The 67,074-nt window shown below is 45.5% G+C and overlaps 4 protein-coding genes across 13 annotated transcripts; 2 read left to right on the top strand and 2 right to left on the bottom strand.

Annotated features, from left to right (window-relative positions):
* The first annotated feature begins 11,060 nt into the window (after nt 1-11,060).
* On the top strand, nt 11,061-13,261 carry Klhdc9 (kelch domain containing 9). Its single transcript, XM_052200994.1, has 4 exons — nt 11,061-11,789; nt 12,017-12,176; nt 12,266-12,464; nt 13,015-13,261. The coding sequence occupies exons 1-4, from the start codon at nt 11,263-11,265 to the stop codon at nt 13,176-13,178; spliced, it is 1,050 nt and encodes a 349-aa protein (XP_052056954.1). The 5' UTR covers nt 11,061-11,262; the 3' UTR covers nt 13,179-13,261.
* Nucleotides 13,262-13,757: 496 nt separating this feature from the next.
* On the bottom strand, nt 13,758-26,590 carry Pfdn2 (prefoldin subunit 2). The gene is made up of 4 exons (XM_052201305.1): nt 26,485-26,590; nt 15,248-15,336; nt 15,022-15,145; nt 13,758-14,079 (listed from the first exon to the last, which is right to left on the bottom strand). Exons 1-4 carry the CDS (start codon nt 26,557-26,559, stop codon nt 13,903-13,905), a joined length of 465 nt encoding a protein of 154 aa, XP_052057265.1. The 5' UTR covers nt 26,560-26,590; the 3' UTR covers nt 13,758-13,902.
* Nucleotides 26,591-26,607: 17 nt separating this feature from the next.
* Nit1 (nitrilase 1) lies at nt 26,608-29,974 on the top strand. Of its 7 annotated transcripts, none has more exons than XM_052201295.1 (8): nt 26,615-26,704; nt 26,934-27,056; nt 27,250-27,345; nt 27,734-27,988; nt 28,095-28,198; nt 28,392-28,525; nt 28,657-28,782; nt 29,421-29,974. In XM_052201295.1, the coding sequence occupies exons 4-8, from the start codon at nt 27,744-27,746 to the stop codon at nt 29,685-29,687; spliced, it is 876 nt and encodes a 291-aa protein (XP_052057255.1). In that variant the 5' UTR covers nt 26,615-26,704; nt 26,934-27,056; nt 27,250-27,345; nt 27,734-27,743; the 3' UTR covers nt 29,688-29,974. The 7 variants fall into 7 exon arrangements, with proteins under 7 accessions (XP_052057254.1, XP_052057253.1, XP_052057255.1 ...); XM_052201296.1 differs by having other exon boundaries at nt 26,619-26,736; XM_052201294.1 differs by lacking the exon at nt 26,934-27,056 and having other exon boundaries at nt 26,608-26,704.
* Nucleotides 29,975-30,934: 960 nt separating this feature from the next.
* Dedd (death effector domain containing) lies at nt 30,935-46,312 on the bottom strand. Of its 4 annotated transcripts, none has more exons than XM_052201301.1 (6): nt 46,216-46,303; nt 44,279-44,311; nt 34,089-34,477; nt 33,801-33,908; nt 32,053-32,199; nt 30,935-31,432 (listed from the first exon to the last, which is right to left on the bottom strand). In XM_052201301.1, the coding sequence occupies exons 3-6, from the start codon at nt 34,411-34,413 to the stop codon at nt 31,056-31,058; spliced, it is 957 nt and encodes a 318-aa protein (XP_052057261.1). In that variant the 5' UTR covers nt 34,414-34,477; nt 44,279-44,311; nt 46,216-46,303; the 3' UTR covers nt 30,935-31,055. The 4 variants fall into 4 exon arrangements, with proteins under 4 accessions (XP_052057261.1, XP_052057262.1, XP_052057263.1 ...); XM_052201302.1 differs by lacking the exon at nt 46,216-46,303 and adding an exon at nt 46,056-46,140; XM_052201303.1 differs by lacking the exon at nt 44,279-44,311 and having other exon boundaries at nt 46,216-46,312.
* Nucleotides 46,313-67,074: the final 20,762 nt, after the last annotated feature.

Here is a 67,074-nt window from a genome sequence, read left to right as displayed (position 1 = left end):
CTTCAGAAGAGCAGTCGGTGCTCTTAACTGCTGAGTCATCTCTCTAGCCCCCCAAAATAATTTTTAAAATACACATGAATATGGAGAGATAACCAGAGAAAGAAAATCTATGTTAGATAGGTTTCATATCTGGAAACAGAAAGGAAGAATGAAATATCAATAAACTGCTTCCCCCCTCTTCCTGTTAAGGCTTTTGTTTGATTGTTTTTGAGGTGGAGGCTTTGAGCCGGGACTTTGTGAATACAAGCCTCCTATCACCGAGCCACATCCTCAGCCCCCTTACTCCCAAATCTCTCTCATCCCTCAAAAAACTGGTCCCAAGTGCCTCATCTCCCAGGAAGCCTTCCTGCCCCCCCCCCCCCGTCCCCAGATTACACTCTCTCTTCTCTTCTCCCTCAGCCTTGCCAGTCCCTTCATTACAGCGTATGTACCCATCATTTGTGTTCATCTTATCTCCTTAACTAAACTGTAAGCTTGAATGCAAGGGCCATTGATTGAGGCCTGTTATACTACAGAGATTCGGGAACCGTGTCAAGCCGTGGGGAAGGATGACGGCCGCCCATCCTCTGTGAAGTTCTTCAAGGCGGGAATTGTTTTATAATTGTGTCCAGTCAACTGTGCCAGGGCACTTCACAACCCCCAGTGGGAACGAGATGCATTTTTTGACGAAGGCCTTCGTTTCTGAATAAGCCAGTGTCGGTTTGGAGAAGGTGGTGGGTGGAGTCGGCAGAGATCGCAGATGATCATAAATCACCATACGTAACTTGGGTTGTAATCTGGACTCTTAACTCTGTCCTTAGAGTAGACCTGTCCCTGGGTCCCACTCCTCAACACTGGCCATGACAGTGAGCTCTTTCCCAGGCCTGCTCCCTGCAGGTCAGAGGCAGATTCAAGGGTCAGGCTAGGTGCCAGAACTCCTTAGTTTCTGTCCACCTCCACCTTGGCAAACCCCTTCCCCTCTGCAGGACTCAGGTCCCCACCTATGCCAGGGGACAGCCCCACCCCGATGCTGCTTTGAGATCCAGTGTGGCAGGGGTGGGGTAGGGCCAGGGGGGATGGGAGGGGGAGCATCCTGTGTTATAATTATAATTATCACACCTTGGATCCTATCACAGGCTCTCAGAGGAGCGCTTTCCTTCCCACGGACTCATCCCTCTAGGTGCAGGAAATCGCCAGAGAAACTGAGGCACAGGGGGTGGGAAGGCAGCTAGATTGCAAATTGAGTATCCAGTCTGCTTTGACTTTTCCATTCACAATATACTCCTCCTCCCAAAATGCTTCCAGTCCGAAGCAATGAGCCTGTAGGTAGTGGGACCCTACATCACACACCCCAACTGTAGGCCGAGGGAACAATGAAAGGAAACAGAACTTCTCTGAGGTGGTTATTCAGGGAGCAAATACATCCACATCTCCATGGATGTGGTCAGGTCCTAGTAAACAACCTTAAAATGGGGGCTGCATGTGCCACTGGCCAGAGACAATAAGGCCTCTGAGGTAGAAGTCTTTCTTTCCTCATCTAACAAATATTCATCTTCAAGTCCTCTTTCTTCCCTTAGTCCCGTGATGTTTCACACGGACCACAGTCCTGAGGACCATGCCCTATCTGCACTCAGACCTTTTCTATCCTCTTCTGGGGTGAATTTCCAGAGAAGCCATACTTCAGGTCAGGGGCTATCTGAGAATAATGGTTATGGAAGCCATTCAAGACTAATGTCTATACTCAGAGCTCAGGTCTCTCTTCTACAGTGACTCCCCATTCCCCTCATGCCTCACTACCTACCTTCCCCCCCAGCCCCTCCCCCCAGCCCCTCCCACCCCCGCCTACATTCTGGGTCCTAAGAATGGGAACAATTCAAGCCATGATGGGTGGCATTCTTAGCACATGCATTTGTCTGTGTAGCATCATTGTGCATGCCTGCGAGTGCACATTCATCCAACAGACATTTAATAAAAATCACTGTGTCAGACTCAAGGGAGGTGACAGAGATGTAGGGCACATGATCCCTGCCCTCAAGGGCCCCCTCAATCAGAAGACGGGCACATAGATATCTGCATCAAATTACATCCCAGGTTCCCTTTGTGTGTCTACAAGTAAGTGTCGCTAACACACACGGAGCTGCCTCTGTCCAGGTCCACGTGGATGCTATCTGCATGTGTCCAAGCATCCACTTAAGCTGGTCTCAGTCCCCACGGAAGGCTGCACACCTAAGCCAAACCGGTTGGAGAGGGTTGGGCTGAAATTTTTGTTTGTGACAATGGACCTGAGCTGAGTCAGGGAGGGGCAAGGCTGGGTGGGGAGTGTGGGGGAAGAAGAGTGAGAGTGAGGGTCAGATTGAGTGATCAGGGGTGGGAGGGGGTGGGCCCAAGTGGGAAGGGACAGGGTGGAGTACTAGGAGAATGGGCCTGGGGTAGGAGCAAATAGGAGAGAACCTTAGCGAGTGACATCCTGTTTGTCTGCAGTGAGATTCCAGGTCAGGGAACAGACAGAAGCTTAAAGGAGACTCTGGTATTGAGAGAGGGGGAGGGTGAAAGACAAATCCGTGTGCAACCAGGCAGAAGCCTGGGTGTGGGGGAAATGCAGGCGCTCTCTTCTGCGCAGCCTCGATAAGCTCTTCCTCATCTGTTCATCCTCTTGCTCCTTTCAGAGTTCGGTGCACAGAAAGCTGTGGCCTGCTGGCTGACAAGGTAGAAGGTTGTTGATGGTGGGGCTTGGTTCCATCCCCAGGACCGAGGCAAGCGAAGGTAGCTCTGTGTCTACTTCTATTGTTCTTCCATAGGATGCCTCACCATTTATGGAGATGTGGAGAGAGGCTCCTCCCATATCCAACACAGGGTCTCCAGAAGTCCCTCCCACACTGAACCCATGCCTCTGCACCATGAGCACATGCGTGCCACCCCGGCTTAAAGCTCACTGTGTCCGATCCTGGGACGGTGGCATCTTGTATTCCAAGAGATTCCCATCTAAATGTTGCTATGTGCTGAGCAGTTCTTATCTGCCGATCATGCAGTCTCAATACCCAGCCCATCTCTTAATGACAATCACGTTTCCTGGTTGCCTAACAACATCCCTTAGAGCTGGGGGGGGGGGGGGAGGCTGGGCCTGCTTGTTCCTCAAGGGTTCTGAAGCTGGAATAAGCCACCCAGGAAAAGAGAGGGCTGAACACCGCAGCATTTTTAGGTCCTGTTTCTCAACAGGCCCAGTTGAAAGCAGAGTTTCTCCTCCCCCTCTATAAACACACTTCCGCAACATCGGGACGAGAACACGGGTCAAGAGACAAAAGCCTTCGTTATTTTGCCCCTTATTTATGGATGGGCTGACCACTTTTTGAAGGCTGTTGGGATAGGCCCTCGCTGGCACTGGATGAGCATAGGAACTCTCTGGAAATCACCAGTCTTCTAAATGGAGACCATAGCAGCAGAAGATGTGGAGTGGTTCAGGGAGCAAGAGCTAGGGTAAGCGGGGACCTAAGAATTTGGTGGGAAAATGGATTCTAGTGAGGACGTTGGCTGTGTTCTTCACTCCCAGTCCTAGAAAGAGCTGGGTTCCTCCTGGGGAGCCCGCCTGTATATAAAGAGGTGACTATCCTTCCGGCTTTATCGAAGTCTTCCTGAAGCGGTTTCTCCTTCAGTTATAGGATCAGCATAAATGTAAAAGGGTTAGACATCAAAAATGTCCACTGCCGCCAGGCGGTGGTGGTGCATGCCTTTAATCTCAGCACTTGGGAGGCAGAGGCAGGCGGATTTCTGAGTTTGAGGCCAGTCTGGTCCACAGAGTGAGTTCCAGGACAGCCAGGGCTACACAGAGAAATCCTGTCTGGAAAACAAAAAACAAAAAGAACAAAAAACAAAACAACAACAAAAAGGAATGTCCACTGATAAGTAGCAAGTTCAGGAGCCTCAGTCTAAGGCTGTGAGGGAAGGGGAGAGGGCCAAGGACTGGCAGCTAGCCCACCTGGCCAATGCTTCCCTCCCTGCATCTCGGTGTGCACACTCACTGAGGTCTTCTCTGGGGAAATGCCTGGAGAAGTCCTCCAGGGTGCTCCCTCAGGTTCTGGTGCTCCCTCAGGTCCTCGTGCTCCCTCAGGTCCTCATCAGTTACCAAGGTCTTACATCTGGTAAGGGGTTCCACACTGTGGTGTGCTTCTAAGATACAGCTAAAAGGAAGATGTCTAGCCGTTCCTGGATAAGTCGGACGCTGACTCCATTCAGCAGAGAGGAACCGGCATAATCCTGGGAGGAAAACAAGTGAAAACAGGGACAGATACAAACTATCAGGAAAAAAGTTACACGGGGAAGGAAAAGGAAGTAAGCAGGTGCTCCAATCCAAAGCAGGCGGGAGGCTGAGGCAAGTTTTTCCAGTGGAAGGGAAGTCTTCTGGAGTGCCTGTATTCTGTACAGGAAGCCCAAACTCAAGGCCAGATCCTGGGCAGTTCTGGTTGCAAGCCTTGAGTCCCAGCATTCAGGAGGCAGAGGCAGAGATAGTCAGTTCTCTGTGTGTTTGAGACCAGCCTTGTCTACACAGCTAGTTTCAGGACAGCCAGGGCCACATATAAACAACAACAATGACAACAATGGTAATAATTTTTCAAAGGCTGGCACAAGCCAGGAATGATGGCACATGCCTGTAATCTTAGCACAGGCAGGAAAATACTGTAAGTTCAAGGCCATCCTGGTCTACACAATGAGTTTCTAGCCGGCTAGTTACAAGGCTAGAACCTCTGGAGGTGGGAAGCAGTTTCTAGCTATGGAGCTCAAGAAGTAGAGTGCTTGTCTAGGAGCTAAGTCTATTCGTTGTATTTTAAAAATATTTTCTAAGCTATTGAAGAGAGAGGGGTGTATATGCATGCAAATGTGTGTAGAGGAGAGACTGGAGGACAACTCTCAAGAGTCAGCTCTCTGTCCCTTTCCCTCTGTGGATGGATGTCCAGGGGACTGAACTCAGCTGTCAGGTTTAGTGGCAGGCCTCTTTATCTGATAAGCCACCTTGACAGCCCCTCCCCACAAAAGAATTTTTAAAACCAGAAGGTAGCCTGGCATGGTGGCACACATCTCTAATCCCTGCCCTTGGGAGGCAGAGACAGGTGGATCTCTGTGAGTCTGAGGCCAGGCTGGTCTACAAAGTGAGTTCCGGAATGGCCAGGGATACACAGAGAAACCCTGCCTCAAAAAAGCAAAACAAAAACAAACAGAAAAAGCAAAAGATAAACAATCCCTAAAGAACATAAATTACATTTATTCATTGTGAGGACAGTGGTGGGGATGGGGGGGGGGCATGGTATGCACAATGGCCCTCATGTGGAGGTCAAAGGACAATCTGCAGAAGTAAGTTCTCTCCTTTTATCATTTGGATGAAGCCCAGAAGACGGATGATCTCAGGCCTTTTAACTCTCCAACTGTACTGGAATATGCTGGAAGCTTGTGGATTAAACTGCAGAACTGTGCTTTACTTAATGCTGGAGACTTAAGTTTCTTACTGTTATGTGCTTCAGTAAGTGCTAAAATTTGTTTTATTTTCAGTTCTGCAGCTTTATTTGACCCTCAGCAGGTTAGTTCTCATCCGCATTGACCGTCTGTAGATTTTTGAATGTGGTAACAGGCACGTAAGTTACCTTGTGTGGAGCTTGTTTTCTGGACAAACATTCTTAGATGCGATATGGAGCATTCCTTATTCCCTTGACCCAGACAGCATTATTGAGTCCCCACCTCCTTCGTGGCAAATTTCTGCACTTCTTTGAGTGCCCAAGGGGCACGGTTCTTGAAGCCCATTCCAAGGAATTCTCGGGTTACCACCTTGTCAATGCTGAAAGGAGCCCCTCCCATACTTCTTCTTTTCTTCTTCTTCCTCTTCTTCCTCCTCCCCCTCCTCCTGACACCCTTCTTTGTAGGAGCCATCCCACCAGCCCAAGTTGAAAAAGCTAAACTTTAATTCTTTATTGACTCTTTTTTTTTTTAAAGACAGGGTTTCTCTGTGTAGCCCTGGCTGTCCTGGAACTCACTCTGTAGACCAGGCTGGCCTTGAACTCAGAAATCCACCTGCCTCTGCCTCCCAGAGTGCTGGGATTACAGGCGTGCGCCACCACTGCCTGGCCTTTATTGACTCTTTAAATAAACACTGAAAAACTTAAGTCTAAGTTGCTAAGCACTAAGGAAACTTAACTCTTTATCTCTCTTATTTGTGCTTACATAAGCACTAATGTCTGGTGGTTAGCCCATGCTGTTTAGCTAGCTGTGGGGAATTAAGTAAAAGGATTTATTGCATAGAGCTCCTTTCTCTGGCAAGTCAACAAGGAGCCCCTCGCTGGCCAGACCACAGCACACACACTGGGTGAGGTGGAATATAGCTACACCACCTTCCTTTACTGCTTTCAGCCCTTCTTCTTTTTTAAGATTTATTTATTTACTATATGTAAGTACACTGTAGCTGTCTTCAGACACACCAGAGGAGGGCGTCAGATCCCATTACAGATGGTTGTGAGCCACCATGTGGTTGCTGGGAATTGAATTCAGGACCTCTGGAAGAGCAGTCAGTGCTCTCAACTGCTGAGACATCTCTCCAGCCCCACTTTCAGCCTTTTTATAGGTTAAAATGTTCTCTGTGTAGGAAAAAACTACCTCATAGGTAAAAACATTAAAACAGAAGTTACAGACGAGTATCAATAACAAGTTCGAAGCTGTGTTTCCCACTGTAAGCTCAGTATAAGTTCAATGTAGCTGCCCGCAGCCACATGTAAACCGGGTTACCTGTTGAGAGAATTTTGGGGTCATAGGGAAGAGGGGCGAAAAGAACGTGCGGCCAAGTCAATGTTCACTGATCAAAGCCGTAAACTTTAATGGCGCCAGACCTTTTAACAGTTCGGGCAAACCCTTCCCCCCAGACTCCAGGCTGAGTTCCGGTGGAAGTTGTCTAGCTTCTCTTGGAGGTCTTCGTCTTGACTGCTCCGGCAGCTGGGTGGGTCACCTGTTTAATTCAGGAATCCCTATACCTGGAGGAACAATGAACTTAACCTTTACTACGAGCGCTCCACCCTAGGTGGAGCAGGATCCTGGCTAACTGGGAGAAGTTAACCTTGACCAAAGTCAAACTCTGACCAAGTGCAAGACTGCCCCAATATGGCTCTGTACAGTTCAAAGCCACAGTTTTCCCACTGTAAGCTCAGTATAAGTTCAAAGCCGCAGTTTTCACGTGGCCTTACCTTATCATGGTGCACACCTGTGGCTTCATCCTTGGACCTGAATGTTTTTCCTTGGACACAAATTTGTCCTAAGCCTCTTTCTCTTTTTTAGTGTAATTATGAAAGCTCATTGTATTTCTAATTATGCAGCCTTTACTTACTATTATGAGGAGTGAGCACATTCTAATCTTGATTTCAACTTTATAATAAAGCTATCTCTTAAAGCTTTCTTCCTAAAATTATTTGAATCAAATCTATAAAATCTATAGGAATTCTATAAAATCCTTAATTCATCTAAACAGCATTAATTCATGAAAGTTCATTTTCATGTTGTTCTGCAGGAAATTTGCCCAGTAGGGTAGGCTGATGCCCAGAGATCATTAGATTATATAATAGTGATAGGAGAGGCATATCAATAGCAAGAAGTAATCCTGGGATGAAGTCTCTTGGGGCCTTGCCGGTCACAGGTCATTCATCACAGACCATGCAAAGACAAAAACAAAAATAAAGGAAAAAAAACCCCGATGGGGCATCTCCAGGAAAGTAATCCAGAAAAGTCTTCAGTCTATCCTAGATAGCTCCTGACAGGGCTGCCTGGGGTACTTAGCAATGCCTTGAGTCAGAAAAGAATGTGAGGGTAAGGCAGGGTGAAGATAAGAAAGAACCCTGTGAAGATTTAAGTCAAGACATAGCTTTGGGGCTAGGACAAAGACATCTCAGACTGGGATGCACAGACCACTTCAGGAGCCATTCTCAGGCACAAAGTTCATATCCTACACATGCAGATTAGCTGGCTTAGGCCCACTCCCTCCTACCAGCCATTCCCTTTTTATGTCTTCTTTCCTGCTTCCTCCAAGATATAGACTTGTTTCAGAATAATTGGGAGAAGCAGGAGTCCTATGCATTCCCTCTCTTGGTCTTTGGTTGTTATTGGGTAGAAAGGAGGAGGTATAGAACTGGACCGGAGCTCAGAGTATCTGAGGCTCACGCTACGAATCCAGGTAAGATGCAAAGGATGCAGCATTAGAGTCCAACTAGAAGAAAAAGAAACAGAGCTGAGAGAAACTGGAAAGGGCCCTGGCATGGGGAGTTATTATTCATCACAAGGAGTCAGAAAACAAGACCTGCAGCCCAGTCCAAGACAGGCAAAAGCAAGAACCTAAAATAGCAGACTAATGAGGTTTAAGCAAAATGACCCCCAACGCCTCTAGTCAGTACCTCATCTAATCCAAAGAGTGTATCAGATCCTTGTCCAGTTGTTGGGAAGTGAGCCAGTGAGAAGCCTTGAGGAGATTAGCTTTTAGCTGCAAATACAAGAATTGGGGGTGGAGGTGGGGTATCTTTGTTTTTGTTGGGGTTATTGTTTTTTTTAAATATTTATTTATTTATTATATGTGAGTACACTGTAGCTATCTTTAGATGTCAGAAGAGGGAGTCAGATCTCCTTACGGATGGTTGTGAGCCACCATGTGGATGATGGGATTTGAACTCATGACCTTTGGAAGAGCAGTCAGTGCTCCTACCCGCTGAACCATCTCTCCAGCCCAAGGGGTTATTGTTTAACTTTCAAAGTTAAGATGATTGACTTTGATCTGGGCAGCCTAGAGTAGCCATTCTCCTGCATCAGGGTCTCAAGTAGTGAAATCAAAGGTGCTGTGTCTTCATGTTTATGTGAGTGGGCACGCGTGTGCATGTGGAAGCCAGAAGACACTCTCAGCTACTATTTCTCTGAAGTTGTCCACTTAGTATTTTGAATCAGGGTCTCTCACTGACTGGGAGCTCACTTAATAGGCTAGGGTGCTTGGCCACCAACCCCTAGGAATTCACCATCTCTCCCTTGCCAGCACTGGGATGCCTTGTTCAGCTTTTTTTATGTGGGTCCTTGTTGCAAGATTTTCCATGTCCAATCATATTAGGGCAATAGAAGGCCTGTGATTGGACAGGAAAGGAGAGGCGGAGCTAGAAGTGAGGGGATCTGAGAGGTCACAGGAGAGGGAAAGAACCAGAATGGAGTCCGATGTCATGGTGTTATCTAAGGGTTAGAATATTTGGGTTAAAGCTTTTATCATAACCAATTGGCTCTCAAATTACTGTATTGGCATCTTGTAATTGTGATTATAATATACATAAATCCAATTGTCTAACTAATTAATTGTTAAGAGTCTGTTCTACCAGGTAATTTGGAGATTGAGAGCTGGTGGCCCGCGGGGAGTGTGGGCACTGGGGGGAAGCAAGAGGGTCTCAGGGTCCCCGGCCAGAGAGATGGCCAAGAGAGGGTTGGGCAAGTGAAATGGCCCAGCGGAGGCTCTGGGCCGGAGAGCTTGCGGGCCTAGAGACCAACAGCCCCAGAGAGTCCGCGGAGGTCCGGAGCCGACTGAGAGTTGGCAGGTTTTTCTTTTTTTATTATTTCCTGCTACATGTCCTGGAGATGGAACTCGGGACCCAGGACTTGCATCACTGAGATGCTGCCTGAGCCTTAGTGCATGCTTGTTTTTTATTTAGTTTTTTTTTATGTGCATTGATATGAGGTGTCAGAAAAGATCGTTGGATGATCTTTTCAAAAGCACAAAGCTATTTATTGTTGGATCTCTGCCTAACATACAGGTGGAGACAGGCCTGTAATCTTAGCGACTCAGGAGGCTGAGGCAAAGACTGTCTGAGCTGTAAGTTCAAGGCCATTCTGGGTAACTAACTTATCAAGACCAAAAAAAGGGGGGAGGGGTCGGAGACACAGTGGCATAGTAGAGATGCGCACACGTAGTTCTCTCTCAAGATCTAATTGGCAACAGGAGGGAAAAGGCCCAGAGTGCTCCTGGTCCTCAGAATCACATGACCATTCCCACTGAAACCTTGGACAGTATCCGTGGTGTGGTTGCGAGCAAGTTCGTGTTTAGAAACCAAAGGCCAAAGTCACAGCCATCCTTCCCACTCAGCCCAGCCTGGGGGACAAGGATCCTGTTTCTGCTCCACCCCAGCTGGAGGGACGAGTAGAAATCTGTCTGTATTTCCTCCTACAGCGGAAACCAGTCAGCCTGCCTTGATCTGGGCCTCTTCATTCTGCACGGAGTCCTGTGAGAGCAGGGTTAGGCCTTCGGTAACCCAGCTTGACTAAAAGGAAGAGGGCAGGGAGGGGCAGGAGTCTGTGTCTCTCTCCTCCCCATCTCACCCCCACCCACTTTCTAAGGCTGGGCAGCTTCTGCCCAGGATCTTATCAGGGGAAACTCCCTGCCCTTAATCCTGAGTTCCACGGGCCGCCATTTAATGTGTTATATTATTCTAATGAGTCAAGATGAAACAATTATTCACTCTAGCACTAAGTAGAGAAAAATTGTCCAAGATGCGCCTAACCTATCTTTCCCCTCCTACTTTATACACCCTCTTCTCTTACCACCTTTCTCTCCCGTCGCTTCTCACTGAGACTGGACTCTACTGCCACCCAGTGGCCAGAGCAGAGAGCACTCTCCCATCCATTCAGCGCCTTCAAGGATTTTACCACTCACGGCCCGTTTCATACATGGGAACGCTGAGTAAGTCTACTCAGATCTCTGAATCCCAAGCAACGTAGTTCACGTCCATTCCCTCAACCCTGACTTGTGACTTGTTTCCTTCCTACTTATCCCTAAAGAAGATTCCACGTTAGAAACCTTGAAGCGAAAAAGAAAAAGACACGGTCTCCACGCATCCTACCCCCAACACCTGCCTCAAATGTCATAAGCGCATGCTAGTTAGCAGCTATTGGGTTCTTCTAATGAACTGTCGGCTTCTAGCCTTTTGGAGCCCAAATCTTCTAGGATATTTACTGGCTTTCCCCACTTCTCGTTCCCCTGACGACATCACGGTAAGATCGCGGTAGCTAACCAGGTCTCTTGTTTCCAAGGTAACAGGCGCTTTGCGACCTTCAGTTTGCCGCGGTCGCAATGCAGTCCCGGCAGTGGTTGCTGGGCGACGACGATGGGGAGAAGGGATGGTTTGAGTGAGGACTTGGGCTGGTATTGGAGGGGAAGCTAGCCTATGCTTGGAGGAAGTGCTGGGCCCCTCGTGAAGGTGTGCGACCCGAAGCCACCGAGCTGCTCTCCGCTTCCCCTGGCCCATGGCTGGGGTGCAGACCCTCGGTCGAGCAAGAGGCTCGGCTTGGACCTGGAGGCCAGTGGCGCGAGACGTGCTTCTGGCTCGTGCCTTCCATACATGCACGGAACTGGAAGGACGGTTCTATCTGGTAGGGGGTCTCCTAGAAGGTGGTGCAAGAGTGCCCAGTAACGACACAGTCATCTTTGACCCAGCTCAGGGCCAAGCGGTGCGACTGCTAGCGCGAGGTAGTCCCCTTCGCAGCCACCACGACGCGGCACTGGTGGGAGGACGTTGGCTCTGCGTGGTGGGTGGCTGGGATGGGTCACGTCGCTTATCCACGGTGGCCGCGCTGGACACGGAGAGAGGAGTGTGGGAAGCATGGACCGCGAACCCCGACAGCTGCCCCCCTGCTGGCCTCAGCAGCCACACCTGCACTCGCCTCTCAGACCGCGAGCTGCGGGTGTCTGGCCGAGAGGGTGGTACCCACACCCAGCGACGCTACGGAAGCATCTACACTTTAAAGTTGGACCACAGGACCCGAACTTATTGGTACTGAAATCTTTGCCCCAAACGTTCGTTGGTTTTCTCTATACTCTAGAAAAAACCGAAACCTAAACAAACTCCACCTTCTTCCATCTTGGAATCTACCATTTCCAAGATGGCTTAACTCTATCTGCCCCAAGCCTGATTTTCTCTTACACTAGGGCTCTCTGGCAAAGAACACTCGACTCTTTTCAGAAAAGCAAACTCAGGTCCGAATTTCTCTGTACCAACAGCTACAAAGAAGAAGGCTGCCACACAGCCTCACGGTCAGGTCACTGCGCTGCCCTGCTGCCAACTGCTGGACCGCACCCAGGCCATCAGCTTTTGCTCTTTGGGGGTTGCAACTCAGTTGGACCCGAAGTAGCAGGGCACTGGAGCCCTGGAAAAATTAAGGTATTAGCTACGGAAAGTAGAAAAGGACTAGAACTACTCTAAGATAAGCAAACCCTTCAGACGATCCCTTCTGGTTTTTCTCCCCCAAGGAGGAACCGCCTGCTGCCCCTCGTTTGAAGGAACAGCTTGCAAAGCTTGTGAGCAGCGGGCAGGGGTTGCAGCAAGGACCGCAGAGTTTGCGGCATCATTCCTGTTCAGTGGTGGGACCCTTCGCTGTACTATTTGGTGGAGAAACTCTGACCAGAGCTAGAGATACGATCTGCAATGATCTCTACATCTATGATACCCGTGAGCGCCAAACTATCCTTTGAAAGGGAGGAGGGAAAGACACAAGAAGCTAAAAATTACAAAAAGGGGTGGCGGGAGAGAAAGGAGGAGAAATCAGTTGAGGAGAGTTAAAGGAATGCAGTCTCTTGTGGTGGTGCATGCACTCAGGAGGCAGAAGGGGGTGGACCGCTGAGGAGCCAGCCTGGTGAGTTCCAGGACAGAGAAACCTTGTTTTGAAGAACTAAACGAAACAAAACAAAAAATAAAGCCAGGCAAGTGGTTTTACCAGTGGTTTACACTGGTTTGAATTCCAGCACTTGGGAGGCAGAGGCAGGCAGATCTCTGGGAGTTTTTGAGGCCAGCCAGCCTGATCTAGAGTGTGAAACTAGCCAGGGTGACAGAGTGAGACCCTGTTTCAAAAACAAAATACCATAGGCAATATACATAGAATATTAAACATTTGAAAAGGCTGACAAATGGGGAAAAGGACAGGCATGCATCCTGGATAAGGTTGGCGCATAGTAACTAAGTATCCGTGCCTGAGTAACCACCCTCTGCTCCCCACCCACAGGCAAGTCTCCGCCTCTGTGGTTCCACTTCCCCTGTACAGACCGAGGACTGAAGCGCGTGGGCCATCGCACTTGCCTGTGGAATGACCAGCTTTATTTGATTGGGGGCTTTGGTGAGGATGGCAGGACAGCTAGCCCACAGGTTTGCATCCTGGAATTCATCTGAAGAAAGGCACAACATGGCCAACCTACAAAGCACTCTCGGTCAGAGCTATTGCCCTACTTATTAAATGTCAATCCGAGAGTCAACATTTTGTCTCCGAATCCTTTAAAAGATTTATGTTTTACTTATATAACGGCTCTATCTGCATGTACACCTTCTTGCCAGAGGAGGGCATCAGACCCCATTAGAGGTGGTTTGTGAGCCACCATGTGGTTGTTGGGGATAATAAAACAGATGCCCTCTGGAAGAGCTCTTCATTGCCAAGCCATCTGAGCCCTCCGAATCCCGTAAAGAGCAACAAAGAAGCAGATGTGGTTATTTGCCAGGGAAAGGCCAACCCAAGGTTACTTTCTGATAGTGTGAGCTATTAACCCAGTAGAAACAACACAAATCATATACTATTTGTTTTGTTTTGTTTGAGACAGGGTCTCACTATATAGCCTTGGATGACTTGTAGACCAGGCTGGCCTGGATTTCAAGAGATCTGCCTCCTGTTGTCTCCCATGCACTAAGATTATTCATGGCATGTGTACCATCATGCCCAGCTGTATGCTGTCAGTAAGAAAGATTTCAGGCTATGGCTAAGTATTTGACCAAAACATTTAATCATCATCAACAACAACAAAATATAATAATAGCAGAGAAAATAATAATAACAACAATAAAAAGAAATTACAAGTGGGAGTCAAGGTTAAAAAAAACAACAAAAGCTGCCGAGGCCTTAGTCCTAGGAGACCAGCACCCCTGCGGAGCTGGCCTTGGCCCCTGCCCCTTCTGAGCTCTCCTTGGCTACTGGCTTCTCGTCCTCCCCCATGAGACGGATGTTGTGCTTTTCCCGGAAGTCATTGAGTTCTTTGCCCTTTGCCTGAAGCTGCTGTGACAGCGTCTCAATAATCTTCTGGATCTAAAAGGCAAAAAAAAAAAAAAAAAGAAGTTCTAGAAGGACTGCAGGTGTGACTGTGGGTAGAGGCAGTGAAACAATAACACATTTAAACGCACCTTTTAAGCCAGAGTCAGCAAAGCCCAGACTTTTGAGGGAGTTCTTCTCAAACACAGTGGCTTATAAAAGGGAAACATCTGGGCTACTTACTTTTGTTATTCTTTGATAATGTTATAAAAGCATATAATCTATGCTGATCAAACTCAGCCCCACTCTTACCTAATGGCCACCCCATCTCACAGTCTAGCTCCCCAGGGAGGGAGGGCTGCTTGTTTTTAAAAGAGCATTTGTCATGCTATGATTTCTTCTTCTCTTAGGTCACACTCATTTTTTTTTTAATTGATTGATTTATAGTTAGCCCAGGCAATCTTCAAACCCACAATCCCTCTGCCTTATCACTGCAGCAAGGTAATCACCAGTGCGTGCCACCCCAGTCAGGACTCTTGCTCCCTTTACAAGGGCACTTAGGGTTTTTTCAAGGGTCTGGGTTCAGTGGATCCAGAGAGGCCCTAAGAAGTTGCATTTTAAACTGGTTCTTGGCTGGAGGTGTGGCTCAATGATCGAGTATTTAGCCTCTATGCATAAGGGCCGGGGTTTGATGCCCAACACTGCTAAACAAGTTCTTCAGGAGATTCTGAGTCAGGGATCCAGACTATATTGTACTGCTCTGCCCATTCCCCTCCCAACTCAACCACATCAAAGAGCCTATGGAAAGGGCACGTAGCCAACAGCTCCTCACTTAAGGAGTTGGACTTCGACTTCGTAACAGCATAAAGGGCACAGTATATAGCTAACAGGGTACATGTTATCGTCAACATGAATTTCTGCCTGGGACTTCTTCCCTTGCATTCCCTAAATCCCTGGTCACGCATATTTAACCCCTCGGTGGCCCACACGTCTGCTCACCTGTTCCTTGTTCCCCTCCAAGGCAGGCAGCACTTCTTTGACGGTCCGCTCCACCAGCACACCTCCAACCATGCGGTAGCATTTGCGGGTCTCGTCCACCTCCTTGAGTGTGTCGATCACCAGGCTAGGGCAGGAGAGCAAGACCAGACCTCAGAATTCGTCTTGCCCCCCGCCCCCCTGCAAGCCTCCATCCAATCGTTCTACTGCTTCTCTGCGGCCTTCCTACCTGTGCTCATTCAATTCCATCTCCAGCTCAGCTGCTTTGGATGCCAAGCCCCTCTGCTCCTGCCGAAGGCGGTTGAAGCCGGCAATTACCTAAGAGATGAGGGTGAAAAGACCCGAGTAAAGGCAGCCTGGGGGACGGCAGGTTACAAAGGTGCAGTCGCCCAGACCTGTCTTAGGAATGGCGTATAATACATTCTTTTTTTTTTTTTTTTTTGGTTTTTTTTGAGACAGGGTTTCTCTGTGTAGCCCTGGCTGTCCTGGAACTTACTCTGTAGACCAGGCTGGCCTCGAACTCAGAACTCCACCTGCCTATTCTTACTGAGTGCCTATATGTCTGAGATATTTACTAGGCACAAGGGGGATTTAACAATAGACTTGAATGAATGTGAGAGATGGGCACTGGATACCTACAAGAGCCTTGCGGGTGAAGAGGGCTCTTTTATGTCTCCCTCCCTAACATTCATTTTCGTTATATATTCACAAGTGCTGTTATACCTAGAAGTATGTATATATGTGCACCATGTGTGTGCCTAGTGCCCAGAGGCCAGAAGAGAGCGTCAGAGTCCCTGAAACTGGAGAAACAAATGGTTGTGAGCCATCATATGTGTACTGGAAACTGAACCTGGGTCCTACGCAAATTCTTTTAACCATTCTTTCTTCTTCTTCTTCTTCTCCTTCTTCCTCCTCGTCCCCACTCCCCCTCTTCCCCCCCCCCCCCAGACAGGGTTTCTCTGTAGTCCTGGAACTCACTCTAGAGTCCAGGCTGGCCTTGAACTCAGAAATCCGCCTGCCTCTGCCTCCCAAGTGCAGGGATTAAAGGTGTGCACCACCACTGCCTGGCTAAACATTTTTCCTTTAAGTTCCTTTAACCACTGAGCGAGCTAGCCAGTTTGTCACCCCAACCCAGATTTTTTTTTAAAGATTTACTTATTATTATATCTAAGTACACTGTAGCTGTCTTCAGACATCACCAGAAGAGGGAGTCAGATCTCTTTTCAGATGGTTGTGAGCCACCATGTGGGTGCTGGGATTTGAACTCAGGATCTTCAGAAGAGCAGTCAATGCTCTTAACCACTGATCCATTTCTCCAGTCCCCCAATTTTTTTATTTTTAATTATTATGGATAATTGTGTGTTTGTGCACATGAGGGCAGTTAATCAGAGACAAGAAGAGGGTGATGGAGTCACAGGCCTGATACAGGTGCTGGAGAAATCAAACCTGGGTCTTCTAGAAGAGCAGTGTGTACGTTTTTTAAAAAGAATTAATTATTTTATGTATATGAGTACAGAAGAGGGCATCAGATCTCATTACAGATGGCTGTGAGCCACCATGTGGTTGCTGGGAATTGAACTCAGGAACTATGAAGAGCAGCCAGTGCTCTTAACTGCTGAGCCATCTCTCCAGCCACACAGTGTGAATCTTATACTCTTAAATCATTAAATCATCAGCTCTTCAGTCTGTATTTTTTTAAGATTTAAAGATTTTTTTTCTACATGTAGTGTGTGTGCCTGTGTGTATATAAACCAGTGTGGAGGTCAGGAGGGCATCAGATTCACCTAGGGCTTCGGTCAGTTGCTGTGAGCTTCCGAGCATGGGTGTTGAGCTCCAGAAAGGACAACTCTATGAGTTCCCAGGACCGTGCTCAGGTGACCACGCTTGTGCAGCAAGTGCTTTCCCCACTAAGCCACACAAGTTTTATAGTGTCAGCTCAGGGCCGGAGGCACAACTCCGTGAGAACAGCCTCAGCATGCAAGAGGCACTGGGGTTCAGCTCCCAGCACTACCACCAATAACAAACCTAGAGAACATCCTCTGTCTGTATGGATGGCACCTGTCAATAAAAATCTGATGGCCTATAGGTTAGGCAAGAAATAGGAGATGGGAAGCGCAGGAGGAGAAAGGAATCTGGGATAGTGCCAGGCATGGAAGATTCCCCAAGAAGATGGACAAGATGGCTTCATGGTACCTGAGCACACGTAACTGCTGATGGCAGATGGCAGAATACATGCTAAAATCTAAGTTATGATCTAGTCAGAGAAGAGCCTAGCTATGTGACCAAGGTATCTGTAAATATATTTGGAGCCTGAGTCTTATTTCTGGGAGCATGGGGCTGAGAGGAAGTACCAGGAAAATATTTACTATAGGTGCCCCACACTGGGTGCCAAAATGTTGTAAAAATTAATTGGAGGTTTCTATCCCACCTTTGATCGTTCAGTTCCCAAATAAAAGACATAAAACAATTACCCTTAACAGCACTAGAGCCGAGCAGTTATCAACCCTCTATACTATTTGTCTACTTCCCTGTCACTAACCCTGAGATATGACCTGCCAAGTTCAACCTGGGCTGCTCCTTCTCCAGCTCCTCTGGGCTGGCCCTCACGGACATCTTCTCATGATTCACCTTTCCCATGGTGTCTTCTTCCTTCCTCAACTCTCCTCTCATGTGTTCCGTGCCCCAAGACCCCAAGCCTGGAACTGAAGCCCGGCCTACCTCTCTCCTGCCTAGCTACAGGCTGTAGTCATCTTTATTCAACAAGTAGTTTTTTTACATTAACGAAGAAGGTTACACAGCATCACTTGGTGTAGGTGAGGATCTCCTTGTATTTAGCATTGCAATACATAGCAACAGACCAAACCATAACAGTCTCATGTAAACAAGGATAAACTAGTCAATGTTGAGAGTCTCTTTACCCTATTAAATCATATTGTCTGCAAATATCCCCAATGAAATAGTCCCATTAAATTAAAATACTATGTATTCTTTTCTAAATCAACATCACCTCTAAGACTACGTAAAGCTCTTTACATTCTTATTTACATGTACTTTCGAAAACTTATTTTTATATACAAAGATTTTTTTCCACCTAAGATTTATTTTTATGTGCCTTACCTGCATGTGTATGCCCACTATGTGCATGCCTGGGACCCAAAGAGGCCAGAAGAAGGCCTCAGATCCCCCAAAGTATAAGCTACCATATGGGTTCTGAGCTGGAAATTAAACCCAGATCCTCTAGAAGATCTTAACCACCGAGCCATTTCTCTAGCCCAGATTTCTTTTTAAGTGTGACATGGAATTTGTTCCCTATTGATATATATGTTGGGAGAGGTGTTTGTGTGCTTTTTTTTTTTTTTTTAATTTGTTTTGAGGCAGGGTCTCTGAATACAGATTACCAGTCTGGCATTCAACCTGAGGTTGTGGAGAGCTTTTGGGACCACTCCTAGAAATTTGGCAAGCACTTATCACCAGGCTCAAGGAAGAAAGAAGGAAGTAGGCTCACATAAGAGCATCACATTTGGGCTAAGACAAAGCTCAATGTGTGGCACTCCTTTCATCTTGGTCATCCTGATAAGCCCTAGAAATGGGGCTTTGTTTATTGCTTTGTTTGATCCCTTTATTACCTTAGCTGATTACTTTCTTTGATCTAAGAACTGACCGAATTCTCCGAGAATGGTATAAAAGCTGACTGGGGAAAAAAAAATAAACTTTTCAGCCTCAGCACTGACTGGAGTCATGTTATTGTATTATTGTCTTTTTTTTTAAGATTTCTTTATTTATATATATGAGCACACTGTAGCTGTCTTTAGACACACCAGAAGAGGGCATCAGATCTCATTAAAGATGGTTGTGCTCTTAACCGCTCCAGCCCATATAGTATTGTCTTGTCTTTTTCTTTTCAATCCTCACTCCCCCAAGACCCTGTTGACTGACCTAACTAACCAAGCTAGCTCAGCCATGAGATCTTCCTGCCTCTGTTCCCAGAATACAACCAAAATTCCTCACCACAATGAAGATCTGTAAGAGCTGGCCCTGCTTACTACCACCTTACACAGGCCTTCTCTGCATCTGAACTGGACACCTCTTGCTGTCCTATGCCACTAGTACTGCCCCAGACTTTATGAGACTCTCCACCCTTACTGCTAAGCTTTTGCAAACCTCTCTCACTCCTTACTTCTCTGCTGAAACCGAAATTCTCTTTTCTGGTTTCAAATCAAATTCTCTTGCAAAGCTATACTTGCTGGGATGACCAACAAATTTTTTTCTATAATCCAATACTAAACCAAAGAAATTATAAAAAACCGCCCTGATTGTTCTTTGTATAATCAAGCTCCATTGACTCAATCACCTGCCAGAAGAAACCTTAAAGGTGCCCAAAGAAACAAAAATTGGCAGATTGAGTCATTTTTCAGAGTTTGAAAAATTAAACTATATACATAATACAACTGATACCTATTCAGGATTCCAATGAACTTCTGCCTTGTGTTCTGAGAAGGCTGACTCTGTGATGGCTATCTCAGTGCTATCTTTACAGATTAAAGCTTAGAATGCTTTGGCTTATGTGTTCACTGAAATTAAACAAATAAAATACATTAAAGGTATACCTTACAGTCCTATAGGTCAGGCACTTGTGGAAAGATCTAACAGCACTTTAAAGGAAATGTTAATAAAACAGAAGGGGCATATGAGACCTCCCAGAGACAGGTTATATAATGCTTTAACTTCAAATTTTTTAAATGTCAGAGAGACAGATAGCACAATGCTGAAAAACATTAGATTTTAGAATGGACTGCTGAATTAAACCAGCCTGTATACTTTAAGAATATATAAGCCTCAGAATCGAAGTCAGGAAATATGCTGTGTTGAGGAAGAGGCTACACCTTTATTTCCACAGGAAAAGAAATGCTGTGGATTTCTTCAAAGTTAATAAAGATTAAATTTGACCAGGAGAGACTTCCTGAAAATCTTGGCTGCAGACATGGAGGAGACCAAAAGGACAGCAAAGCAGGTGACAACAATGCTGACACCCTACCTGGGAATGGCTAGGAGACTGAGGGACATGAATGTCTCTGCAGTAGACAATGAGTCTTTTTGGCTACCTGGTCCTCACGACTTATCCCATGCCATCATGGCATAGATGGGGATTAACACCTAGTACACTTTGGTTACTCAATCCAAACTGACTTACAAATGCCTTTCACCTACCTACTCAAACACATTAGAGAATCATTATTAAATTTTTTTTTTTTTTTTTTTTTTTGCTTTTTCAAGACAGGGTTTTTCTGTGTAGCCCTGGCTGTCCTAGAACTCACTTTGTAGACCAGGCTGGCCTCGAACTCAGAAATCCGCCTGCCTCTGCCTCCCAAGTGCTGGGATTAAAGGCGAGTGCCACCACCGCCAGGTGAGAATCATTAGTTGATTTGTGCACACCACATATTTTATACATTAATATAAAATTGCCCCTACAATGTTACAATTGGTGCAGCCTCTCAGACTGCCTCGGCTAGGCCTGCACCTTCTGGGACAGTGAATAAAACAGCCAGGTTTCCCAGGGATGGGCTAGCATTCCAATTTTCTTAGGGTCCCCAAAGATGCCACTACCTGCAGACAGCAGGAAGCAACGCAAAGAACAAAATGCCGTCGTTCTTGAGAGGCAGAGTGGGTGGCTCCTGGTGTTCAGTGGGCTGTGGATATGTGTTGTGTTTAGAGGTTGATGGTTGGTTGGTAGGTAATGGTTGTGGCCAGGAAAGAAACAAAGACAAGGAGGCACGGCTCGAGCCCCCCAAGCCTCTCTCCTCTCTCCTCCTTTCTCTTCTATCTAATGTTAGGGGGTGAAACAGGAGGTGATGAAAGAGAAAAGAAGGGTGGATTACTGTATGTCCCTTTGGCCTAAGAAAGCAAGAAGTATCACGTATTTTAGGTTGGTATGGATCTGTCATCTCCTGGTCTCTGTAGGTATCAGGCACTAATGCTTGGTCCAGTTTCCAGCACCCAGCCTGTAATTCCAGTTCCAGAGGATCTGATACACTCTTCTGGCCTGTGACACCAGGAATGCATGCGGTACAATACATACAAGTAAGCACTCATACACGTAACACAAAATACTGCCTTTATTTGTACATTAGGTCATAAAACAAGATCCAAATCTGTTGTTTCTAAGAAACTACCACCCAGCTTAAAGACAGAATTCATAATTAAAAGAAAATAAGAAAATAAGAGAATAAAAGAAAATAAGACAGCCAGGGCTACACAGAGAAACCCTGCCTCAAAAACAACAACAACAACAACAAAAAAAAAAAAACAAAAACAAAAAGAAAGAAAGAAAGAAAGAAAGAAAGAAAGAAAGAAAGAAAGAAAGAAAGAAAGAAAGAAAGAAAGAAAGAAAGAAAGAAAAGGAAAAAATAAAGGGGCCAAAGAGATGACTAAACAGTTAAGAGCCAGAGAACCCAGGTTCGATTCCCAGCACCTGCACGTGAGCTTACAACTGCCTGTACCACCTGTTCCAGGGGATCTGACACCCTTGTACCCGCATAACATGCAAGCAAAACACTAATGTATATAAAATAATAATTAAAAAAAAAACATTTAAAGAAAAGAAAATAGAACCTAGCCCCCCTCCCCCTTTTTTTGGTTTTTCAAGACAGGGTTTCTCTGTATATCCCTGGCTGTCCTGGAACTCACTCTGTAGACCAGGCTGTCCTCAAACTTAGAAATCTGCCTGCCTCTGCCTCCCAAGTGCTGGGATTACAGGTGTGCCACCATGCCCAGCAGAACCTAAAACCTTAAGACAATTCACAGACTGGCTATGTACAAAGTGGAACTAGGTCAAGACTGTGGCCAGGCCAGTGAGATGACTCAGCTGGGAAAGGGGCATGGCGGTCAATCCTGGCTACACGAGTCTGATCCCAGGATGGACGGTGGAGAGAACAGTTGCTGCAAATTATCCTCTGGCCACCACACAAGCGGTGTGGTCCAGCTTGTACTGCAGCTGGGGACAGCAAGTTAGCAGTAACCTGCCGGAGTGTCTATGCCTCATGGTGCTAATTCTGGCGGCATGCGGAATGCAAGAGCTGTGGAGAAATGGCACCCTCTACCAAAACTCCAAAAGATGCACTGAACTGTGGGAGGTAAAATGGGAGTGTGAGAAGTCTGCTGTAGGAATGGGAGCTGTCACAGTGAATCCTCACTGGGACAGCCCTAGGGAAGGCCAGGCAGCTACCATGATCTCTACTAGCACAGCAACTGTCTGGGCACTGCGTGACTGTGCAAGCTGCAGGGACTGGCATGCCCCCTAGCCCAAGAGCATCAAGCATGGACTGAGCCCTGCAAACACACAGATGTGGAGCTGCCCAATATCTTAGAGGCCCAATTCCTGCCCCAGGGTTTCCGAATGATATACACAGAGATTTGTAAGATAATTTAACAAGGAAGGCCTCCTCCTGGGTTTACTTCTCTCCCTTAGAACAGGAATGTCTACCCTTTGCCTGCCTCTGCATTACACGCTGGAAGTAAAGATGCTACTTTTCATTGCACAGGCTCACAACTGATCCTGGAATTTTGAGTTAGTACTGGAACAAAGTAAGACTCTGGGGACTATTGGGACAGAATGATTTCATTTTACATTATAAGGTCAAGAGTTTTGGGGGTTAAAGCTGTGTTTGAGTAGGCTCTGTCCTCTCCAAAACGCATGTTGAGCTTTGACGAGTGACAGGAATTTTCTTGTCTTTTTGAGACTCCCACTGGCCGGCCTCAAATATGCTATGTAGCTGAGGATGAACTTGAACCCCAAATCCTGCCTATCCACCTCCCCTAACACAGGGGCTCTATCACAGCTGGCACATCACAACCTACTTTGCAGCAGGACTTTTGTTTAGTTCATTATTATATGTGTGTACATAATATTTATGTGTCTCAATTTTGGGGAGCTAGAGAGATGGCTCAGCAGCACTTACCACTCTCGCGGAAAAACCACGGTTCAGTTCCCAGCACCTACATGGAGGCTCATAATTGTCTCTACCTCCAGTCCCAGGGACTCCAGGGCTCTGACCTCCACAGTCCCAGGTCACCATACATTCAAGCACTCGCACACGCACTCACTCTCTTCCAAGTGCTGTGGTACACCTGGGAGGCCAAAGCAGGAAGAATAGACTGGCGTACACAGCAAGTTCCAGGCTAGCCAGGGCTACAGAGGGAAAGCCTAGCTCAGACAAAACAACAATAGTAAACCAATAAATGATAAGTAACAGAATATAAAACAAGCGCCTAGTACAAAGTATTACCTGCTCCTATTTTCTTTGTGAGAGACACATTAGGTTTGATTGGCATCAGTGATAAAACACTTAAATTGATCTGGGAAGAAAATTCCACAGGTAAAGAAGAACCAACGAACCTGAGTTTGAGCCCCAGAATACACTTAATAAAAGGAGGAGGAGGAGGAGGAAGAGCAGGAAGAGGAAGAAAGAAAACAAAGCGGGTGTGGAATTGAGACATGAACTGCCTGGCAATGGAATGTTAGTGAACGTAAATTCTGAGCCTTATTTGTTACCCCAGTGCTGGGCAAAGGGACTCAAGGGAGTCTCTGGCCAGCCACCCTACGCTACCCAGTGAGTTCTAGGCCACATGGAAAACCCGTGTCAAAGAACAAAGTTGACTATGCTCTCTTCAAGTCTTGCAATATATCTCTTTAATTCATATCTGTGGGTTTGTTTTGTTTTGTTATTTTGGTTTTTCAAGACAGGGTTTCTCTATAGCCCTGGCTGTCCTGGAACTCACTCCATAAACCAGGCTAGCCTCGAACTCAGAAATCCGCCTTCCTCTGCCTCCCAAGTGCTGCGATTAAAGGTGTGCACCACCACCGCCTGGCTAATATATCTCTTTAAATCCTCTAGAATTTCCAATGCCAGGAAGTTCATGACTCAATGCTTTTGAACACATTACTTCTAATGAAAAAAATCTTCACATGACTAACTTTTCTCAGCCTTTAGAATTAAGCCAAAGCATCCTCTGGAAAATGAAAGCAAATTAGCATTTAGAAAGATTGTTCAGACTGTGTGCATGAATGTGTGTCTGTGTGTCAGGTGCTCAAATGCAGAAGTCACCTTTGCAGCCCTAACTAGCATTTGTTAAACACACTCTGCACTCTCTGTATTTAGTCATGGTGGAAAAGAAAAACCAAATGGATTTTCTTGCCTAATACTCTAGTTATGAAATGAGAACTACTATGTTTTTACAGATAGAGGAGGGTAAAAGTAACAAGAGAAATCATCTATAAATAAGAAATACAATTTGAGCACAGGTCTATCTGACTCTAGGCCAGAAGAACTTCATCACCATTCCACACCCACTGCTCCCTTTTCTACCTGCCATCTCCTAATCTACACTGCTTTGCACTCTCTCTTCAAACTGTGCAAAAATTCATTATGTGCAGATGTTTTTAGTGTAGGACTGGAGAAATGGCTCTGTGGACGAATGCTCACTTCTATAGCAGCGGACCTGGGTTTGGTTCTCAGGACCCACATGGTAGCTAACAGGCAGTATCAGGGGCTTTGACTACTTTTCTGGCCTCTGAGGGTTCCTACACACATGTGGTACATACACATACTCAAACATGCAAACACACATAAAATATATTTTTAAAGTCTCATTGTTTTGTTTTTATTTGTCTTTATGTCTGGCTTGTTTGTTTTTGAGACTGTGTTTTTGAGACTCTGTAACCCAGGCTAGCCTGGAAGTGACAGGGTAATCCAGTGGGATTATGGGTAGGGGCCACCACACTTGACTGTGACAAGGTCTATTTCATTTACCCGTTTCTCTGTGTTAAGCAAAGCTGAACACAAGACTTTTTTTTTTTTTTGGATTTGGTTTTTTCAAGACAGGGTTTCTCTGTATAGTCCTGGCTGTCCTGGAACTCACTCTGTAGACTGGGATTACCGTCCGGCCACAAGACTGATTCTTAAAATAATTACTTTTGTTGCTGGGTGTGGTGGCGCATGCCTGTAATCCCAGTGCTTGGGCGGCAGAAGCAGGTAGATTTCTGATTTCGAGACCAGCCTGGTCTACAGAGTGAGTTCCAGGACAGCTAGGACTATACAGAGAAACCCTGTCTCGAAAAACCAAAAAAAAAAAAAAATTACTTTTGTTTTTTTCTCTTCCCACTATGTCAGAGGCTACCTCTTCCATCCCCAGAATTTCACTATACTTTACTTAATTATCTTTGAACACTTATTTTCTAACTCATAGAACTGTAGCCCCCACCCCCAAACAGACTATGGCACCACCCCCAAACAGACTCTTTGACAGTGTGGGTTTTAACCGCTTTATGCTGATACCTTTACCTGTAGTAACTATTCAACAACCAACTGACAAATATACCTATGATTAAAATAACTTTTCAGTACACAAATATCCCAAGCCCAGGCCTCCTTCCCAGGTGGGGGCAGACACTCTCCCAGATCCCACAGCTCAAGGCTTTCCCATTTAACCACCGAAACACAACTATTTTCATTTCAATTGTGTGATTCTTCTAATAACACTAGTTATTAAACCCTAATCCCACGATTAATGAACATGGTCCCCATACCACAGGGTTTTCTGATTCATTTGTCAGATGTATCCCGATGTTAGGAAGGGCAGAAACAAACTTTGATTAGAAAACGGTTTCTGGCCTTTTCTGAAAAGTCAGTCTCTGCAGAAGAGGGCATTGCGTTGCTCGAGGCCAAATTAGGCCACTTAGTGAGACCGTGTCTCAGAAGACGCAACAACCCGAACCAGAAACTGTGGTGCATGTCTTTAATCCCAATATATAGGAGCCAGAGGAAAGCGAATCTCTTATGAGTTCCAGGCCAGCTTGGTCTATATAGTGAATTCCAGAAAAGCCAAGGCTACATAGAGCGATCAGACTCGACCCTATAGCAACCCTCATCCCCACCTCAAGACAAAACAAACAAACAAACAAAATCAAACCAAACCACAGACTCCTTAGTCAAAATAGTTACCGAACACTAAACTGTTCAGAGTCTGAGTCACGTGCCTCGGCAGCGTGTTGGTGATGGTGTTGGTGATGGTTTTAGAGTCATGGACTAAGTAAATAGCCCACTCACTCACTAAGAACAGCCTGGGATTGGTTACTAGATGCCTCGCCAAACACCATACCCTCTTTAAGGTACCTCGGAGAGGGGGGAAACGAAGATCTCTCTCCTCAGGGACCTGGACAACCCTCCCAGACCCTGCACCTCTGGGCTGTCTCCCTCGACTACCCACGCACACCGCGGGCGTGCCTCTCACCTACCTACCCACCTACTCACGCCCTATAAAGGATCGTGTTCGCCTCCAAAGACCCCCGTCTCCCCTGTGCGTGACCATGGCCACCGTGGAAAGGTCTAAAGGCCCCTCCGAGCCACAAATCCTATTTCTTGCACGAACTCGACACCGACCCGGGTGCCTTCTGCGCTCGTGGCTCCTCACCTGTTCCGCCGACACCGCCCCCTTCCCCGCGCCACTCCCGCCGCTCTTGCCCACACGACCGCTGCTGTCCGCCATCTTCCCCACCTTCCAGCGTTCCGGCCTGCGCACTCCTTACTGCGTCACATCCGGCTTGGTGGTTACCGCCCACTTGCTCCTGCGCTCCTGGCTCCTGGCTGCTCTTCAGATCCGACCCTGCGAATGGTTTTGGCTGTGTCTTCATGTAGGACCTACTCCCCAACCCTGCCCGCTGCGGTGAATTCCACCTGCGATGCTTTAACTTGTGCAACAGAGATTCTTGCCTGGGGGAGAGGCGGGGAAGGACACGCTAATCAGAGGGCGGGGGCTCGGGGTGGGATCTGGTCTTGTACCCATCTACCCACCGCGAGATGGTGGAGATCTAGGGAGGGTGAACTTTCTGGTATAAGTGTTGAGTCTATAAAGCTGTGCAGGTGGCACAGCCGAGAAGAGAGAATTGGGGAAACGAGGAAGGTTCCATGAGATGACTTGAACTGCGGAAACGTTTGGCAGAGGAAAAGGGCTTCAGTTTTAAAGTGAGCTCACTGGAAGTTGAGGTATTAAGGCACCGACCACAGTCTCCTTTACCATTTCCCCATTTTATGATCCCTTTTCATAGCTACTAGTAGTAAAAAGTGTTTTCGAAGCCTTGGGGGAGGAGATTAATGGCCAGGCCTGGGAAGGGCAAAGAATTCTAAAAACTTAAGGCTTGAAGGAGGGTGAGGTGTCCTGATTTCTCACCTTCTTCAGGCTGGGCTTCATCACCAGACCTCCTCGCCAAATCCTGTCTCTTCTGTGTACCGGATACCGATTACCTCAAATCCCTGTACTTTGTACTCAGCCCAGGTAACATATTTTGTTATGTTCTCTGTGTGGCACATAGCTGCTCAGTCCATGTTTATGAACTGCATAGTGAGAGACAAACATTTAGTGAGTGAACTCCAGTAGCTCTAGGGTTATATGTTCTGTAAGAATGAAAACAAGTCGAGAGGGATGGTGGGACAAGCTTGTAATGCCAGCCCTGGAGAAACAGGCAGGAGGATCAACCAGGAGTTTAAGGTCATCCCCAGCTACACAGAAAGGTCTGCCTGGGCTACAAACGACCCGGTCTCAAAAAAGAAAAGGAAAAAAAAATCAAAAGTAAAAAAAGTTAAGTTTCTGGCTCCACCAGCTCTTGAGCCTCTGAGTTTTTCTGCGATAGGAAACCTGAGGATACTGCCTGTGTCATTCACAGGCCGAGAGCCATGGCGTCCTCATCAACTTCCTGGGAGCTGCCCCTGGTGGCTGTGTGCCAGGTAACATCAACACCAAACAAGCAAGAGAACTTTAAAACATGTGCTGAGCTGGTTCGAGAGGCTGCCAGACTGGGTGCTTGCCTGGCCTTTCTGCCCGAGGCCTTTGACTTTATTGCACGAAATCCTGCCGAGACATTACTCCTGTCCGAACCACTGAATGGGGACCTTTTGGGACAATATAGCCAGCTTGCCAGGTACAAGGGTAGGGCTTCGGGAAAGGGGGGTAGAATTCCCTGTTGGCCAGTGTTCCTGGATTGCCACATAGAGGGGGTAGAGTTGTCAAGTGTCCCTCCTTCCCAGGGAATGTGGAATCTGGCTGTCCTTGGGTGGTTTCCACGAGCGTGGCCCAGACTGGGAGCAGAATCAGAAAATCTACAATTGTCATGTGCTCCTCAACAGCAAGGGTGAGACTGCAGAGCCCTTGAGCTTGCCTCTTTCCCGCCTTTCCTACCTTTCTTCAACTCCCACCTTCAGCATTTTTTTTCTCAACTGCTTTGCCTTAAGGGTTTTATGCTTCTGTTCTTAGCTTACAAATCCCTCTTTGGGAGAAGAACTAGGCTGGACTTCCAGCGTGTCTGCACTATTCTCTACCTCTAGGATCAGTAGTGGCCAGCTACAGGAAGACACATCTGTGTGATGTAGAGATCCCAGGTCAAGGGCCTATGAGAGAGAGCAACTATACCATGCCTGGACAAGCTCTTGAGTCACCTGTCAAGACACCAGCAGGCAAGGTGGGAGTTTGAGAGGGAAGTAGGATTATGTTGGAAAGGTGGTGGTGTCCCCCTTTGGTGTAGGGTAATGAAGGTACTCAATGTTGTGTTGAACGGAACAAGGAACATGAGTGGGTTGTTTCTCATTTCAGGTTGGTCTAGCAATCTGCTATGACATGCGGTTCCCTGAACTTTCTCTGAAACTGGCCCAAGCTGGGGCAGAAATACTGACCTATCCTTCAGCCTTTGGATCTGTTACGGGCCCAGCCCACTGGGAGGTAGGAGAATGCCTCTTGGAATATCTAGGCCTCCTTTAACCTTATTTTTAGTAGTGTGGCACAAACCTAAATCCAAGCATTGCACCAAATAGCCACAAATTCAAAACCAGCATGTATCTACATAGTGATGCCTTGACTAAAAAACAAAATAGAAGCTGGGCAGTGGTGGCGCACGCCTTTAATCCCAGCACTCGGGAGGCAGAAGCAAGTGGATCTCTGAGTCTGTAGGCCAGCCTGGTCTACAGAAGTGGGTTCCAGGACAGCCAGGGCTACAGAGAAACCCTGTCTCAAAAACATAAGCAACTCACCCCATCCAAGAAGAGTGGGGCACAGTGGTGCATGCTTTTTTTTCTCAGCACCTTGAGGCAGAGGCAGGCAGATCTCTGTGGATCCAGGCCAGCCAGGGAGACCTTCTCTCAAAAAGTACAAAACACAAAACATACTCCCCTTTTCTACTTGAAGGATTTTCTTCTCTTCCCATCTGGGGAGGGAGTTCATTTCTTAGGTAAGTGTGAGTCATGCTGCTAACTCTAGTTGGTCAATGGTCAGTGAGTAGATTGGGCCCACAGTGCCCGCTTCTTGTCACTTGCCTATTAAATGCTACATGTTCTTGAGTCAACACAATGTCTCACCCTCAGGTGCTGCTGCGTGCCCGTGCCATTGAATCTCAGTGCTATGTAATAGCAGCGGCGCAGTGTGGACGCCACCATGAGACGAGAGCAAGCTATGGCCACAGCATGGTGGTTGACCCCTGGGGCACAGTGGTGGCCCGCTGCTCCGAGGGCCCAGGCCTCTGCCTGGCTCGAATTGATCTCCACTTTCTACAACAGATGCGCCAACACCTGCCTGTGTTCCAGCATCGCAGACCTGACCTCTATGGCAACCTGGGTCACCCACTGTCTTAGTGCTGTTAACTTGTGTTGGTTGAGACACACAAACACATGCCAACTGTGAGGAGAGTTACTGTGACTTTAGGCAGGACCCAAGCACGGCTTCCTTCACTTAGAATTTTAAACTCTCTTAATAGAACACAGGCTCAATCAAGTCCATGGAAAGAAGAGACTTTGACCTGACCTCAGATTTCAGTTTCGGAAAAGTGGAATTTTATATAGTCACCGTTTATTTCATGAAAACTGAAGTTACGCTGAGGGCTGAGCAGCACTGGCATTGAAAAAAAATATAATAATCATAATGTCTGGACATGTCTTTTGGGGTGAAGGGGGGGTGGGATTGTACCTGCTCCACTAGGCTTTCCTTCTAAGCCTCCTGGCTCAAACACGCCACGCCTCCCTACCTAAGAAAGTGCAATGCCCAGTGCTTGGACTAGCTCCGTTCTCCAAAGCCCGGGAGAAGGGAGGGTGGAGGAACAGAGGAGGAGTGGATACTAAATACCCTGCTTGCTCTCAAGCCAGAAGGAAGCAAAGGGAGGGGGCTTGGAGTGGGTTTTCACTTGAAAAGGAAAGGAAAACATCACACCTCTGGCCCCTCCGGCTCCTCCTCAGAGAAAGTGTGCTCTAGCTAGCAGCCTCGACTCCATCCGTGTTCTGGTGTTCTCTCTCTCTCTCTCTCTCTCTCTCTCTCTCTCACACACACACACACACACACACACACACACACACATACACGTGTGGCAGTTGGGAGGGTAATTAGGCTGGCCCAATCCTCTGTGAGTGCACTGCAGATCTGATGGGACAGGAGGGAATTCATCCCAGGCAGAGTTTCAAGCTGTGGAATGAAGGACAGGCAGAGGGGAGCAGCACCCGAGGCCAGGAGACAGTGCAAAGGGCCACAGTTTCTTTGTTTTTAAAAAATTCTATAATTTGGAAGAAGGTGGTAATTAATTTCCAAAATACACTTCAGAGTCCCACCTTCCACACAGCTCCTTTACTCACAGCCCTTTGGTTTTTCAGACAAAATTTAAGAGCCCTCATAAGCCATAAGTATTGATTACCCCTCAGTGCGCCTGAAAGCAGTGTTCAATCCCTTACAAGGGCTATTCCAGAGACTCTGTCCCTATACACTTGTCTTACGGCTCAGTGGTAAGGTGGCTGTAGACACACACTAGGGTAAGTGACAACAGGAAACAGGGAAGCCCAGGCACATGGCTGCAGGGAGGGCAGGGACACCACTTCCACCTTCCTTTGTCTTTTCCTTTAAAAAAAAAAAAAAAGGCGGTGTGATTGGTTGGAAAGGGTAGAGAACAAACCCCAGAACGTAGGTCAGCTCCAGAGGTGACGGAGCGAACAGTCCCCAGAAAGGTGAGAAGGGAAAGGTCAGGGTAATGCTTGCAGCATCAAGTTCCTCAGGAGTTTCTGTCGGCCCAGCTCATAGTCCTCCTCATCCACGTTCACGAGCAGCTTGATGGCCTCGTGGCCCACAGCCTGCTTGAGAGAGTCCGTGATGAAGACGCCTTTCAGTGCCTCTAATAATGAGCCATTAATGTAGTCTCGCCAGAATGCGTCGAGGTAGGTGAGCTCAGAGAACTTGATGTCACAGATGATGGAGCCCAGGTCCCGGGACTTGAGGATAGTGTTGGCCTGGTTAAAGCGCTCAAACTGGCGCTCAAGTGGGTCCTGCTTATTGGAGAAGACATTGCCTTGCAGAGCAGTCTCGTGCTGGCAGTACTCCGCCCGAACTCGCAGCCTGATGTCTGGGAGAGAGTTAAGGAGGAGCATGGTTGAGAATAAGGATTGTTTACAACCAAAGCTAGAAAAGCAAGCGAGAACAGCAGAGACCCTCTTCTCGCAGCTTCTTTACCTCTCCCCAGAACTAGTTCTTCATCGTGTCCTTGAAGCCCTGGCCTTAATGAATATGGCCTTAATGAATGAGCTGCCCTACAATGAATATGCTTGGGTCACTCACAAAGGGCATCTTGCTTAGAATAGACCCGTTTTATTAAAAAGTTGTTCAAGTTTACTTTAATTCTCTGTCTTGACTTGGTTCATCCTATATAAGAATGATGTTGGCATTCCTTTGATTTAATAGTAACTAAAAAGGATTGTAATATACCATTGTCAAAAAGATACTAGTTCTCATGAAAACTAAACCCAAACTGAAAACTGCAAAAACTGCCTTGCACTGAATTACAGACTGCCCTGAAAGATTTAATAGTAACTAAAAAGGATTGTAATATACCATTGTCAAAAAGATACTAGTTCTCATGAAAACTAAACCCAAACTGAAAACTGCAAAAACTGCCTTGCACTGAATCACAGAGTTCTTTATATTTTCCCTCAAGTCTACATCTCTAAAATCCTTGAATCTCCTTACCACAAGTCTGCTTTTCCTTCGGGTCCGGTGTCACTGACTTCCGGCGTTTTCGCTGGCTCCCAAGTGTGGCTCTCCCTCGGGCTGGCCGCTTACTACACATTTGAGAACCCGATGTGGGGCAGCACACCACAGGGTAGTGGGGAGGCACTGACCAGAAAGTAAACAGATAACACAAGGCTTTAAAAGCAGAACTTCAAATACTTCATTTGGAATACACGATGGAATCATTTAGATGAGAATAAAAGCAGTACTGCTGATGTCACCCGAAGGCTCGGGTAGAGCTCAGTGATCAGGGTCTGCCAAGCTTTCATGAAGATCTGGATTCAGCCCTAACAATGGGTGGCAGGAGGCACACACTAAGTACGGTGGAGACATCAATCATTCGAGCACTTAAGGGTGAAGGAAGGAGGCCAGGCAGTGGTGGCACACACCTTTAATCCTAGCACTAGGGAGGCAGAGGCAATTGAATCTCTGAGTTCAAGGTCTACAAAGTAAGTTCCAGGACAGTCAAGGATCCACAAAGAAATCCTGTCTCAAAAAAACAAAAACAAAAGACGGGCGGTGGTGGCACACACCTGTGATCCCAGCACTTGGGAGGGAGAGGAAGGGGGATTTCTGAGTTCGAGGCCAGCCTGGTCTACAGAGTGAGTTCCAGGACAGCCAGGACTACACAGAGAAACCCTGTCTCAAAAACAAAACAAAAACAAAAAACAAAAAAGGTGAAGGAGGGCTGGAGAGATGGCTCAGCGGTCAAGACCACTGACTGCTCTTCCACAGGTCCTGAGTTCAAATCCCAGCAACCACATGGTGGCTCACAACCATCTGTTATGAAATCTGACGCCCTCTTCTGGTGTGTCTGAAGACAACTACAGCGTACTTACATGTAATAAATAAATAAATCTTTAAAAAAAATAAAAGGTGAAGGAAGGCCAACTCAGCCTATATAGAGTCCTACACCTACCCAAGCTAAACAGGAAGCCTCATAAAAAAAAAAAAAAAAAGGTTAGGGCTGCAGCGACAGCTCAGTAGTCAAGAGCACTTGTAGTTCTTATAGAGAACCCAGGTTCACCCACATGGATGCTGACAGTTTGAGGGGATCTGACACCCTCTTCTGACCTCAACAGGTACCAGGTACACACATGGCACACATGCAAATATGCAGGCAAACATACAGAAATAATTTTTTAAAAACTGACCTAGGGTCTGGAGAGATGGCTCAGTATACATGCAGACAGTATACTCATACACATAAATTGATTTTTAAAAAGTGACCTAAAAGGAGGGCAAACACTAGACCTAGACAAAGTATATTTCACCTGATTTGCATATGTACATGTTCACATAGATGTGTTCATATGTAAGTGTGCCTACATGTGAAGGCCAAAGGTCAGCATTAAGTGTCTTCCCCAACCCTCTCCCCATCTTTTTTTAGACAAGGGCTTCCACTGAGTCTTGAGCTCCCCAATGTGCTGAGATTGACTGCATATGTGAGCTCCAGGGATGCCCCTGCCTCTGCCCTCCAACATGAAATTACAACTTTTATTCCCCAGTTTTCTCTGGTGTTGGGGACCTGAATTCAGGTCCTCAGGCTCATGTGGCAGACATTACGGACTGAGCATCATCTCCCTGGCCTCTGATTGTTTTAATGGGGTGGATGTAGAGAGACTGCATCTTTTCATTGATGTTGGCGCAGCCACACATGTGATGGGATTAATGTTCTTAGGAAAATACAAGTAATATCTTCTCACCTGTTTTAGAGGGCTGGGGAGGCCTCGGTTCTGGATCACTGAGGGTTCTGGGGGTCACATAGCGAATTGATGTTTCCTCCAGATACTTGTCTACAAGATCAGGGCACACTGCAGAAGGAGAAGAAGTCACTCAAGAAAAAATACCCTCTTTCTTCTCCCAAAGGATCTCCATTCTCCTAGGCACTCCCCAGGTCAGGACCGCCCCCTGTAGACCCCTGCACTTCTCACTCCTGGCCTCCCACAGTTTCTCTTTCTTATTCAAGTGTTCCCAGGCCCCATAAGCCTCACCAGCTCGCCTCTTCTTGAGAGTAACATAGGGCAGCAAGTCATGGCGAGTAATGATGCGCAGTAGCTGCAGCACCTGGCGAAAGTTAGTCTCGTCACAGCGGCCCTGGCGCTCCAGGGCCAGTAGGAAGTCACGGCCATTTCGGATGAGTCCACGTTCATGGTCATCAATGACATCAACAAAAAGGAAGGACAGCACGCGGACATCTCTGTGTGTCAGGTGGGTGCCCACGATGTCAAACATGCGGTGCAGGCTGTAGAGCCCATGCTCCTGCTCACCACGCTCTTCGGGCCACACCTGGCTTGCCCGCCTCTTTAGGCCCGCCATGCTAGAGGCTCAGAAATGGAGTGCTCTCCAGACTCTCTGCTCAGCGGCTGCAGTCGACAGTGATCTGTAAGACAGGACAAGATCCCATGAGCCAGTGCACTGGTAGCAACCATTTTCTGTATTGTCTTAACATGCTACTAACGCAGCACAATGTTTAATATGCTTGTTAAATATCACAAAGTGTTTGTGCTAGATGTGTGGTATATGCCTTCCATCTCAGTGCTCAAGAGGCAGAGGCAGGTAGACCACAGAGTTTCAGGACAGTCAGGGCTACAGAGACCCTGTCTCAAAAAAGCAAAAAACAACAACAAAAAAAGCAAAACAAACAACAAAACAATGCTAAAGCTCTTCCTACTCAACAGATGATACCCTGAGTCTAGATTCTACAAGGGATCTTGGAAAACTGACTGGATCTCCAGTCAGTTCCTGGAGTGAGAAAGCTTCGTGTGATTCTAGTACTGCATAGGTCAGAAGTTTCTGTTGCAGCTAGGCATGAGAGTATACACCTATAATTACAGCACTCAGGAGCCAGAAGCAGGAGGATTATCCTAAGTTTGAAGCCATTCTGGACGGTACAGCAAATTGCATCCAGCCAGAGATATATAGGTAAACCCTCTCTCAAAACCAAAGTAAGCCAGTCTGGTAAAGCATGCCTAACACCCCAGCGCTTGAGAGGTGGAGGCAAGGAGGATCAGGAGTTTAAGGCTATCCTCAGCTACAGGGCAAGATCAAAGCCAACCTGGGCTACATGAAACTGTCTCAAAGTTGATTTGTTTGTTGGCAGGTTGGTTGGTTGGGTTTTTTTTTTTTTTTTTTTTTTTTTTTTTTGTCTTTTTGAGACAGGGTTTCTCTGTGTAGCCCTGGCTGTCCTGGAACTTACTCTGTAGACCAAGCTGCCCTTGAACTCAGAAATCCGCCTGCCTCTGCCTCCCAGGGTGCTGGGATTACAGGCGTGTGCCACCACCACCCTGTCTCCAAAACACTGCTTTTAGTCCCTTGAAACCCTGATTTGCTGGGCATAGAGGTACATGCCTGTAACTAGCATTGAGGAGACTGAGGCAGGAGAATCTGATTCCAGGCCAACATGGTCTACATATTCAAACTATCTTCCAGAAACAACAAATATATATAGTAGCAGAATACTATCTAGGTGTAGCAGCGTGCCCCTTTGATCTGAGAACTCAGGAGGCTCTCTGTGAGTGTGAAAGCAACCTAGTGTTCCACAGTTAGTTTTAGGCCAGCCAGGGTTAAATAACATAGCCCTGTCTCAAAGGAGTTAGGGCTGTTAATGGTTAAGAGCACCAGCTGTTCCTCCAGAAGACCTAAGTTCAGTTCCCAGCACCCACAGGACTAGCTTCATCCACCTGTAACTCCACCTCTGAGGGGATCCGATGCCACTGGCCTGAGACCTCAATAGTCACATACATAACTAAATAAAAATAAAAATTCTCTTTTTTAGAATGGTGGTATATAGCCTTAATCCCAGCACTTGGGAGGCAGAGGCAGGCGGAATTCTGACTTCGAGGCCAGCCTGGTCTACAGAGTGAGTTCCAGGACAGCCAGGGCTATACAGAGAAACCCTGTCTTGAAAAACCAAAAAATAAATAAATAAATAAATAAATAAATAAATAAATAAATTAAAATTCTCTTTTTTGAATTGTGGTATATAGCCTTAATCCCAGTAAACAGAGGAAGGCAGATCTCTATGAGTACCAGGCCAGCCAAAGCTACACAGTGAGACCTTGTCTCAAACCATTTTAAATCTTTTTTTAAAAGCTAACCAAAGAGGGGCTGGAGAGATGGCTCAGTGGTTAAGAGCACTGACTGCTATTCCAGAGGACCAAAGTTCAATTGCCAGCAACCACATGGTGGCTGAAAACCATCTGTAATGGGATCCAATGCCCTCTTCTGGTGTGTCTGAAGACACCAACAGTGTACTCACATGCATTAAGTAAATAAGTAAATATTAAAACAAAACAAAAACAAAACAAAGAAACTAACAAAAGAAAACTACTTTTTCCCATTCCTAAGTAGTTCCATTTGTTTTTTCTCTTTATTTTTATTTTATTTTTTAAGACAGGCTCTCACTATGTAAATCTGACTGTCCTAGAACTATGTCCAGGATGGCCTCAAACTCAAGAGATCTGCTTGCTTCTGCCCTCTGAGTGCTGGGAGTAAAGGCACACACCCCCACACTTGGCTGGTTGGCTTTTCTTCTCTCTTCCTTCCTTTCACTCCCTCCCTCCCTCTTTCCTTCCTTCCTATGGTTTGTTTTGCTTTTTTTTCTTTTTTCTTTTTTCTTTTTGGTTTTTCAAGACAGGATTTCTCTGTGTAGCTCTGGCTGTCCTGGAACTCACTCTGTCACCAGGTTGGCCTCGAACTCAGAAATCCGCCTGCCTCTGCCTCCCAAGTGCTGGGATTATAGGTGTGCGCCACCAGCACCCTGCTACTCAGGTGAACGGTTTTAAGTCACTAGTTAGAACTAGCTTAAATTCTGATTGTGTCATTAGACTTTAGCTATGTGACCTTAACTTCCAAGGTTCAGTGGCGAGTGACTATAGCGGCACATGCCATAATCTCAGCTCACAGAACAGGAAGGTCGCGAGTCTGAGTCCAGTTTGACCTTAGGGTCCCAAAAACACAATATAAACACAAAGCAAAACCTAACTAACACTCCCTACAGATGGCATATAACAAACCCTTGTCAAAGACCAATCACAGCCCAGTGCTTGATTCACAAATACCCCATGCAATGTCATCAGCCTATCATCTAGAGCTAACAGCTTTCACCTTCACTTTACAGTCATTCACACCTGCAGTACTGCATGGAGGTCCATTCCACCCTGACCACAACCCCAGCCTTCAGTCCGTTCTATCTATCTATCTATTTATTTATTTGTTTGTTTATGAGACAGGGTTTCTCTGTGTAGTCCTGGCTGGCCTGGAACTCACTTTGTAGACCAGGCTAGCCTTGAACTCAGAAATCCGCCTGCCTCTGCCTCCCAAGTGCTGGGATTAAAGGCAAGCACCACCACAGCCCAGCCGCTCAGTCCTTTCTTTCTTTTTTTTTTTTTGATTTGGTTTTTTTCGAGACAGGGTTTTTCTCTGTATAGCCCTGGCTGTCCAGGAGCTCACTCTGTAGACCAGGCTGGCCTTGAACTCAGAAATCCGCCTGCCTCTGCCTCCCAGAGTGCTGGGATTACAGGCGTGCAGTCCGTTCTTAATTCCTCCTGCAGCACACAGTGTTTCGGAAATGTGCCCCTCCTTTTACCTCACAGTCACTGCCAAGGTTTGGATTTAATAGCTGTCTCAACTGCACTACTGCAGCTGACTCTATTTTTTAAATTTTTATTTCATTTACTTACTTTGTGTGTGTACATATATCCGTGTGTTGGATGTACACAGTGCATGTGTGGTGTCAGAGGACACCTTTCAGGGGTCAGTTCTCTCTTCCCACTGAATGGGTCCCAGGGATGAAAATCAGGCTGGGTAACAAGTGCCTAAACCTGCTGAGCCATCTCACCAGCTCCTGAAAACTTTTCATTTTTTCATTTTTGACACAAGATCTCAAGATGTAGCCCAGACTGGCCTTAACTTGCTATATAACCTAAGCAGGCACTGAACTTTGGGTCATCCAGCCTGAGCCTCCTGAATGATAGGGTCACAGGCATGCACAACCACCATCAATAGTTTTGGGGGAACAGTGAGGTTTTTTTGACAGAGTTTCTTCATGTAGCCCTGGCTGTCCTGGAACTCTCTATGTAAACCAGGCTGGTTCCAACTCATAAAGCTCTGCCTGCCTCTGTATCCTTAGCACTAGGATTAAAGGTGGGCGCCATCACACCCAGCCTGTCATCCTCAGTCTTAACCTAAAACCTATCCCCACAGTTAACTGCTAAAATGAAAAACCGTGTGTGTGTGTGTGTGTGTGTGTGTGTGTGTGTGTGTGTGTGTGTGTGTTTGTGTGTGTAGGGGGGTGGGGTGGGGAGGAGGGAGGGAGAGAGAGGAAAAAAAGGGCTGGCAGTGGTGGTGCACGCCTTTAATCCCAGCACTTAGGAGGCAGAGGCAGGCAGAATTTTTAAGTTCGAGGCCAGCCTGGTCTACAGAGTGAGTTCCAGGACAGCCAGGGATATACAGAGAAACCCTAGCTCAAGAAACAAACAAACAAACAAACCAAAAAAAAAAAAAAAAAAAAAAAAAAAAAACTAAAAGAAAAACTGAGCTGAAGATACAAGGGAGGAGGAACCTGCTCTTCACCTGTAAGAAGACTTCAAGTTCCAATCGTCTACCCAGCCTTCCAGAGCAGCCTGCCTTCCTCATCTACCACACATTTTAGCTGTTATTAACCACTAGTTTCCCAACTATTCAATTGGTTAGAGTTTACACTTACTATGTACTTCATTCATTCCTCTATACTTTTCTCCAGGCTATTCCCTTTGCCTCAATTCCCTTTCTCCTCTGTCTATTTCATATCCCTATAAGCCTCTCTCTTTCAGATGGCTAACTCAGAAGACCCAACTCACTCTGGGTGGTGGTAGCAAATGCCTTTAATCCCAGCTCTATGAGTTCGAGGCCAGCCTAGTCTATAGACAGCCAGGACTATACAAAGAAACCCTGTATGCAAAAAAAAAAAAAAAAAAAAAAAAGCAAGCAAAGAAAGGAAGAAATGAAGAAAGAAAGAAAGCCCTTTATCCCACTAATCAAAAGCAGAGGCAGCATATCTCAATGAGTTTGAGGACAGCTACTAAGACTATCTTAGAAAGGGGCAGGGGGTCAACTTTCTATCTCCAAGGATGACTTAAGTGGTCCTCTTCTATGCTCTTATGGAAAACTATGTTTCTTTTATATCAGTATACTAAAATTATTTAGATCCTGTACAATTCATATAGTAGTGCTAAATCAAAGTCATCTTTATAGTCATAATACTTAGCAGCAGGCAGCCACAGCAGCAGCCTGTTGTTGAGAACTAAACTTAATTTCCAGGAGGGCAATACAAGCAACACCAGTTGAAAACCAAAGTTATCAGAGTCCAAGAGTAAGAGGGGATCTACCCAAAAGAAGCATGCGAACCATGCACGGTGGTCCATGCGTATGCTTATATGTAAGCCATGCACGGTGGCGCATGTGTATGCTTATATGTAAGCCATGCATGGTGGTGCATGTGCATGCCTATAACCCCGAATTAGGAAGGCTGAGACAGATAACAAACACAAGGCCAGTCTGAGTTCTATAGTGAAACCTGTCTCAGAATGGAGCAGGTGTAGAGTGTGCACAGAAACACACTCAATATTCAGTAACCCTGCATATATTCTGGCTAGTCAGAGCTGTCTCCATACCACAGAAAACTACTCACACCAAACCACCCTATTCAACAAGATGGTGTTCTGACCACTTTATACATGAAGATACTGGCTAAGCTGAAAAACTTTGGGGGCTGGAGAGATGGCTCCGCGGTTAAGAGCACTGATTGGTCTTCCAGAAGTCCTCAGTTCAGTTCCCAGCAACCACATAGTGGCTCACAACCATCTGTAATGGGATCTGATGCCCTCTTCTGGGATGTCTGAAGCCAGTGAATGAGTGACTGAGTACTCAAATAAACACAATAAACACAATAAATAAATCTTGGGGTTTTTTGTTTGCTTGCTTGTTTGTTTTTTTGGATTTTTTTTTTTTTTTTTTTTTTTGAGACAGGGTTTCTCTGTGTAGCCCTGGTTGTCCTGGAACTCACTCTGTAGACCAGGCTGGCCTCGAACTCAGAAATCCACCTGCCTCTGCCTCCCAAGTGCTGGGATTAAAGGCGTACATCACCACTGCCTGGCATAATAAATAAATCTTTAAAAAAAAAAAAAAAAAGAAAGAAAAGACAAACTTTGGAAATAACAGTGGTAGAGCAATGCTCACAGTGGCCTTGGATTCCATTTCTTTTTCTTTTTCTTTTTTTTTTTAAATTTATTTATTTATTATATGTAAGTACACTGTAGCTGTCTCCAGACCCACCAGAAGAGGGTGTCAGATCTCATTACAGATGGTTGTGAGCCACCATGTGGTTGCTGGGATTTGAACTCAGGACCTTTGGAAAAGCAGTCAGTGCTCTTAACCGCTGAGCTATCTCTCCAGCCCTGGATTCCATTTCTAGTACCAAAGAGAGAACAGAATGGTAAGCTCCTTCAAAGGAGCCATGATGGTGAGTTAGCCGAGAAGCAGTAGAGCCTGGTCCTTTCTCCCACAGTAAGCCAACAAGAAACGCACAAAGAAACTCTTCAATTCTCCTCTGGGGACAGGGAGGAAAAATCCCATGTAAAAAATAAATATGACCCACATGTAGTTTTAAAAGCCCAGGTACCTCACCCAAAGTACGGAAAACAATTGAGAAAATCATCACCAGACACTGGTTTCCTTGTCTCTTCCTCTCATGTCACCTGCTGTCACTCGGCAGAAATGGGGTTGCTGAGGAAAAAGCCCTTCTTACTCAGGTGGGCAGTGGGAGAGAAGCGAGCTCCCTTAGAACCCTGCACTTTCCAGTCGTTCCTGCCCACCTGTGCCCTCCAGCCAGCTGCTGATTATAAGGATCCCAGGGATAACAGATGGGCAGGTTTCATATCCAACCAATCAGAAGAGCAGATTGTTGCTTGGTTTCCCTAATTCAAAGTGTCCTTAAAACCCAAGCAATTAAGAAAAACCACCCCCCACACACATACTCTGTCCCTAGAAAATGAGGCAAAATAAAGGAAAACACTATAGTCCTAATTATATAATCAATGTAATTCTGCAATAGGTCTCAATCCTCTGAGAATTAACCCCTTTCACTTGACAGGGAGAGAAAGAGTCACTGTTAAGTTCTAGATCCCAGGCCAGACCATCCAAGGCACTAGGAATCATCAGAGCTTCTAGGTCAGTGGTTCTCCACCTGGAGCAATTTGCTCTGCCAGGGGACGTGTGACAATGACCAGAGACAGTTTTGATTGTCAAGATTTGTGGAAAGGGAGTTACACTACCAGCATATAATAAGGCCAGGGTACTGCTACACATCATATAAAGAAAGCACAGGATAATTACTAACAACAAATATATCAGGACCAAAATGTCTCTAGTAGTTAAGGAATCCTATTTTAAGTGAAACACGATGAAGGCTCAAAAGGGCACATGTCACTTTCCTCATCAGATCCACAGAAGGAAGCTGTGAGGCTTCTTCACCCCGAAACAATCCAATCTTATTCTAGAAGCAAAGGAGGGCCGGTCAGACACAGGCTCACCTAAGTAATGACTGCAGCTATCACAAAGACAATCGTCTCACCCCAGCAGTGCCCCTCCATCTCCTGCCGCTGCCCTTCAGGTGAAGGGCAGGTGGCAGACACACATACTCCCTCCTCTCCATCCAGCCCAGGGCTACTTTGACCCAGTTCAATGGAGTTCCGTGGGAATAAGAAAAATGCCAACTTCAAGACAAACACAAATGATCTTTGGTGCCATTTATAAAGTCCCAAAACAAGACTAGATAGCAGGCCCTTCCTTGTTAGGTCACTAATCAGACTTACACCATTTACTGAACCAAAATACAGAAACAGGCATTTCCCAAATAATGTCTCCCAAAATAATGTCAAGAGGCTGGCTGATAGGCAGGCTCCCACTTAATTATCATCCAGGATTGTGAGTTAACTCAGCAACCCAGCCGGGGTTTCTAAGAATCTAACTTCAGGATGAAAAGAACATCACCAACTTCCTCTTAAAGAGAATTATACTCAGCTTTTGGTGGCCAGGGAGCTCAGCCTAGACACGGCACTCCTAGATGTAATATATCGCCACAGAGAGGATGTGCTCCTCCAAACAGATGAGAAAGAACTCACGTGTGGTCATCTCAAATACTGCTAAATACCAAGAGACAAAAACAGCAGTGAAAGCCAGGCAGTGGTGGTGCACACCTTCAATCCCAGCACTTGGGAGGCAGAGGCAGGTGGATTTCTGAGTTCGAGGCCAGACTGGTCTACAGAGTGAGTTCCAGGACAACCAGGGCTACACAGAGAAACCCTGTCTCAGAAAAAAACAAAAACAAAAACACCTTAAAGTATAAACATGGGGCCAGAGAGAGATGGCTCAGTTTGTAAAGCACCTTCTAAGCCTTCGACTAAGTCAAAAAACAAAAAACAAAAAAACAGCAGCAAGCAGGAAAGGGTGGCACTCGACTTTAAATCCCAGCACCTGCTAAGCAGAGGCAGGTGGATCTCTTCATTCAAAACCAACCTGGTCTACACAGTGAGACCCTAGAACCAAACCAAACCAAACCCTCCGCAACTATAAACAAATATACTGATCCACTGAATGTCGTCGCTCTCGCTCTAGTTCAAATACTAATGTGCACGTGTGTTTTGTACTAGGGATATAGCTGGGGCCTTGGGTTTAAGCACGTAAGTGCTCTCACCAAGCTACATCCCGGCACAGAAAAATCCTAGATTCTGAAGGACTGCTGTATTTCCTGGAGTACAGTGTGATCCATTTTCCTTTAGTGAGGTGTGAAGCAGTAAGAGCTTCTACATGCACCTGAAGGTTTCTTCTTGATAGGTTGCTCTCTAGTGCATTTCTGTGCCTGAGCAGTCTAGATCCTCCCATCCAGAAATGACAAGCCTAACTTTTTTGTTGTTGGTTTTTTCCCGAGACAGGGTTCCTCTGTATAGCCCTGGCTGTCCTGGAACTCACTCTGGAGACCAGGCCAGCCTTGAACTCAGAAATCCACCTGCCTTTGCCTCCCAAGTGCTGGGATTAAAGGCGTGCACCATCACCGCCCAGCCAATCCTAACTATTTAAAGTACTTTGACTTAGGGAAGCAAAGAAATGTGTAGAAGAATGATCTTGAAATGAAAATGGCAGTCTAACTTCTAACAGGAATAACATCTATAATTTTATAAGAAAAAAAGAAATATTTGGCCGAGCATGGTGGCACACACCTGTAATCCCAGCACTTGGGAGGCAGAGACAGGCAGATTTCTGAGTTCGAGGCCAGCCTGGTCTACAGAGTGAGTTCCAGGACAGCCAGGGCAACACAGAGAAACCCTAACTCAAAAAACCCAAAAAAAGAAAAAGAAAAAAAAAAAAAAAGAAAGAAATATCTGACTCTCTCAAAAGCCCTTACCAGAAAGTCATGTGGAAGAACTTTAAAAAAAAAAAAAAATGACAACAGCCAGGTGTAGTGGCACATCCTTTCCATCCCCACACTTGGGAGGCAGAGGCAGATGGATCTCTTGTGAGTTTGAGGCCAGCCTGGTCTACATAGCAAATTATAGGCTAGCCACAGCGAGAACCTGTCTTACAAAAACGACAGACAGCTTGAATTTTGAAGCAAAAACTACCAGGGCAAACCTGAAGAGAGCTAAGAGCTCATGAAGGGCTTCCTTGCTGATGGGACCAGGAAAGAGGAAGCAAATTGATCTGGAAGGCAGAATTACATAGTGTGTTTTCAAAAAAAAAAAAAAAATCCCCCAAGAACTCTAAACAGCTGGAAGAGACAGTAAACTAGGAAAAAAGCCTTCTCTCTGAAGCACCTCAGCCATCACAGGAAATATTTCATAGACAATGTGCAAGAATACAGCTTCCCATATGTTAAACATGTTTCACTCAGAGCTGACCAGAAGGCTAGACAACAGCAAACCAAAGCTGGGACCTTGTCCCAGGACACTTAATATCCCCTCTTTCCCCTCCTCCTATCTTTCTCCAGTTACCTGAGCAGTGACTGCAACAAACCTTAATGGACCCGCAGAGGGAGTGAAGTCCTTCCCCTAGCATCTACCTGGTTAAGTAGGCTCTACCCCGATGCATCGCATACCGTTCCCATTTCCTCCCACTGTGTACAAACAAGAAAAAGTTCCAGACTTACCTTTGCGAGAAACTTAATTTCCCAGGGCTCTTCCTAGCACAAGTTTCAAAGCCAGCAGAAAAACAAAAACAAAAACAAATAAGGGGGAGGGTAAAAGAGCAAAATTTCAAGCTTTATTTTGAAACCTCAAAGGTTCACAGTTAGTAGTGCCAAAAAAAAAAAAAAAGAAAGTCATCTAAGCCTAGCGTCATTTCATTGACCGAACTATTCCAAACTAAAGAGACCTCAAACATACCAAAGTCCCCTTCTCTGCATCACAATTCACAATATAGCATCACCCCCCCCCCCCAAATTTCCACTCTCAATCATAGCAAGAAAGGTCCCAAGTCAACCACTTCTGGGAATAAACCATCACCCTGATACCGTCTCGCCTTCCTCAATTCCATATTCCAACTAGTTTCTTTCTTTCTTCTTTTTTTTCCCCCTTTGGTTTTTTGAGATAGGGTCTCTCTGTATAGCCCTGGCTGTCCTGGAACTCACTATGGGCTGGCCTTGAACCCAGAAATCCGCCTGCCTCTGCCTCCCATGTGTTGGGGTTAAAGGCGTGGGCCACCACTGCCTGGCTTTATCTAGTTTCTTACAACAGGAGTGCTAAGGGGGAACTGGAGGAGCAAAGGTACAGCCAAAGAAAACTCTTCCTTCTCATCACCGAGCCTCACCGAGGCCAGAATCAAACTCCAGCCTCACCTCTTCCTTCAGCACACAATGAGAACAAAATGAACACTAAGGCAACATCCACTCACTTCTACACTCCGGTAGGAAACGTTTGGTTTTTTTTTTCTAAATATGCATATTGACACCTCCTCCCCTCCTAGAAGGGGAGCAAAGGAAGGGTCTGTAAAGGTGAGCATATTTAATTAGCCTGATTATCTAAATGCCAGTCTGTCTCTTCTATTTCCTCCTCGGGCTACCAGAGCCTCCACCTTAGTACATAAAGCTCCAGAAAAGTCTCTTTCCCCGTTCTTGTAATGCTAATTGAAAAAAAAAAAAAAACCTAGAAAAGTGCTTTACTAATCTCCCTATTTGTAACCAGGAAAAACAAGGAAGCAGTAAGCAAGACAGTGTTTTGGAAAGCAAATCCGGTTGAACCCTCATTCAACCCCAATTCTCCAAACCCACATGACCATTCCTTTCTGCCCTTCCCACCCTATTAAAAGCTAAGCGCCTGGCAATTAAAATTGGCTGCAACTGATACTGCTTAACTCCGCTGCCTTCCACAGGGGCAAGGGAAACCCCCAAAGCCTCTATCATCCGCGCAGCTCCACTGCCCTACTCCCCCTTCCTTCCAAACTTTCCTCCGGGTCTCTCACTTTCTCCGTTACCCCGTCACATCTCCACTCTCTCCAGTCCCCGAGCCCCCCTTTCCCCTTCCCTTCTCTCCCACCCAAATTCTCCCCTAGGCCCTTCCGCTTCCAATTTGAACACTTTGAAAACCTCCCTCCAGCAAACGTCTCAAGTCCAATTCAACAACCCCCCCCCCACCAGCCTCCCACGTCCTCACAACAGCGCTCACGGGAGTCCAGTCCTCCCTGCGACCACATGCCACAAGCCCCCTTCCCCTCCACACCCTCGGCCTCCCCGTCCTGCTCCTACCCCTCTCAAGCGCTGGCTCGCAGCCCCACTCCCCACCTCGGCCTCTTTAATGCCCCCGGCCTGGCCCAGCCCGGGCCCTTGTTTACGCCCCTCCCCATGCTCGCACTCGTGCGCCCCGACCCCTGCCCTCTCCCACAGTTGCCATCTCCCCTGCACGCCCCCCTCGGCCGCTCCCCTCCCCCACCTCGCAGCGTCCCGTCACCTCCCTCTCCGGAGGTTCTCGGGCTGGACGTCGCCACCGCCTCCCCCTTCACTTTCCTTCCCCAAGCCCTTCGCGGCCCCGCCCGGCCCCGCCCCGTCCCACTCGACTCCCCCTCCCCACGCCGGCCGCCCCGCCGCCTCACTCTCGGCTCAGGCTTGGCGCCGCCATGTTGGATCCATCCGCGCTGCTCTCCGGGGCCTGGCTCACGGCTCCGCATCCGGGCTCCAGCCGCCGCCGCCTCCGCCGCCGCCGCCGCGGGCGTGGGGGAGGGGAGGGCCGGGCGGGGGTGGCTGCATCCTGCACAGCGCCTCCCGGAACCTGGCCGGTTAGTGTCGGCTTCGAGACCATAACGAGGCATGAGCGGAGTAGCCATACTAGGTGAGGGCAGCCTGGCAGCGGCATTAAGCGGGGAGTGGATGGCTTCACGCCGGGAGGAGAGACTGGAGACTGGCAGCCATCTTGCTTAGGGGCAAGCTGGCAACGCAGGGCTTTCCTAACGGCGGCGGCGGGGAGGTTCTAAGAAGTGGAGACCTAACGTATTTGTATATGGAAGCCTTGGTGGCGCCAGACCTGGCTGGTATCGGACTTGAAGGCCCTTGGGAGAGTGGGACTGGCAGCCATGATGCATAAGGGCGGAATAGTTCCGGAGTCGGGCTGCCCGGTGAACTTAGGTGAAAGTTCAAGATCTGGAGTTAACCTTTGCTTTGAACTTCCTGTCACCCAGACGTCCTGAAACCTGGACCTTACTGCAGCGCTTCTCAGATTCTGTCGGAATTCATCCCTTCAATATTTACCTTTCGAGTTCCCATTTCCTGTCGAAAAGTCGCCTCTGCTGACTCGTGAAGGACTGTTGAGAATTGAATTGGGGGTTGAGGTGGGATAGGCTCAAGAATGTTCTGGAGCTGCCAACAGCCTGATGTGGCTAAAGGAGAAGGTAATACAGAGGTCTGTAAGATAGGGAGGGACCCGGTGATGCAAGGCCTTGCAAATTTATTTTATCCTAAGGGTAGTTGGAGAGGCTTAGAAGGGTCCGAGCAGAGGTGTGAACAATTATGTTTGTATTGTAGAGAGATCACAGCTTGCCAGCTCTAAGCATGTTAGTTCTGGCCTGGAGCCTGAGGCAGGAGGATTGTTTGAGCCCTGGAGATGGAGACCAATTTGGGCTTAGTTGAAGCGAAGAAGACTGCTAGGATGTTAGCACTGTGGGAGAATGTGTTCTTAGCACACTTAGGCCTGGCGTTCAGTCCCTGGGCAGTGGGGCTGGGTAGGGAGAGAGATCAGTTATGAAGCTAAAGCTAAGGAAGAGCCGGTGGTGATGTGTAGGTAGGAAGACGTGTGATGGATAAGGAGATATGAATGTACTGACTTGAATAACTGAGTTACGTTATTTTTAGTCTAAGAGAGATCTGCGGGATATCTTTTAGGCAAGTAAATATGATTTACTGTGGTTTGAAACCAATAAAGTTTTAAGTGTACTTGCGTACCTATTCAGAGTTCTTGGAGCCATAAGAGAGAACAATGGCCTAAAGAGGAGGCTGCGTGCATTCGAGGGGTGAGATGAGGGAAGGAAGCAGAAAATAGGACAATGAGGAGACACCGACCGGAAGAAAAGTATCAAGGAAACGTGTTTAAAGTATCAAATGTAACCGATGAAGTAAGATGTGGACTAAAATGTGTGGATCGGAATGTGGAAGAAAGAAAGGTCACTAGGTAAACTTGGAGAAAGCTGATACGGAGATGTATAGGGTAACAACCAGATCCAAGTGGAAAGATACAATGTATAAAAACAGTTTTGTGGCCAGGCACCTAACTAAAGTTTGTAATCCCAGCATTCAAGAAGTGGAAGGATGCGATTTGAGGCAAACCTGGACCTATTTAATGAGATCAGCCAGACCCAGTTGTAAAAAGTCTAAAGTAAAAAGCCCCTTTCTCGGTGTTAATTGTGAGGGGAGAATTTAAAAGAAAGGAAGGTTTTCACCAGTAGGTGGTGCATACCTTTAGTTTCAGTGCTCAGGAGGCAGAAACTGGCAGATCTCTGAGTCAAGGCCAGCCTGGTCCACAGAGTGAGTTCCAGGACACCCAGAGCTACATGGATAAACCCTGCCTCAAACAAGAGGAAAGAAGGAAGGAAAGAAAGAGGAAAGGAAAAGAATGAATTTGAGGTAACCTGAGCCTCCCTGGTGGCTGGGCTGTACCTTAGCAAGACCTTTTGTCAGCGTATCCAAGGTAGAATGACGGTTACCAAGGAAACGGACAAGTGGGCTGGAAAACAATGCTCAGGGCAGCCAGAACTACACAGAAACCCTGGGGTTTGGTGCTTGTCTTTTTGGGGTTTTGTTTGTTTGTTGTTTTTTAAAAACCCTAATGTTGTAGTGAAAGAGAATGCACACATGGCGATTAGGGTGGGAGAGACCTTTGTCTCCAAAAAAAAAAAAAAAAAAAATCCATATAGAGGATTTGTTGTTGTTGTTTGGTTTGTTTGATTTTTTTGCTTTTGTTTTTTGAGACAACAACTAGATTGAGATTCACCTGCCCTCAGCCTCTGGAGTTCTGGGATTAAAGGCATCTGCTACTGTGTGTGTGTGTGTGTGTGTGTGTGTGTGTGTTTGTCTTATGAGGAACTGAAAAGATGGCTAAACAGTTGAGAGACTTAATTCTAGAACACTTTTGACATCAGTTCCAGCTTCAGAGGATCTGGCACACCCGACTGGCCTCTAAGGGCCCCCTGCATACATGTGCACATACACACATTACATAAATATTGTTAAAAGATATATAGTCTATGATCTAGGTAGATCACTCTTGATCTCTAAAGGAATCTAAGTTAGCCTAGTCGGGAGATGCTTGTGCATCCATGTTCATTTGTTGTAGCACTAGTCACAATATTTATGTTTTGGATTTAGCCTAATGTCCATCAACAGATGAATGGCTAAAGGGAATGGAATTTTACTCAGTCAAAAAGAATGAAATCCTCTCATTTGCAGGAAGATGAATGACACTGAAGATTCTTTTGTTTTGTAAAAGTCAGATTCAAACAAATATTTTTTCCCATGTTGAGTCTAGATTTAAATATAAATAAGCATGACAGTAAAACTTTGGTGTAAAAGGACAAGGAGGAGGAAAGGGGACTCAAGGAATGAGGAGAAAATGGCTATGAACAAAGTATATAGTATGCTGTGTGTTAATGGCTTGGTAAAACCCATCTTTTTTCTTTTCTTTTTTAAATTGACTCAAACTCATCCTGTAACCTTAGCTGTCCTGTAATTCACTGTGTAGACCAGACTGGCCTTGAACTAAGGCGATCAGCCTGCCTTTGCCTGTAGAGCGCTGGGATTAAGGGTGTGCACCACCACAACCAGCAGAACCCATCAGTTTATATGAAGACTATGGCTCACACACACCCCAGGGCCAGCCACGCATGCGTGGTTCTAGAATTAACGTCTCCATCCTTCTCTCAGTAAGTTTTACCAGTTTTCAAGAGGGTTTTTTCCTCATTGGCACTCTTCTGTCCCCAAGGGGAAGACTCTCTCTGCCTACTCTAGTTGTTTCAGTTTTTTAAAAATTATTTTTGCTTTGTGTATATGGCAAATATAAAATGTTTGCCTGCATTGGTGTGTGTGCCACATGTGTGCCTAGTGCCTGAAGAGACAAGATGTTAGATTCCCTGAAACTGGAGCTGCAGAAGGTCATAAACTGCTACAGTAGTGAGATGACACACACCTTTAATCCCAGCACTCGAGAGGCAGAGGCGGCTGATGCCAGTCAGGGACACACTGTGAGACCTTGTCTCTAGGGTGCTAGGAGCTATCGGCAACAAAGATAAAAGGCAGTGATGACTGTGGGTGAAGGAACTGGCTGCCAAGCTGAGTGACCCAAGTTAGTCCGCTGAGCCAACAGCTTCTGAAAATTGTCCTCTAATCTCCACATGCACACCATGGTTCACACACACTTACACATACACACGTACATAGGCATCCATTGAAATATAATAAAAAATCAGTAACATAGTGTTAGTGGCTTTTTAATAAGTGTGTTAAATGTCGGGCGGTGGTGGCGCACACCTGTAATCCCAGCACTCTGGGAGGCAGAGGCAGGCGGATTTCTGAGTTCGAGGCCAGCCTGGTCTATAGAGTGAGTTCCAGGATAGCCAGGGCTACACAGAGAAACCCTGTCTCCAAAAAACCAAAATCCAAAAAAAAAAAAAAAAAAGTGTTAAAGTTTTCCTCTTACCCAGCTAGCTTCCAAATAATTGAGACTGGACTATTAAATTTATTTATCAAGACTTAATGGCACAACACTGAGCGGTATTCTCTATTTCGGTCCTCTAAATCTTGCTACCTCCTAGCCAAATCCCAGAGATACCAGCATTTTATGGCTTTCTCTACTCAAGCTGTTTTCTCATGCTTTTCTCTTGAACTCTCCCTGCTTCACCCCCTGCCCTGGCTAGGAGGAAGTTCAGTGTGGAGAGAATCTCTTATAAGAATCACCTGTCAATAAAAAGCAATGGCCAATAAGCTGAGACAGAAAATAAGAGGTGGAACGCTGGCAGAAAGAGAGAAGATTCTGGAAGAATAGAGAACAAAAGGAGACACAGAGATATTCATGAGATTTGTGGGAGACACTGAGGAGACTGGAAGAAAAGCAGGCCAGGACTAAAGAGGTAACTAGCCAAGTGGTAGACACAGAATAGTTTAAATGGATTAAATAAGTTACAAGCTAGTCAGGGAATGAGCCAGAGCTTTTGGCCTAGGCATTTATTAATAGAAGTCTCAGAATCATAATTCTGGAAACAGGGCTTAAAAGGAAAAACAGATTTTTTTTTAATAGTCCTCTTCACTCCCTTGCTCAGTCATTGCTGATCGGCTTTTTTATTGATCAGAGAGGGAATAATTGGGGAGCAATATTTACATTTACAGCATTGAGACAAGATATTCTCAGAATAAGTATTGCAACCAGATATGGGGGCACAGAAGTTAGGACTAATCTTAAACCATGCACTGTAGCATTATGCCTACAGCATAGGGTATTTAAAGTGTTAAAAGGACAGGGCAGAGGGCACAGCTCAGTTGCTGGAGAATTTCCCCGGTGTCAACAAGACTCTGATTTCAACACCCAGTGTGAGAAAAGAGAGACTGAAACAAACCAAAGAAAGTTTTAATGTTTATTTGTAAGTTTTGAGACAAGGTCTTTCCGTGTATCCCTGGCTGCCTGGAACTCGATATGTGTACCAGGTTGACCCCAAACTAGAAAGAGTTCCACCTGACTGTAGCTCTCTATTTCTGAGATTAAAGGGTATATGCCACCTTGATAAACCAAAAGAAAATTAGATATAGTTGGTTTGAATCAAAAATAAACGAAACAGAAGAAATAAAGGCACATTGTCTTGGCATGTGGGGGAAAGGTGAGGTGGGGGAGTTTGGGGCAAGCTAAGGTACAAGACAGACACCTCGTCTCAATAAAATAACTGGCATACTGTCCTGATGGAACAGACCAATAATCCCCATACTCAAGACACCGAGAGGAAGAATCTCAAGGTCTGGGCAACTTGGTGAGGCCTAATCAGAAATTACAACCTGCAAGGCCCAGGGCTGGAGCACAGCCTTGGAGCAATGGCCGTTCATCAGGTCCGGTTCCCACACAGCTCAGTGGAAGCAAAGCAATGGTAACTAAGGACCTGATCTCGGTTGTCAAGAAATGGAGGAGGAGGCCATATGGTTTGCTGTGTTTCTCTTTATACCTTTTAATTTTTAATCTGGCATGTATTACTCAAAAGTACTTTTCCCCCTTGAGACAGGGTCTCAGTATGGAACCCTGGATCGCCTCGAATTAACTATTTAAACCAGTCTGGCCTTGCTGCCTGCCTTCAGCTGAGTGCTCGACCAAAAAGGTCTGTGATAGTCGTGCCCAACCTTGTAGCATAATATTTCGTTTGTCTGGCCTTTAAAGGACTCCATGCCCTTTAGTGGTGGTTGCATCTTGGAATTCTGGGAACAGGAGGGGATTGAAAAATAACAGAAAAAGCCTGCAGAGGCTGGCAGAAAGGAGTAAGATTCAGGTGTGGGGCTGAGGAGGCTCCAGGAGACAAAAGCACAGGGTCAGAGAGTAGGGTTAGAAAAGAAGGCAGGTGGTGACAGCTGAGGGGGGTGGGGGGGGAGGAGAAGGTGACTGAGCCAGAGAAGATATTGTTAGGAGACAGGAGAACCCACAAAGTAGGAAATAAAGAAAAATAACAATAAAGGCGCAGTTGCCCGAAGTGGGGCAATAGTCGGAAAAAGAGACTTTAAAGACAATTGCCACCAATGTGGCAGGGCACTGGGGGAGGCGTGGCTTCACTGTGCTAAAGCAAAAGGCGGGAAAGGAGGACTGGAAAGATACTTTGTTTCAAAAGCCAACTGGGTGTTTGCTGGGGCTGGTTCTGGGAGATGCTTCCCATGATTTTTAGCAGCAGGTCAGAGTCACCATCATCTCCTCCTTCTCCTCTTCTTCCTCCTGCTCCTCCTCCTCTCCCCTTCTCCTCTTCTTCTGTTTATAAAAGACTAGCTGAGCAACTGGAAAAAATTCAGGTAGAATTAAAGAAGCTTGGTATTCAAAAAAAAAAAAAAGGTGGGGGAAGGAAAACAGAATAGATTCATTCCCAGTGACTGAACCAGAAGGAGGAAGTTTCCCCCAGGTAGAAGGAGGGGAAAGAACTGTATCAAAGGGCAGTCAAGTCAAAAAGGAAAAGAAAGAAAAAAAGAAAAGAAAAAGCTTGCCGGGTGTGGTGGCACACGCTTGTAATCCTAGCACTTGGGAGGCAGAGGCAGGTGGATTTCTGAGTTCGAGGCCAGCCTGGTCTACAGAGTGAGTTCCAGGACAGCCAGGACTACACAGAGAAACCCTGTCTCAAAAAACAAAAACCAAAAAAAAAAAAAAAAAAAAGAAAAGAAAAGAAAAAGCAGGAGGATGGTCAGATGGAGTTAAACCCATAGCACCTTTATGAGGACATGCATTCCTCGGTCACAAAATCAACAGCATTTCCAGTAGTGTTGGGATAAGCTTTTTGTACACTGTGGAAGGTTGTCTCTCTGCCGTTTCTTTTCTTGCCTAAGGCACCTTCTCATCGATTGGTTTAATAAAGATCTGACTATAACTGAGGCAGGACAGGAAAGGTGGGCCTCCCAGGCAGAGAGAGGGAACTGGGAAAGAATCAGGTGTGGGAGGTTTTGCCAGCCAGCCATGGCTGACCGGACAGTTGCCCAGAATGAAGCAGAGGTCATGAGCCACGTGGCGGAAGTGGGTTAGTACAGCCTCGTCGGGAACAAGCCTGAGCTAACAGACCTAAGTTTTCATAAATAAAAATGATTCTCTGTGTTATTATTGGAAGCTGCTGTTAGTTCAAAACTGTCTGGTGCAGCGAATGTGCGAAAGAAGGAAGATGGTGAAGAAGCACTTCCCAGAGCTGGGTGCAGTTTCCTAAAGGGAGCGAGGTGGGGCGCTAATTCACTCTAAGATGGAGCTAGTGGAGGCCGGTGAGCAGGGGGTAAGTGAGGAACCAGAGCCTCAGTGCGTGGCCTGAGCGAGCAACTTCTCAGAGCTGGCCTGTGCCTGCTGGTGAACTAAAGCAGCAAACTGACCCAGAGCTGGGCAGGCGGGCGTGGTTCCCATCGTTGTCCAGGAAAACTGGCAAGGACAGCCTGCTGGACCAAGCAGAGTCCGGCTGACAGCTGCCATCCACTGGGGAGCCTGCAGATGCACGAAAGGGCAGATGGGACGTTTTCACAGAGCCACTATAGGACCGAAAAGCCCCTAACTTCTGAACAATTAATGTGTAAGTTTGAAAATAATAAAGTGACGTCTCTGAAGGAAGGAAACAGTTAAAGAGATTTAAAAAAATAGATATTGTTTTTAAAAAAAATGGAGACTACCATGATGGGGCACTATTTAATTTTATTTTGATCATCATCATACAAATAATTATCTTTTCCATAATAATTGCAATTTTATATATTCTTTTAAAAAGGTCATAATACTAAAGCAGACTTAGATAAGGAGATGACTGAAAAATTGAACACTAGGTGATAAGTGATAGAACAAAGTAGACAATCCTTTGAATCAATAAAAAAAAAAATTGTCAGAGGAATCCAATCTACAGTCTGTGGTGCCACCTTGTGATGGGATTGCAGAAGGGCAACCCATAGAGATGCAATATTCAAAATTAAGACTGCAGATTTTGATTTGGATTGGTTTGGTTTGGTTTTCGAGACAGGGTTTCTCTGTGTAGCCCTGACTGTCCTGGAACTCACTCTGTAGACCAGGCTGGCCTCGAACTCAGAAATCCGCCTGCCTCTGCCTCCCAAGTGCTCAGATTAAAGGCGTGTGCCATCACTGCCCGGCTTTACAGATTATTAACGGCTTTACAGATTATTAACATAATAATTACGTTAATAATCTGTATTATAATATATCTGTATGCCATATTAGAGCAATGTCATATAATAACATGTGTCATTTTGTAGAGTGTTTAGTTTTTAAAGTATGTACATGTGGTTAATACATCATACAATAGATTTCAAGGAACTTTCTTAAATTTTGAAAAGGATGATTCCAAACTTGTGCATTTATTAGAGGTAATAGCTATCGTGGAGATGCCATGGTAGATTGAAGCTAATGATACTCCAACATGTGTATCCAATAGGATAAAACAATTTTTTAGACATTATGACATAAAACGTGTTACAGATATAACTCACAATCATACCGGTCAAGCAATTGTAAAAAGATATAACTACACTTTTAAAGGAAATTCTCATAGAACAGAAGGGGTAAAATTTTTAAATGCCAATCACACAGGTAGCATAGCTGCTGGGGGGAAAAACCCTGGATTTTAGAAAGTACTGTTGAATTAAATCGGTGTATATATGTGATAACCTCAGAATGTAGGTCAACAAATGTGTTTCATTGGAGGAGGGGTTATGTCTTTGTTTCAACATGAAATGAAATGCTGTGGAATCCTTCAAAGATAATAAAGACTAAATTTGACCAAGGAAGACCTCCTGAAAATCTTGGCTGCAGACATAAAGAACCAAAATAAGAACAACAACAAAACAGGTGACATATATGCTGTTCTCTACATAGGGACAGCTCTGAGACGGGCTGAGATAGGAATGCCTTTTTGTAGCCAATAATCTTGTTGGGTACTGTTAGTGTGATGATTTCATACACTATGTAGATATGTCTCTGTCCTTCCTTGCATGCCTAAAGCACCTACAGATTGGTTAAAATAAAAAGCCTATGGCTTTTAAAATAAGTGTTGCAGTTTTCCCCTTAACCCAGTTAGCCTCCAAATGATGGAAACTGTGCTATTAACAAGCTTTAAGAGCACAGCAACTGAGCAGTATTCATCTATTTTAATCTACTATGGTAATCTGGCTACTCCTAGCCAAAATCCCTAAAATACAGGCATTTTATGGCTTTCTCTGCTCTAGGTGTTTTTCTTTGTTCCCATGACTATTTCCCTTCCCTTCTTCCCCTTCACCTGGCAGGGAGGAAATCCAGCCCTATTATCTCCCCTGTTCAGTCATTGGCTGATCAGCTAGCTTTATTGGCCAATAAAGGAGTAATTGGGAGTAATGTTTACACAACAATGTGACTGGAGATTTTTACAATAAAGATCACAACCAGATATGGGGGCAGAGAAATCAGCATTTTAATAATGCAAGGATGATCTTTACATAGTACACAATAACATGTCTACACTGTGGCCTGTAGCAAAAGGCAGACTTTCAGACAGAGGAACTCTGGAAAAAGGGATTGCCACCAAGATGAGGAGAAAGTCGAATGAAATGAAGCTGAGGAGAGGTAACCAGCCACATGGAAAAATGTAGATTAGTGTAAATGAAGTAAATGAGTTATGAGTTAGTTGGTAACAAGCCTAGCTTAAGACCTAGACATTCATTCATAAATAAAAAGGACTCATTATTTTGGAGCAAACACGGACATAAAAAGGCCCATTGTAAATTATTTCTATCCCTGTCTAGCTTCCAAATGATTGAGACTCAGACTATGATTTACTTACTTAGCTTTGCACAATTACTGGGTGTCTTAGGGTTTTACTGCCCTGAACAGACACCATGACCAAAGCAAGTCTTAAAAAGAGCATTTAATTGGGGCTGGTTTACAGGTTCGGAGGTTTAGTAAATTATCAAGGCAGCAACATGGCAGCATCTAGGCAGGTATGCTGTTTGAGTCTGGGGCATTTTACTAGGCAGGACAAGTGCTCCCTGTCCATCACATCAAATGGCAACCTGTCTTCTCCATCTTCTTCCTCCTCTACCCACTTCACTCTCATCCACTCTCCGCCTCTTGTTCCCACCTTCAACTCCTAGCGCAGTAAATGAAACACCACCTATTTCTATTTTCCCCAGTAATTGACTGTAGCCACTTTATTTTAACCAGTAGTTTTAAATAGCATCACTTGTGTATGTGAGGATCTGCTTGTCAGGAGCATCCAGATCTCGGGGGCCAGTACCTAACATTTGAATACATAGCAGCTCCAGTCCAATGCCCAACAGCCCAACATTTGGCACAGAATCCAAAATTAAACAAAAAATTCAGGTATTAGAAAAAGTCCAAGGTGGAAGGCAGGAAAAATGTTTCCCTTACAATCGTAGATGAAGGCCTGGCGCTCACCACTCCTTTAAGAGACTGTCCCATGGTACAGCATGGCAGCCTTGGACAGTGAGTGGGGAGCACGTGCCAGCCCCAGGAATGCCTTCTGTGGGTCCAGAAACTTCTCAGAGCTGCCAGCCAATGCCAGCGGAGTGCAGCCCCAGAGCCAGGTGGAGTATGAGTCTGGTAGGGACAGAAGCTGCCACCAACTGCCATGCCTGAATCAGAGCATTGCCCACTGCTGCAAAGTGTCAATGTAAGAAGCTGAGATTCAGAAGTCCCGAGCACAGAGAAGCCTCTGGTGTGGAACAGTAACTAGCAATCCCAAATGTAAGAGTTTATATAATCGTACATACAGAGATAAATATTAAGCTTGGAAATGGAAGAGAAATAAAATGGGATCTCCAAAGGTAGGAGAAAGAAATTTTGTTGCTTCTTTGTTTGCAAGCCCATTCCCTGGTAAAAGAAATCTCAACTCAATCAGTTAACAAAACAAGCTACAAGCCTAGGTTGGGCAGATCTGCTACACTACTCTATTCCCATCTATATTATCCTGTATAACTTGGGGTTTCTCCAGGCCACGAGCTTCTCTCTGCAACCTTTCCTTCAATCCCCCGTAGCTCCTCCCCGTCCTGTTGATCTCCCAGGCTCCTCCCCCTTCCTTCTGCCCAATCATTGGCTCAAGCCTTTATTTGAAAAGTTTAAGGTAGGGCAAAGATTCATAAAGCAACTCATCTGCAGCCCCTCCGAGGAGTGGAATTAGCATCCAAATACAAGCCCAGGGCTATCCACAACAAAGAAAAATAATGTTCTATAAATGTGCATAATAAAATCTCTGTAAAGGAGAGAGATTAAGAAAATATTTTCTATGTTAAAAAACAAAAAACAAGCTGCGCAGTGGTGACACACACCTGTAATCCCAGCACTTGGGAGGCAGAGGCAGGCGGATTTCTGAGTTCGAGGCCAGCCTGGTCTACAGAGTGAGTTCCAGGATAGCCAGGGCTACACAGAGAAACCCTGTCTCGAGAAAAAACAAAACAAACAAACAAAAAACAAAACAGAGGACTGGAGAGATGGCTCAACAGTTAAGAGCACTGAGTGCTCTTCCAGAGGTCCTGAGTTCAAATCCCAGCAACCATGTGGTGGCTCACAACCATCCATAATGAGATCTGATGCCCTCTGCTGGAATGTCTGAAGACAGCTACAGTGTACTTACACATAACAAAACAAAAAACAGGGCTACAGAGATTGATTGTTCAGCTGTTAAGAGCACTGACTGCTCTTCCAGAGGTCCTGAGTTCAAATTCCAGCAACTACATGGTGGGTTGTAACCAACTGTAATGGAATCCAATGCCCTCTTCCAGTATGTCTTAAGAGAGGTACAGTGTACTCATATACATTAAACAAATAAATTATTTTAAAGATTTATTTATTATTAGATGTAAGACACTGTAGCTGTCTTCAGACACACCAGAAGAAGGCATCGGCTCTCATTACAGATGGTTATGAGTCACCATGCGATTGCTGGGATTTGAACTCAGGACCTCTGGAAGAGCAGCCAGTGCTCTTAACCGCTGAGCCATCTCTCCAGGCCCTGCAAATAAATTTTTAATAAAGAAAACAATGTAGAAGCCGGTACTTGAACCCTGAATAATTTTTTGCAATTATCAGCATACAAATAATTATATTTTCAGTAATGATTATAATTTTCTTTATCATTTTTTAAGAGAGATCAGGATATAACAAACTTAGGGAAGCAATAGACTGAAAAATGTTAGTGTGGAGGCAATAGAAAAGTGATTGGAGAATCCTTTGATTCAAAATTAAGGATCTTCAGTCTAAAGCCTATGGTACTATCTTGTGACAAGACTGCAGAATGGCAGCCTATTCAAATGCTAGACAAAGGCTTCAGCTATAAACCTACTTAATCGACTAGATATTATATTAATGTTGTCAAGGTTCAGTTACTAAATGAAGATCTATATGCTAAATTAAGAAAGAGTCCATACGATACTTGATGCCACCTTAGAACAATGTCATACAAAAGCATATATGTTTAATGTTGTAATTGAAAATTTAAAACATGTACACATGTTGATTCATCATACTATTGATACATATTCAGAATTCCGATAGGCTTTTGCCTTGAATTCTGAAAAAGATGATTCTGAGATTGCACATATAAATTTTCAAAGGTAATAAACATTGCTGTATTAACATATGTATGAAATATGCAGTGTGCACAGATTAGCTAAAGGTGATTCTCTGCTCTTTGAGCAGATAAAGCATCTGTCTTTTTTTCATAAGTTAGTTTGGACTATATAACCAAACTAATATAGATTATTATTCATACCATTTGAAAGAATAGCATGACAAGTCCTAAGGACTCTGTAGCCAACAAGATTTATTGGTTATGCTGAGCTGAAGTCCTGGCTGGAGACTTTGTGTCTCAGAGCTGTTCCCTAGAGGGATTAGTGGAGGCATATTTTTTTTGCAGCCTATTAAATGTTCAACCTCTCCTCTTGCCCACCACCCACCAACTGCAATGGAAGAGAAAAGTTATTAGAATATGTGGGAAGTGGACCTGTTTAGCAATAGTTCTTTGGGGGTGAACTCCATCTTCTTTGGCAGCAGTTTAGTTCCATAGCAAACACCAAATATGACTGACTCAGCAGCTGCAGACCAGTCCTCTCAGCAGGCAGAGACCACACATGAGCCCATAGATCAATCCTGAAGAAATTGCAAGGCTCACAGACCAGCCTGAAGCACAGGCTCAGAAGCAACAAGCTACCACAGGAGCCACATTAGGAGTTCTTCGGTGAATTTCTCTCAGTGGTAGCATTACCACAAATGGAGCTCAATGTTGTGTAAGGCAAACCAATACCTGTGTTCTTAGTGAAGAATAGGGAAGAGGAGCAAACCAAACCAATGCTCTATCTCCTACAGTCTGTGGGGTCTTTTTTTTTTTGGTTTTTTCTGAGACATGGTTTCTCTGTGTAGCCCTGGCTGTCCTGGAACTCACTCTGTAGACCAGGCTGGCCTCGAACTCAGAAATCCACCTGCCTCTGCCTCCCAAGTGTTGGGATTACAGGCGTGTGCCACCACGCACAGCCCGTGGGGTCATATTTATACTCCTTATCACGAGTCCTTTCACATGGCAAAACAGCCTTTCACCTCTGTGCCTCGGCAGTCACCATTTGACATAACTGACTTTCCAAAGAAACCAGAAGTTTCCACTTTAGATCAGCATTTATGTTACTTCTTATTGTTCTTGGATTCTTCATTTCTGTAACCAGAATTTTCAGAGGTCTCCCCTGGTCAAATCTAATTTAGATGGAATGCATTTCTTTTTTACTACTGTTGAAACAAAGACAAAACCTCTTCCCCAAAGCAACATATTTCCTTCCCTCCATTCTGAAGTTGTAGCTGCCCACGGCTACATTTGAACAGGTTACCGGGTTCCCCGGAAGGAAAGCTGGGGATAGAAACAGGGGTGATGGGAGAAACACGGAGCCAGGATGAATTTCCTGTTCAAGGCACAAAGTTTAATGAGGTCTCCAAATATATATGGGGGGACCCTTCCCCCAAAGGCTGGAAACGGGTCTGCAGAACTGGTTCACTTGCTCCACAGGTGACTGGTGCCTCAGAGAACTGCAGGTCCTTGGAGAACAAAGGGCTTCACCTTGGTCTGAGCACTCCACCCTTGGTGGAGGGGATTATGGCTAGCACAGGAATTCCTGCTCCTGGGCTGGGAGAGGAACAGAGAAACTGTACAGAGCCATATTGGGGCAGTCATGCACTGGGTCAGAGTTTGACTTTGGTCAAGGTTAACTTCTCCCAGATAGCCAGGATCCTGCTCCACCTAGGGTGGAGTGCAGGAAGTAAAGGTTAAGTTCATTGTTCTTCCAGGTCTAGGAATTCCTGAATTAAGCAGGTAACCCACCCAGCTGCCGGAGCAGTCAAGACGAAGACCTCCAAGAGAAGCTAGACAACTTCCACGGGAACTCAGCCTGGAGTCTGGGGGGAAGGGTTTGCCCAAACTGTTAAAAGGTCTGGCGCCATTAAAGTTTCTGGCTTTGATCAGTGAATATTGTCTTAGCCATACTTCTTTTCACCCCTCTTCCCTATTTATCCCTCAGCTTCTGTTCCAGAACCCCACTTCGTAATAGCTGCAGGCAGCTATGGAACCCAACAAGAAACTTCACCTTGATCAATGTCAAGTTCCTACCAGGTGGCATGGCACCCTGATTCGGCTCTCTACGTGAAGTTAAGGCATATATAGGCTGATTTAATTCATCAATGCTCTCTAAAATCCAGTGTTTTTCAGCAACTGTGATATCTGTCTTAGTGACATTTAAAACATTTAAAGTCAATAAAGTTATATTTAACCTATCTCTGGGAGATTCCATACCCCCTTCTGTTCTATGAATATTTCCTTTAAAGTCCTGTTAGATACCTCTACAGTTGCTTTATCTGTAGGATTGTGAGATATATCTGTAACAGATTTTAATGTCATGATGTCTGTTGTTGTATTCTAATGGACTCATGTCGAAGCATTATCCACTCCAATCTGTAAAAGCATTTCCAAGATAACCATCACATCTAATAAATGTACAATCTCACAATCTGCCTTTTCAGTATTCAAGGCAAAACCTATTGAAATCTTGAATATCAATTGTATGTTGTTGTAACACAGGGATATATTTTAAATTTTCAAACTCTACAAAATGAAACATATAAGCTATTGTAAGAGAGTGTGCTAAGGTGACCTCATTAGGCAGAATCTGCATTTTTAAAAACAGTATATTTCATCTCTCCATTAACATTCTAACTCCTCAAGCCTTTGGGGATTTTCACATCTGAAACTACCCCTTTTCTGCCATCATTGCAGGTTCCTATTTGGATTCTTCCAAGATCTTTATTCTGATTTAAAGAATCCTCTAATTTCTTTTTTATTACCTCAATTCTAGCATTCAATTTTCAGTCTTCTCTTTCTCTAAGTCTGTTTTATTTTGAGCTATCTTAAACAAGATGTATAAAATTGCAGTCATTACTGTACACATAATTATTTTTATGTTGACAGTCAAAACGAGATTATGTGGTATCTGTGTGGCCTCTTCTATTGTGTGTTTTCATTTTCACTGTGGAAAGTTTTTTTTTAACCTCTTTAATCCTCTCCATTTTTGGAGACTTCATTTTTATTTCTCTCTCCTCCCTGTGGACGCTTTATTTCTCTTCATCTCCTTCCTTCAGACACTTCATGTTTTTATATTTAAATTCAGAATTTCTATGACTATGTTCAGTTAACTCTTTTTTTAGCATTTATGTATCTTTTAAAACATTTCTATTTTACCTTTTTTTTCTTTTTCCTCTCCTTTTTTTGAAGACTACTTTTTATGTGCATTTATTTATTTCTCTCTTACTGCTTTCTAAACTTAATACTTTTGAATTTAATTTTCTATAAACTCTTCCCTCTGGAGAATTCTTTTTAATATTATTTAACTCTCTCTTTGTATACTTTTGTTTTATTAATTTCGAACTATATCAGCCTATGATATTTTATACCCAGTCTCTTTATCATTTAATTACAAATTCAAACATTTTTTTACCTGAGCAGAAGTTTGGCTCAGATTTCTTCTGCATGTTCTCTGTGTGTGCCTCGCTTCTGCTTCCTGAGACCTTGCCCTTTCACTCACAGGGAAGAGGCAGTCTAGCCCTGCACCTAACTCTGGCCTTAGCTTGGCCTGCGGTCCTCTGGTTTTCCAAGGCCCATCCAACACCCTGGGCTGGGCTGCTGTTTACCAGCTCATGCTAAATCTTTCCTGCTGCTGCACAATCTTTTATCGAAGCTGTGGCTAGCCCCATACTGGGTGTCACAGGAGGGTGTGGGGAATAGTGGAGAAGGTTGCCCCATATAGGCGTCATATATAAAATTAACTCTGGATTTTCTATGTCCACTCTAGCTCCCAAATTTATAAATATAAGGACACAAGACTTTATATTTATCAAAAGCCTTCTTAGCTGGGCGGTGGTGGCGCACGCCTGTAATCCCAGCACTCTGGGAGGCAGAGGCAAGCGGATTTCTGAGTTCGAGGCCAGCCTCGTCTACAGAGTGAGTTCCAGGACAGGCAGGGCAATACAGAGAAACCCTGTCTCAAAAACAAAACAAAAACAAACAAATAAACAAAAAGGCCTCTTGCACTAGAGCTGGGCAGATATTCGTCTATTCTAATTCATCTATGGCCGCCTACCCAGCCACACGTCCCATTACTTGCCGACTTAGTCTTGCCCTGGCTGCTCCTGATCCAACGATATATCCATGGCAACTCCTCTAGTGACCTGTTCATAGTGATTGCTCAAGGTGAATCTCCTTCTCTGGTCTCCCTCAGAGACCCTCCCACTGGGATAAGTCCTGGCCCCTCCTCCTCTCCTGTCCAGCTATTGGCTGGTCAGCTCCCTATTAACCAATCAGAGATGAGTGGAAACAATTTCCACACAGCATTGAGACAGATGCTTGACAATACCAACGTCCAGATGAAAACCAGACCTCTGGGCACCATAATCAGCATCTGAAGTCACAGTGCACAAAACCATCCCCCAACATGTCAAAGGCAAAGCTGCTCTTTGGGGGGTTGGTCTGGTGCTGCTACGTATTCATATGCTAAATTCTGCACCCCAAGATCCCTTTGCCCCTAAGGAAATTTTCACATACACCAAATGATGCTATGTAAATGCTGCTTTCCAGTTTAAAGTTAACTGGTTAATAAAAGGTTAGAGCCTGTAATTGGGCAGTAGGGAGAGAAAGACAGGACTTGAGACCTGAGTTGGGGGAGGGGGATCTCTGAAGAGATGAGGAGAAAAGTAGATGGATAGGGGAAAAGTCTGGCATGAGAGGAGATGGACTATGAGCAGGTGGCCAGGAGAAACAGCAAGTGACAAGGGTCATTTGGCTGGGACATAAGTTAGAACAGCTCCAAAACCTGCCCAATCTAGGCTCACGGCTTGTAAATAAAATGCCAAGACCGAGTGTCTTTTATGCGGGATAGCAGGAATTTATAATTCATTTTTATATTGCTCCAGTAAAAAGAACAGAAAGGTTTGAAAGAACTGGAAAACCTGTTCTGGCAAACAATTGTTATGGATCAGAGGCCAAAATTAAAGTTGCAGGTGAATGACAGTGAAATAGGTTTGGTGGACCCAGAAGCTAATGGGACTATTTCACAAAAATCTTGGCATTCAGAATGGCCACTTCAAAGGGTTTCTACAGAATGAATGGAAGATAAGGAAGTATGATTTATGTGTCTGGCTCTTTAAAGGGCACTATGCCCTTCAGTGCCGATTGCCTCTTGGAATTCTGGGAACAGGAGAGGATATAAAAAGACAGCAGATGGAGTACCATTCGAGAGTAGGAATGGGGAGGTTCCCGGAAACAGAAGAGTGGGATCAGGAAGTAGGGATAGAAAAGAAGATAATGACAGTTTAACCTGGAGATGCTGGAGTCCTGAGCCAGAGAAGATATTGTTGGGAGAAGAATCCATGGAGAACCCACAAACAAAGTAGTAAAAAGAGAAAAAATAAGACAGAAAATATGAACAATCTTAAAAGCAATTTTTGTTTTAAGCCAATACATTTTTATTTAAATAATTTCACATGTGATTCCTTTGTGGTCTATATAGATCATGCCCGTCACATATAAGATTTCTGGAAACAAGCTGGGTAGTAGTGGCGCACGCCTGTAATCCCAGCACTTGGGAAGCAGAGGCAGGTGGATTTTTGAGTTCCAGGATAGCCTAGTCTACAGAGTGAGTTCCAGGACAGCCAGGGCTACACAGAGAAACCCTGTCTCAAAGAACCAGGAAAAAAAAATTCTGGAAATAAACTGGGGTAATCTCAGCACTCAGGAGACAGGCAGATCTCTGAGCTGGATGCCAGCCTGGTCTCCAGAGAAAGTTCCCGAACAGCCAGGGCTACACGGAGAAAGCCTGACTCAAGAAACAAAACAAAAACGATTCCTGAAAATAAGCCTTTCTCAAAGAAAGAAAGTTAATTATTCAGTTGTCTGAACTCTTCATTATTCTGTCTTTGCAATAAAGTCATACTTATGACAACTTCGAATCTCCCCACTGAAAAATCTCTGGGTCTTTTTTGTTTTTCTAGGAATTTTTTGAAAATTTACTCTAGGAATCATTTGAAAGTAAATCTTCCTCTTGATTTCTTATACCCCACATCTCTTAAGAGTTCAGTTCAGGGCTGGGGAGATGGCTCAGCAGTTAAGAACATGTACTGCTCTTCAAGAGATCCTGAGTTCAGTTCTTAGCAACCACATAGTGGCTCTAATGGGATCTAATGCCCCCTTCTGGTGTATTTGAAGACAGCTACAGTGTACTCATACATAAAATAAATACTAAGTCTTTTTTTTTTTTGAGACAGGTTTTTCCGAGACAGGGTTTCTCTGTGTAGCCCTGGCTGTCCTGGAACTCACTCTGTAGACCAGGCTGGCCTCGAACTCAGAAATCCGCCTGCCTCTGCCTCCCAGAGTGCTAGGATTACAGGCATGTGCCACCACCGCCCGGCTGTCTTTTTTTTTTTTTAAGTTCAGTTCATATTCTTTCCTAATTCGCTCCGAATGCTAATCTGTAGGTAAGATATGCCAGTGCCTCACTGAAGCAAACAGCCATTTACAAGCATCTTCAACTCTAACCTCATATTCAAGACAAGCATCATCAACCCATCATCTCATTGAGCTGTCTTGTATGCCATAGTTTTTTTCTTGAATGTATCAAAACTCCTACTGAGCAATGAGTTCCAAGTTGCAAAACAGAATTTTTGGTGTCACTTACTTTATCCTTACTTTTTGCCACTTTGTGTGGGTTCGTCGTGGGTTAGTCTCCTGTCTTCTAAAAATATCTCCTCTGGCTCAGCTCAGCTTCTCATGCCTTGATGGTCTCCAACTGTCTCCCCACTGCTGGCTTGATTCACTTTCAGCTGTCTCCTGTTCTCTCTTCTCTAGCCCTATGCAACCTTCCTTCCTCCTGCATCAAATGTCTTCCCTAATCCTACTCTCTGACCCTACCCTTATGCCACCTGGACCTTACTAAATCCTAATCCTCTCTCAGCCTCCACTGGCTTTCAAATATCCTCTCCTGGTCCCAGAAGTACAAGAGGGAACAAGTACTGGAGGTCATGGGGTCAAGCAGTTCTAATAGCTAAGCATTCTCAAAGAGTCGGTTGGCAGGTCACTGGGGATCCTCTCAAGAGACAGGCACACAAATCGCACTATACACCTGTCTTCTCTGCTTTTGACCACCGGTTGAACAAAAATGTAAGAGCTATAAATGTGAATAGTTTAGCTGAGTAGTCGTGACACCTGCCTTTAAACGCAGCACCAAGAGGCAGAGGCTCATGAATCCTTGTGAGTTTGAGGATAGCCTGGTCTACACAAAGTTCCAGGTCAGCCAAGGCTACACAGAGAAACTCTGTCTCAAAAGCAAAACAGTAAATGGACTTTAAAAGAATATATAGAGCACCGACTGCTCTTCCAAAGGTCCTGAGTTCAAATCCCAGCAACCACATGGTGGCTCACAACCATCCGTAATGAGATCAGATGCCCTCTTCTGGTATGTCTGAAGACAGCCACAATGTACTTACATATAACAATAAATTAAAAAAGAATTCTCAAAATCACGAACCAAAATATTTAAAAAAGAAAGAAAGAAAGAAAGAAAGAAAGAAAGAAAGAAAGAAAGAAAGAAAGAAAGAAAGAAAGAAAGAAAGAAAGAAAGGAAGGAAGGAAGGAAGGAAGGAAGGAAGGAAGAAAGAAAGCTGAGTAAGTCAGGGGAAGCAAGCCAATAAGTAACATCCCTCCATGGCCTCTGTATCAGCTCCTGCTTCCTGATCTGCTTGAGTTCCAGTCCTGACTTGCTTTGGCAATGAACAGCAATGTGGAAGTGTAAGCAGAATAAACTCTTTCCTCCCCAACTTGCTTCTTGGTCATGATGTGTAGGAATAAGACAATATGTAAAATTTTATATTCTAACTTTATCATATTTCTCTTAGAAATATTTTTAAGTCATATTCCATAAAATTAACAGGGTATGGTGGCACACAACATTAATCTCAGCACTTAGGAGGCAGAGGCAGGAGGTGAAGCACAACAGTCTGGTCTCTATAGTGAAATCCAGGATAGCCAGTACTACATAATAAGGGAGACCTGTCTCAGACAACAAGAAGACCTAATATACTGTTGGGGAATCACAAAATAATAAATCAGGGCCAGCCGGGCGGTAGTGGTGCATGCCTTTAATGCCAGCACTTGGGAGGCAGAGGCAGGCGGATTTCTGAGTTTGAGGCCAGC

This window comes from Apodemus sylvaticus, chromosome 12 (genome assembly GCF_947179515.1).
Source record: "Apodemus sylvaticus chromosome 12, mApoSyl1.1, whole genome shotgun sequence".
Lineage (NCBI taxonomy): Eukaryota > Metazoa > Chordata > Mammalia > Rodentia > Muridae > Apodemus > Apodemus sylvaticus.
Note: the sequence above shows the minus strand (reverse complement) of the source record. Positions and strands in the feature narration are given on the sequence as shown.

What these genes read in the sequence shown, in the direction of transcription:
- Dedd (XM_052201303.1), bottom strand. Translation starts at nt 34,413, where the DNA reads ATGGCGGGCCTAAAGAGGCGGGCAAGCCAGGTGTGGCCCGAAGAGCGT. An exon ending in TCTCAAGAAGAGGCGAGCTG is followed by an intron (nt 33,909 to 34,088) that starts GTGAGGCTTATG and finishes CTCCTTCTGCAG; the next exon opens with TGTGCCCTGATCTTGTAGAC. An exon ending in TCCCCAGCCCTCTAAAACAG is followed by an intron (nt 32,200 to 33,800) that starts GTGAGAAGATAT and finishes CTTTCTGGTCAG; the next exon opens with TGCCTCCCCACTACCCTGTG.
- Klhdc9 (XM_052200994.1), top strand. Translation starts at nt 11,263, where the DNA reads ATGGCTGGGGTGCAGACCCTCGGTCGAGCAAGAGGCTCGGCTTGGACC. An exon ending in CACAGGACCCGAACTTATTG is followed by an intron (nt 11,790 to 12,016) that starts GTACTGAAATCT and finishes CTGTACCAACAG; the next exon opens with CTACAAAGAAGAAGGCTGCC. An exon ending in TCTCTACATCTATGATACCC is followed by an intron (nt 12,465 to 13,014) that starts GTGAGCGCCAAA and finishes CCCCACCCACAG; the next exon opens with GCAAGTCTCCGCCTCTGTGG.
- Pfdn2 (XM_052201305.1), bottom strand. Translation starts at nt 26,559, where the DNA reads ATGGCGGACAGCAGCGGTCGTGTGGGCAAGAGCGGCGGGAGTGGCGCG. An exon ending in ATGGAATTGAATGAGCACAG is followed by an intron (nt 15,146 to 15,247) that starts GTAGGAAGGCCG and finishes CTCCTGCCCTAG; the next exon opens with CCTGGTGATCGACACACTCA. An exon ending in TGGAGGGGAACAAGGAACAG is followed by an intron (nt 14,080 to 15,021) that starts GTGAGCAGACGT and finishes TTTGCCTTTTAG; the next exon opens with ATCCAGAAGATTATTGAGAC.
- Nit1 (XM_052201293.1), top strand. An exon ending in TGTGCTCCTCAACAGCAAGG is followed by an intron (nt 28,199 to 28,391) that starts GTGAGACTGCAG and finishes CTCTACCTCTAG; the next exon opens with GATCAGTAGTGGCCAGCTAC. An exon ending in CGGGCCCAGCCCACTGGGAG is followed by an intron (nt 28,783 to 29,420) that starts GTAGGAGAATGC and finishes TCTCACCCTCAG; the next exon opens with GTGCTGCTGCGTGCCCGTGC.